The sequence below is a fragment of the Nicotiana attenuata genome, unplaced genomic scaffold (genome assembly GCF_001879085.1).
Source record: "Nicotiana attenuata strain UT unplaced genomic scaffold, NIATTr2, whole genome shotgun sequence".
In the NCBI taxonomy this organism is placed as follows: Eukaryota; Viridiplantae; Streptophyta; class Magnoliopsida; order Solanales; family Solanaceae; genus Nicotiana; species Nicotiana attenuata.
In genome coordinates, this window is record NW_017671133.1 from 255,726 (window position 1) to 327,814 (window position 72,089).

At 37.3% G+C, this 72,089-nt stretch overlaps 1 protein-coding gene across 1 annotated transcript; it reads left to right on the plus strand.

The window, feature by feature from the left end:
* Nucleotides 1-1,599: 1,599 nt before the first annotated feature.
* On the plus strand, nt 1,600-56,534 carry LOC109206153 (THO complex subunit 2). Its single transcript, XM_019368943.1, has 32 exons — nt 1,600-1,962; nt 2,344-2,469; nt 5,642-5,683; nt 10,161-10,220; nt 10,324-10,386; nt 10,781-10,861; nt 12,157-12,228; nt 12,303-12,350; nt 12,477-12,545; nt 12,644-12,777; nt 13,769-13,844; nt 13,957-14,150; nt 19,309-19,389; nt 27,337-27,541; nt 27,638-27,880; nt 27,949-28,029; nt 28,114-28,233; nt 28,331-28,390; nt 37,439-37,566; nt 40,090-40,186; nt 40,276-40,404; nt 47,343-47,446; nt 47,807-47,987; nt 48,766-48,947; nt 49,165-49,771; nt 49,903-50,007; nt 50,522-50,677; nt 50,767-50,847; nt 51,406-51,804; nt 52,909-54,072; nt 55,489-55,787; nt 56,205-56,534. Exons 1-32 carry the CDS (start codon nt 1,828-1,830, stop codon nt 56,272-56,274), a joined length of 5,592 nt encoding a protein of 1,863 aa, XP_019224488.1. The 5' UTR covers nt 1,600-1,827; the 3' UTR covers nt 56,275-56,534.
* Nucleotides 56,535-72,089: the final 15,555 nt, after the last annotated feature.

A 72,089-nucleotide genomic window follows, 5' to 3' on the forward strand; every position in this document is an offset into this window, starting at 1 on the left:
TGAAAGTTGGATAACAAAGGCTAAAGTGTGCATGTACTGAGATTTGAAAAAAAGAGCCAGTTGTAACAACCTGATTACCTGGTAGTCAACGACAATGTATTAGTGCTCTTCTCTTAGGGTTCAAAATAGCTATGTCAATAGTGGCAAGAGAAAGATTCATTACTCAGGTCCGATGCTTAACCTTCTTTGCCTTTCTAATACAAACTTATATTCTTTCATTAATTTTACTCTATCTATTTTTTGGTTTCTTACAGGCTTATTCTTGATTTTTGATTTTCTCTGTTTTCCTCTTGTAGATCACCACTTTTCCGATAGCAATAGCAGAACGGAGAATTGAAATTGAAGAGCTTCAGTATACGTTGCAGCTGAAAATGACTATGGAATCCTTAACAAATACTAACTCACCATCAGGAACAGTAAAGATTCAAATTTTATGAAGTGCATCAGTGAGCTGTCATTTCGTCTATATCAAGAACAAGCATATGCGAGCTGACAATGGCAATCCCAATTTATAGTTACTTGTAGACCTTTGTCTTTTTACTTAGCTTATTAACCAAAAACTCATGTGATTTCAGTTCGTTTTATGATGTTTCCCTCTTCCACTGACCTTCAACAACAAAAAAATTCCAACAACCGAACTTCTTATGGTTGAAATCTTACGGTATGTGCTTGAATTTGTTCAGGATGTTCTTCAGCTCATTTTGTCGCTGTTGCAAAAAAAATACTAGCTAACATGTGAAGATGGTTTATTATGTTGAAAGCAGAGGTTTTTCTATGTGGGTCAAGTGAATTTTCGTTTACTTCTTTACTGTGGTACAATATTTTAGTCATTGTCACAACTTCGTTATCAATCATTTACAAATTCAGACGACTTGCACAAACAAAATTGTGAACACATTTTTTGTTCAAAATTGATCTAATTGGTCCAAACCAAATCTTAATTTAATATCCAACATTCTAATACCTATCACAATAATTCTGGATAATTAAATTCAATCCAAAACTTCAAAGACCAATAGACGTGCGTCTATTGTGTTTTTAAAATTCCTTCAAACAAACCATTCCAAACTAATAACAAATATGCAATGAATATTTAATTTTTTACAACTCAAATGAAAAAGTAAAAAGGAGAAGTAAAGTCTAGCATATGATGTATATTTATTTAACTTCTAAAATACAATACTCATATAATGTTCGTATTTTCTAGCACATGGAATGCAAATAACGTACATTGGCCTCTCAACTGGAAAAAAAATGGATATAAAGTGGATAAGTGCACCATTTTGTAACAAGTTACAAGGACTTTAGTTTAGATGCTTGTCAATCGATAGATCCTATCCCTGCAACTGACCACTGTTGGGATCAGTATAACTTCTTGCTTTCTGTCAGAGCAACATATTTTATTTTTTGAGTACTGCTGAAGGGTTAAATCACTTTTGGATTTACAATTATACTTCTGCGAAAATGAAGTAGCAAGCATAATTGCTCAAAAAATTGATACTTTAGCTCTAAACTGCCCCGTGCAATGAAAGCTTTTAAGGTTATTGGGCCCGGGCATAGCCCTGGCTAATTGCCCGGGCTAATCGTACCTAAGTATTAATGAGGGAGTAGGGGTGAGAAGATGCCGACGGCCTTTTCAACACCAAAATTAGCTAAATGGTAAAAACCAGGAAATAGAGGAATTGGGAAATTTCTTGACACACCATTTTCTCTGAAACCCTAGAGAACCACTCTCTATCATGGAAAAACCCTCAAATTAGGGTTTCGGTTTTCTTTTCAATTCTCAACGGCTTTATCTTCTTAACCAGCAAAGCTAGTACGGAAAGAATGTCAGTTTCAGGTTTGGAGTTTTTGTACGTTACAGAGGAGTGCATCAAAGAGTTGAAAAATGGCAACAACAGCTTCAAGTTTTCCGAACCACTTCCCACTCTTCGCTTTCTCTATGAGCTCTGCTCCGTTATGGTATTATTTTATTCATGTTTGCTTTTCTATCCCCCCAAAACCGTCCTCATTATTATGTAATTGAGTAAAAATTTCATCTTTTTTTTTGAAATATTAGTTGCCTTTTTGCTAACAAACTGATCTTTTACGAATGAAACAACTGATTAATAGATAATTGATGAAAAATTTAATCAATTTAAATTCTTGAATTAATAGTTGGTTATTTCCTACAAAGTAGTATTTTCTTTTTGTAAGTTTACTGATTTTAGAAACTTACTGATTAGATCACGTAAGAGAATTCAAACCAAACAGGCCCTTAAAGGATATTTTTGTTAACGTTGATGGACTTTGGTTTATTACTTTGAGGAGGTTTTGTGGATTGATTGTTTTGAGCCGTTTTAGGTTTGTGGTGAATTGCCCATTCAGAAATGTAAAGAGGCATTGGAGTCTGTGGAGTTTGTGGATTATGCTTCCCAGGAGGAGCTAGGGTCGAGTTTGGCTGATATTGTTAGTCAAATGGCTCAGGATGTGAGTTTTCATATTCCACTTTCTTCTTTTTGTTCTACTGTCTTAATCCTGAAATTACTGTCCTTAATCGTGTACCTTTTCAAGTCAACTTGAACATATTTTGGACTTGTTTGACATTGATATGTCAGGTTAGGAAATGAGATGTTGCGATCTCGAAACTAAATGAGAAGTCCTATTAGTTCCAAGTACTCCAATCCATTTAAAATGATATGTTAGTACATTTTAAAAAAAGATATCTTAGTACATTTAAAAACCTTAATGAGCACTAACCCTACCGCAAATAAAAGTATGGTATTTAAGTGGAGAAGGTGTAGAACCCTGGTCCCATTATCCACCAAATTTAGAACCATACCCCACCAACCCTTCGGGATTTTCTCGGTTGTAAAAAAAAGTAAAATCTTAATTAGCACTTTCTGTGACTTAAGAAGCGAAAATGGATGTATAAAATGTGATGAAAGGGTTATCTTTGTATGCATCACGTGCATTTTCTCTAACATTTCTTGCCACATATTTAGTTAATGCTTTAGACAGTAAATAAACACCACTTGATTTTGGCTTACAAGCTTCAAACACGAAACATAAAATTTCTTATAAGTGTTCTATGAATTCTATTTCTTAGGACTAGCTTAGTTTGATGAATAGCATATTCAGTCGAATATCGGCTTTATAATTGCATTATATATTATTCTGAAGGTTCTGCATTATCCCAACCAACTCCCCCCCTCCCCCGCGGGTAATCTTAGCTCCCTTGTGCTATATCTCTATCTCACTTGAGAAACTGCAAAAGGGACTGCGAGTCCCAATATCTATTCCCTGCAAAGGTATCTGATTCTGCTTCCATCCCCTCAATTGCGCTACTTTTACCATAGAAATTGGTTGCTACTTTGTCCAACATGAGGAGCAATATCTTGGGCTAGCAACTCTGTTTTGATTAAATGATTTTCTTATTATTATAAAACAAATTTCCGGTATTCCTTATCCTAATTACAAGAATAAAATAAAGAATGGGAGTGTCAATGTCTATCTCTTGGACGGTTAACTTCTTCTTGTTCGAGATACAGAAATTTGGGAATGCTAGTCTCGATGTCTTATTTTTTTTTTTTTGATGACCGAGAAATCCGTCTGGGGCTGATCATTTGGACCAACCGCAGCCTTTGAAACTCGGTGGATAATCCCCACACAGTTAGCTGATTCTTCTTACACCCCCTCTATATAGCGCTAGCAAAGCTGTGCTCGTTGAACGATTTCCGTATTAAATAACACAAACTTCCTGTATTCTTCATCTTAATTATGAGAATTTTCCTTGATTTTTCATATTATAATAATAATAATTGCCACATTTTAGGTTGTGTAACTTGACTAGTTTTGATGATGTGAATGGACTAATGTTTCTGACATTTGAAATGCTTAGACATTTTTTTGAAGGAAAATTATTCAAATTTCACTTTTCATAGTTTCTAATAAAGGATTTTAAACATATAATTTTTCTTGAAAAACACTTCTATTATATAGTCACTGTACTTTAAAAGGTAGAAGATTTTCTAAAAAATCTCTTTTTCAGTAAGACGCTGCTATAATACATAATTTCAATTGAAAAAATTCAAGGCAATCATGTACAGGACTTCTCGGAAGAGCTATTGCTCTCCCATATCATTTCATTTCTGGTAACTCCCCCCCTTAAAAACCCTTCAATTGAAATAAATTTTATTTTTCTATTTCTAGCGTTGTTTCTTCATAATAAACTTTCTTGCATACATCTTTCATCCGCATGTTAGAAGGGTACTGAAATTATGGACTGCATGTGGAATCAGTTAATTTTACTTTTTGTTAGAGAAGACTTAGCTCTTGCAGAAATGCAAGGTAAGATTGCGTACAATAGATCCTTGTGCTCCGGTCCTTCCCCAGACGAGCTTAGTGCACCTGCACCATGCTGCTCTTTTTTTTTAGAGAAAGCTTCGTAGTGAAAGTACAAAATAAATTATAAATTCAAATGACAAAATGATCACTCTAGCCAATATTTGGTAAATCAGAAAAAAGGAAAAAAAAAGTAACATGCAGTACTTGTAAAAGTAAGACTAGCATGATATGGGATAGTTTTGTTACACATTTAGAAGGTAGGAGATGGCCATGTATTTGAGTTCCACAGAGGTATCTGCAGAGGAGATTTAAGTAACTAGTCCCCGTAAATATAGTGCAGCGTCTTGGTAAGCATAATATCTACCATATATAAGATAGAAAAGCATTCAAAAAGTCCGCTATGTGATTTTTTTTCCTATTGTCTATTTGTACTGTAAAGCCTTGCCAATCTTTTAAATAGAGAGTAATTGAAACTGTGCTCCGGATAAAAGAATGAAGGAAGCATGATTAGCAGTAATTCAAGTGACTTTTCTTTGGAATGTTCTCAAGATTTGTGACACGTATGTATGGGCAATATTCTATACAACTCCCACAAATTACAAGAATCAAAATTCATTTAATGATACAGATGTAGACCGTGATGATTTTCGTATTAAACCAACTATCAACATGTCTTATTCTTTTATGGAAAATTTGGCTTTCGGATTGAGATGGCCTCTTCATCTAAGGATCCTTTTAATTATTAAAGGGACCATTTGGTTCAGAAACCAAAATTTGGTTTCTAAACAACTTTTGGTTACGAAACCAACTCGCAGCTTGGCTAAAACCGAAGGAGTCCATTATCCAAAGTAGGCCCCTTTTCAATCGCAATGTTGCTCGTCTTTTTTGACAATTGCAAAATTGCAATACTATCCTGATTTTTTCTTAAGGTAAAACCTATTCTTCTAAAACTATTTCCAAATCCTTAATTGTTTTCCAAGAAAATCAATCCTTCGAAATCAATCCAGATTCCAGAGCAAAGGTTCTACAGTTCAAGTTCTGACCCTAGTTTCGACATAATTTTCATAAAATTAGTCTGCACATGTTAATATGGCTTACATAATTCTTTTGGTTTCACATATCAAACTAGAGAAAAATTTGGATAAGCCTCTTTTTTTAATGGGAGATCATCATTACTTCATAGTTTTTAGCAAAAAATTGCAAAATAGTTGGCTCTTGTTCCTTGTCAATCCACTTGCTAATTTATGCAATGAAATTTTTAAAGTTCTTTTACGACACTTATCATACTGATATGTTGGAAATATTTTGTTTGCAGCTTTCGATGCCGGGAGAAAATCGTCAGCGTCTTATCAAGCTGGTTAGCCAGAGATTTCTCCCTTTATTCTTTTGTGTGCCTTGATCATGTCTTTTTTCTTGAGACAGTTTAGCATTTGAGGCTATTATTATTATTATTTCCTTTTTTTTGGATAAGGTAGGTGAAATGTCTTCAAAATGCGAAGATGCATAAATTGCAGAAAAAGGAAATGTCAGCTGTAATACAAAAAAGACTATCACAAGGCTAAGGAGCTGACAAATCCAGAAACATATCAGAGTAATTTACAGGAGAATGATTCACCCAACCAAAAAGGTTAACCAAACATCAAGCTTTCAGATAGCTTGTAGGAGTTGACATACCATCAAGACATCTGTGGTTTCTTTTTGGTTCAATCCAAATGCACCAAAAGATATAGGCTGGCACCATGAGCCAGATGTGCTTGATGGCTTTGTCAACTCGCCTGAGACCCCATGCTTCATAAAGCTCTCTGACTGAATTGGACATAGACCAGTTCAGTCCAAAAATGGTTAAGAACATGTTCCAGATGTCTGCTGCTAGTGGAGAGTGAATGAGCAATTGTGGGATGGACTTTGAACTTGTGTGGCACATGTTGCATCATTGGCTAGTTGGAAACCTCTTTTGGTTAGGTTATGCTGGGTTAAGCATGCTCCATTTAATACTTCCCAGCAAAAAGACATAACCTTAGTCCTCCCGATTAATTTTCAAGGCCATAGGTATGTTAGAACTTTGTTGTAGCTCATCTCTGCATCGACTGCCTTAACTGAGTATACTCCTCTAGTATTACCTCACTTCAATCTATATACTGCTCGGTTTTTTACTAGATGAGGCTCCAAAGTTCCAAGAAGAGCCATTAAGTCATCAATTTCCCAATTCTGCAGTTGCTTCTCAATGACGGGCTCCGAGTGTTGCCCTCCCTGTTTTGTGCTATGGAGGAGTCAGGGTTATTTACAATAAGAAACAGACTGGGGAAGGTTTCTTTTAGTTGTGTGTTTCCTATCTATTTGTCCTTCCATAATTTTATGTTGACCCCATTTCCCGCGTGGAAAGAGGTGTTGGATGAGAACTGATCCAGAAGGGCACTTATACTCTTCCATAGCCGAGTACCATGAAGTGTCCCGACAGGTTTGGTACACTAGTGGTTGGAGCATCCATACTTAGCTGTGATTACATCTTCCAAAGGTCAACCTCTTCTTGATTGTATCTCCAGTGTCATTTCATTAGGATGCTTCTACTGTGAACTGCCAAGTCCTTCACTCCAAGCCCTCCCAGTGATTTAGGAAGAATAACCTTGGGACATTTCACCGGATGAAACTTGTGACCCTCGTTATTACTTTCCCATAAAAAGGATCTCCTGATTTTGTCTAGCTGCTTCTGCACCTTAGTTGGAAAAGGGAAGAGTGACATAAAATAGGTGAGGATGCTATCAAAGATATTTTTTATGAGAGTCAACCTGCCACCTAAAGATAGATACTTTCTCTGCCATGATGCCAACCTTTTTTCCGTTTAACCTGTCAAAAAGGTCTCAAGCTATCGAAGTGGGTCAAGTCTCAGGATGGAGGAAATAAAGAGTACTACATCGTTATTGTGTGCTATTTTATTATGAAACCCATTCTTCAATTTAAAAAAGTTAGAGGTTTGCCATTGTTGACTTGGGAGAAGTATGGTGCTAGATAGGATTTAGACTGTAAGTTTCAGCAACATAGTGGTTGCTGTTGGTACTCTTAGCTGGTACTTGTTTAATAACACGATTAACATCTTTTATTTCAGAGACCTCCCTCATGGCCCTTGAAAATGAATCCTCGTGGCCCTTGAATCAAATTTCTGTCGAGCTACTTTATGGAGGACATCATCTCTATCATTGAAACTGACTTTGCTTCTGTAATAGCTCATTTTGTTGGGGAACGTTGACAACACAAAGGATGGGAAGATGCATGAACTTAAGGAAATAATTAAAAGGAAATGCAGAAGCAATGGGTTTGTTTAAAATCATCCTTGATCTATGCCCCAAACTTAAATTACATGCGTGTATTAACATATTGAGCAAAAAAAATCCTTAAACTATCAAAAAATCAACAACTTTCATCCAATGGTTAAGCAATGTTAAAAAACTAACGGTGCACAACCAAAAGCTCCTAAAAACCCACCTTCTCTCGTGTTGCTTTCAGGATTTTTAGAATTATCCATGGCTTGTCTTCTGGTAGTGAAGGCTACAAAAAAACATACCCAGGTAATTGCCGAGAAAGCATAATGAGCATTAGACTTTTAGAATTCATCGCACTCTATACGAGCTGCACAGGAAAAAAGGTCGCGTTGAAATCTGTCAAAGCAACAATAAGAAACTCTTCATCTTTCCAAAAAATGGCGTGCTCCAACAGAAGCAAAGGCAATAATAAAGGCTTTGTTCCCTCTCAAGGTAGTACTGGTGTAACCTCCTCATCCTCTAAATAATCTCCCCATATCTCTTCTTCTTCTTCACAATGAAGAGCAGTGGCAGCAAATTTGTTTGTATACACTAATTATGTATATAATATATGTATATGTATATTTATGTATATTATATGTATATTGATGTATGCAATATGTATATTATATGTATACTACAAGATGTGTATTATATGCACATTTTATACTCTCTCCGTTTCATATTAGATGAGGTAGTTTGACTCGACACGGAGTTTAAGAAAAAAGAAGAAGACTTTTGAAACTTGTGGTCTTAAAAGCTTAAGGGGTAAAAAGTTTGTGGGGCCATGACATTTGTGTGGCTATAAAAGCTTCTCATAAAGGGTAAATGGGTAAAATGAAAGAGTTTAAAGTTGAATTATTTCCAAATTTAGAAATGTGTCATTTATTTTGGAACAGACAAAAAAGGAAAGTACCTCATCTAATATGAAACGGAGTGAGTACTTATTATTCAATACATGTACATTTTCGGCTATTATTTTGGATGGCTGCCCAATAAGGTATTTATCCCAAATATTTTGGTGGCTCCAATTCCCTAGGTAGGGTGGCTTCAAATCCACAGGTAGGGTGGCTCGAAATTCCTAGAGATCAATATGAGGGTGAAGATCAACTATTGAGTCTGAACTTCAGTTACAATGCTGATTCAACTATATTTGATTATCTTCTCTAACTATTAAATCACTAAATTGATATAAGAAGCGAACTATCACAAAGTTACTTCAAGTTGGAAAATACCAGAGTTGTGTCTCACCCACAAGTTCTAATGTCTAAACCAATATAATTAATTGCTTAAATCACTTGATGCTTCATCACTGGTCATAATTCCTCGTTACCCGCTGTTAACTTTCCAATTAATAGTGAGTTTATCCCCAAATTAGCTTTCACAAGCTCAAATGAGGTGCGTTAAAACCAATGACCACAAGGAGAGATTAACACTATAGTTTCAACAGATTGGATTTGCCTATTCCTAGATTTTCTCAATTCCCTGTCTATTGATCAATATCCAGGTCCAATATTACCTTCCCAAGTAATTATTAAGATAAACGGGGTGTAAATAATTGTGGCCCTCACTCATTCAACAATCAAGCATAGAATCAATTGATTGAAGATAGAATCAAGCATAGACAATCAATATGTTATCAATTTGAACATTAACACTTGGTGTTGGGATTTCAACTCTAGCTAAAAGATTAGCTACTCGTACTGAAAATGAAAAGAAAACACAAACTAGTAATGAAAACATAATGGGTAAATTGAAAATGAATCAAACTAGTAAATGAAGATCAATTTGCCATGAAGCTTTATTAAGGATGAATAATAGGTGCTCCTTTTAGCTTTCGAGCTGAAGAATCACCTACCAATTTATATATCTGCTATTTATACCCCTCCAAAAAGCCTTGGTCGAGTTTCCTAATCTGTCCTTCTGAAATTCATTTGAACACAAGGTACGATCTCGTCATGCTCTGGCAATCACGATTTTAGTAACTTCAGCTCATTGGTTTGGCCAGTCTTTAGACACACAATCGCATATGTCCCTCTGGCAGTCGCAAATTTGAGAACTTCATTTGTTTTCCAATCTTTCAGGTACTATCGCATATGTCCATTCGTCGATCTTGAATTTTAGAATTGAAGCTTAGTGTTTTCAACTATTAGCCCTCCGCTGTTTGCGATATTGCTCTACATTCACTAATTTGTGAAACTTGACTCCATAACATCTGATTTCAGCTTGTTTTTACTTTAATCACTCCTTCCAACAATCAATCACCACAAATACCTGCATAAAACATTTAGTCATCTATTTATACTTCATAACGTTGCTCTTAACATTAAATCCCATAGATTTAGGCATTGATAAGGTGATATAAAATCAACTTATCAAGGGGTAATGGTTGTAGTAGCTGTCGCTGTATTTCTCTTCCTGTTTTTCTTCTTTTCTGTCAATTCTTGTTCTGCAGATCTTAGTTCGAAGTCGAAAGTCATCATGAATTATCATGCTTCTTTTTTGTCTTTACATAAATTTGGTCTGTCTTCTTTATAGGCAAAATGGCTCGTGGAATCTGCTTTGGTTCCTTTGAGATTTTTTCTGGAGCGATGTGAGGTACCTTTTTACTTGTTGCCAGCTTAAATATGTGAGCCGTTTTGCTCCTGTTAATTACTAGCTTGAAAAATGAAAGCTTATAAATGCTCTTTAATGTGTGAAGGAAGAGTTTTTGTGGGAATCTGAGATGATCAAGATAAAGGCTGCAGATTTGAAGTCGAAAGAGGTATAGTTTTCTTTTTCTTTTTTGAAAATAAGTAAGAGGTGCATCATGATTAAAACAATTTTTAGGTCTAGCAGGTGGATCGTTTATTTCAGCATCTCTAGCCATAGCAAAGTTGCTTGCTCTGGGTCATCCCTGCTGGCTAGTTTTTTAATACATCTCGTACTGCAGTGTCTTGTCTGTCGGTGATTTATTTTTTATGGTTGAAATGCATAAAAATGACTCGGCGTGTTGGCAAAATTTCCCAGGCTAATATGTATGAGACCGACAAAATGAACCGTTCTGTCCTTTTCTCTCTTCGCTTGTGTTGGTGAATATTCAATAGACACCAGCAAATTGCTATTGTGGCTGAAGATACTTTCCTTTAAATGTGATTTCATTTTGTAATGATTTTCAGGTTAGGGTAAACACTCGTCTTCTTTATCAGCAAACAAAGTTTAACCTTCTCCGGGAAGAGAGTGAAGGCTACGCCAAGCTGGTAACTGTTTCCTCTCCCTCCTATCTCTCTGTGTGTGTGTGTGTGTCTGTATGTCTTTCTAGTTTCTGTCCATCTCCCCTACTACCCAATCACTGTGTGGATGCTCTTTCTGTGCCTCCTTTGGGTGTTTTTATTGCCATTGAATCTAATTCTGCATATAGAGGAGGCAATAAGAAAAAAAGGAGCTTAGCTTTGAGCTGGTTACGGTAGCTTCAACTTTATCAACTTCAAATTCATAACATCCTTATTTCTCTATGGGAGGGTAAGCAAGAGCTAGCGCATATCTTAGCATGTATAAATGGCCATTCATGGTTGCCGTATGCTTAAATTGAAGGCCTCAATTTAAGGAGCCATATTTGTTTGTTAGTCACCGATTAATGAACAATTGTTATAGTCCCGGTTAATACTTCCCTAATAATTATATAGTTGAGCAGGTTGTTCCTTTTGGGGAGCTGGTCTGAGTGGTGTGTGGTTGGAAGTGAGAAGTGACTATTGTATTGTAGTATTCTTGATAAAATTCTTAGGACTCTTGGTCGCTGCTTGCATGTCACTAATAGATATGCCTTTTTGACCTTTTCGATTAGTCAAGAACGACCCCACCCGAAACCCAAAATAATTAAAAGGAATGACTTGCATTCTGACCTCCCTAAAGGCCATGTTCTAGTGTCAGAATTTTGGATAGCTTCAAGTTATGATTAAAGGTCAACACATGAGCAAGATTATCTTTCTTGCTACTTAATTTTAAAAAAGAATAGCACTATCTTCCTTTCTATCATTTAAAAATCTGAAAGGTGAATGTTCCGAGATGAGGAATTTCCAGTTTGAACTACATAATACAGAAATTGGAGCGCTCCTAAAAGGAGAGGCTCCCAAGTTGGAAGGTGACTGGAGGACTTTCACCTATCCACTGAAAGCTGGTTGCCATTAGCCACTGATGGTTGCAGATGCAGGGGAGTGTCTGGTGCAAACTTTCCTCCTTTCCCCTACAGCTCCGTCTCATTTTCCCTTTGTTAGGTGTTCTTTGAGGGTGATGAAATTATCAAACACTCCTAGTATACGGATCAAAGCAAGGGAAGAAAGACCCAACTCACACTTCCCATTCGGTTTAAAAGGATTATCCCCACTAATTTTTACTTTGTACAGAGCAAAGTTTTCAGTGCGCTTGTTCTCTGAATAAGGCAACTTTAAGTAGTTCATGCTCGCTCTTGGCAATGTTGTCCTCTTGTCCTCCACTTCTTTGTGGCTTAGCTTTTGTTTTTTCCTTCACGTTGACCCTCCTTTTTCCGTAATTGTAGGTCACGCTCCTTTCTCAAATGCCAGAGGGTTCTACGCAAAATGCTTCAACCGCTACAGTTGGCATAATCAAGGTTTAACTTCAACTCAGCTCTCTAGTAGTTGAATTATAATTTTTCTGTATTTCTGAATCGTGGACCATATGCAGTCATTGATTGGGCACTTCGATCTGGATCCAAACCGAGTCTTTGATATTGTATGTTCTTTATCCATAATGATATCGTACATATCCAATCCTTCTTATAAGTTTTTTGATGAATTCTATTCCTTTTATACTTTTGAAAGCTTAGTGCAGTTCTGTGTTTGGCTGGTGATTTGACAGGTTTTGGAGTGTTTTGAACATCAGCCTGGTAATACTACATTTTTGGACCTGATTCCCATATTTCCCAAGGTACAATTGTGGTTGTCTTATTGTCTTGTTTCATTATTGAGCTCTTCCTAGTCTTTATTATGTATCTCTTTTTTTCATTTTCTCTCAATTATTTGCAGTCCCATGCCTCCCAGATTTTGGGGTTTAAGTTTCAATACTACCAACGACTGGAAGTAAATGATCCTGTTCCAAGTGGTCTATATCAGCTAACAGCCTTGCTGGTGAAAAGAGACTTCATTGATGTTGACAGCATGTGAGTATATCTTGAATACCAGGTTACCTCACCCCACTTTTTCCCTCTTTCCCATACAACTTTTCTTAAGTACTTAAGCTTTTACCAAAAAAAGAGTTACTTAAGTTGCCTATAAGCATTAGGCTTTGATCAAGGTCTGAATAGCTGGTGTGCTTGAAACACTGCACGGATATCCATCATCCTCGCTAGAAAGATTGTCTTTATTCCTACTTTAGTACTGTCTCCTACAGCATCGTGAACCAAAATTTTGGAGTTGGCAATAATGGACTTTTTTGTTTATTTTGCTCTCATGGAAGTAGTTTTTGGCTACTTAATCTATTTCACTAACAATAGATGGTAACTAAATTGTGTTATCAGAAATCCTCTTTATGTATAAAAAGAATTGTTTTTTCCTCTCTAAAACGAAGTAAGAGTTTGACTACTGATTTTGTTTATTATCTCTTGCACATTGACGTAAGTAAAATCATGAGATAAAAATGCCTTTCGATGCTGGTGACCAATGTAAAATATGATAGTGATAGAGAAAAGGTAATCAAAGGCAGCTGTTATTCGTTGGACCAAATAGTAAAAGTTTTCTTTAAGAAGTTCAGGAGCATCTCATGTAGGGGTAACATGGATGTGATCATCTAAAAAACGTTTAATAATTAAAAAAGAGGGTGTTGCCCCGAGATTGGTTATGAAAGGTTGGTATCAAAGTGTACTAGATAGGTAATGTTAAAACGCAGACTTGTAAGCTTCTCACAGAATTTCTTCTTGAGAAAACGAATACAGGGAAGTATGGCTTATGTGTCCTCCCTTGTGGGAAAATAATAATCGATCTTTGTATCCTCTCTTCTTATTGATATAAGAAGATGCTTATTCTAAGCAAAAGCATCTACTGCTTAATTTGAGTTGCCAAAATCCCAAAGCAAAATTGGGCTTTCTTCGTAGGTAACTGGACTGTTGGATTTAATTCAACTTATGGTTAATGGCGACCTCGTTTTTGTTTCAGTTATGCGCATTTACTTCCCAAGGAGGAGGATGCTTTTGACCATTACAATGCATTTTCAGCGAAGAGACTTGATGAGGTTCCAACTTTTTTGTAGTGTGGATACTTCTGTTCAATGCTGGTATTTTAGCTTGAAGTTCTACGCCTTATTTGGTTAGGAAGTTATTTTAGCTTTCCTCTTGCTCATGTAGGCTAACAGAATAGGTAGAATAAATCTTGCTGCTACTGGGAAGGATCTCATGGATGAAGAGAAACAAGGAGATGTGACAGTGGATCTGTATGCTGCATTGGACATGGAAACAGAGGCAGTTGCTGAGCGTTCCGCAGAGCTAGAAAATAGTCAACCCATGGGCTTGCTTATGGGATTTCTTGAAGTGGATGACTGGTAAGTTTGATTTCGAAGTACCATGATTATCATCTAACCTTTGCATTTGCTGATGTGCGTGTTCTGGCTATCTGTTTACCTTTACTTAGCTCTGACTGGTATTATGTATGTAATTGTTCAACTATCTGTTCTCTTAGTTGGTTTTATATTTTTACTATAATTCTTTCACACTCTCGTCATCTTCTAGAAAGTAAATATCAGTTCTTTTGTCCAGTAAGACAGCAGCTTACTTTTGTCATGGTGTCAGCATTAGGCATATAATGTGCGTTCTTTTATCTGTCTGTTAATCCTTATTCGTTATTGCAGATTTGATCTTCGGATGGGACATATGCTATTTCTTCTTGATTTGTTACCTCTTACTTCTGTGTTTTAGTTAATTTCAATCCTTTCAAATGTGATTGTATGGTCAGTATGTCTTTATTGTAGATGTGTGGGTAGAACTTACCTTCAGTGTTATATTTTTTCACTGTCTTCTTATCTGGTGAGAGTCTCCATTCTGGAAGCCTTCTTCATTCATTTATTTCCAGCAGCAGTTAGATAGGATAATGCGTTTCACTTGGCTTGTGACAGTTTATCGGCAAATGCTTTGTATATTTCTTTTGCTTTTCGAATTTATCGTTAGTAATCATAAAACTTCTTCTATATCTTGAACATCAAGAATGATCATATGCTGGATTTTCATTAGTGAATTAAGATGTTAACCTAGTGTTGTGAAGAGCGTGAAGCGAGGAAAAGCGACAAGCCCCTTTTCGCCTAAAGCGAGAATCAAGAAGCGAAGCGCTCGCTTTTTTGAAGTCAAGCGGAATTTAAAAAAAAAAAATATTAAAATAAATACTGCGTAGACAACCCATGTAACTGTAAAGCCTCCCGCTGCCTCTCAAAAGCCTCAGTAGTGCTCTAGATCCATTTGAATCCTTCCTTTTTCAGTAGATCTGTGAGTGATTTACTAAAGATCCCATACCTTTTTATGAACCTCCTGCTGTAGCCAGCCAACCAAAGGAAACCCCTCAACTCTTTCACAGTTTCGGACACAGGCCGTGGTTGAACACACAACTATTTTTTTAAGATCAGTGGAAACTCCTTATGAAGCAATAAAATGTGCCAAATACTCCACCCTATTGGCCTCAAATGTGCATTTTGACTTCCGTACAAATAATTGATGTTTGACCAATAGATCAAAAGTCATCCTTAGGTGTTGCAAATGCTCTTTAAGGCTGCTACTGAACACCAAATTGTCATAAAAACGACTAAAATGAGCTTCCTTAAATATGCTTTGTACATATGGTTCATGAGTCCCTAGAAACATGACGGAGCATGGTAAGCCAAAATGGCATTACCAAGTACTCAAAGTGGCCTGAATGAGTCAGGAAAGCTATCTTTTGAACATCTGCAACAGCATCCTTATCTAGTGGTAACCTCATCTAAGGTCAAGTTTAGAGTAGATCCCTGGACCCTTCTAGTTCATCCAACAATTCTTCGATTACTGGAATTGAGAACTTGTTCTTTAATGGTAGCCTTATTGAGTGCTCTGAAATCAACATGGAGTCTTCAAGACCCGTCCTTCTTCCCAATTAGCACCAGTGGAGAGCCATATCAATTGGAACTGGGCTGTACTATTTCCTAGTCAACCATGTTCTGCACCAAGCCTTCAATGACATCTTTTTGCTTGGAGGAGTATCTGTAGAGTCTGACATTAATTGGATTTGTGCCAACTTGCAAAAGGATCTTATGATCAAATGAGCCCCTGGATGGTGGTAACTCCTTGGTTCTTCAAAGAACTGATGGTACTCTATTAAGGCCAAAATCTAAGAAGGAATCTCAATTAGACGAGGTTCTCTTCCATCTCAGTAGGCAGAACTCTGATCATGAACAATTATGCTCCTTCTCCCACCAACTTGTCTAACCTTTTTTTTTGAGAAGGTAACAATTTTGGATATATATCTACTGCACCAAGGAGGTGCAGTCTTTCAAATTTACAGAAGATGGTATAGGAAGATCTTAATCCCTACTGTACTACAGGGAGCCTAGGACATCAATAATGGATTCTGGATCTTCCATATACTTTTGTTTACACCAAAAGTGGAAAAGAACTGAACATTTCATTTTCAATTTCTGTATGGTGCTACTTCTGTCTTCAAAGCATCTCTGATTTCTCTCTGACCAAACTGTCCACCAAATGCAAGCTGGGACTATTTTCCATCTTCCTTTCTTTATTGGTTAAGATGCTGTAATTGCTCCAGCATCTTAGGACGTCCATTATATCCCTAGGCATAACCCACATGATCCCCTTCAGATTAATGAAAATCCTCCATATTTGTTCTGTGATCCTGTAATGCAAAAAAGATGGCTGATTGTCTCAGCCTCTTCACCGCATAGATAGCATTTGGAGCATAGGTGGAAGCCCCTTATGATGAGGATGTCCTGAGTCAGAACTGCTTTTCTGGCCAAGAGCCAAGTAAAGCAGGCAACTTTATATGGAATTTTGCACCTACAATCTTTCACTAGTCAGTGGCTCCCTGCAACACCATTTCTTTGTCCTGATAGATGAACCCAAGGGTTAATTCATTGACGTTAAGCTCGAGATCCCCTAAAGGCCACAACCACCGTACTCCCAAAATCATGTCTACTGACCCAAAAGGTAACAAGAACAAATTAGCTGTGAATGTCACTCCTTCCAACCACCATATGATCCCCTTATGCAACTAAGAAGTCTGCCTGTTGCTACCATCATCTACATTAACATTCCGAGGAGTAATTGCCATTATATTACCCCCTATTTAGTTTTTACCTCTTTATTGATAAACTTGTGAGTACTGCCAGGGTCAATGACATTACTCAAGGGTCTCTTTTCATAATATCCTGTCACCCTTATAGTTTGGAACCCAGTGATCCCATTCAGGGCATGAACTAAGATCTCACAAGCTTCCTCATGCTCTTGTTCCACTTCTTCCACCTCTTGATCATCTGGAGCTTCTTCTACCACAGGTTCAGTGTTTTCCTGAATTTCTGATAGATGCAACTGCTTAGAGGAATTGCATTTGTGACCTGGAACAAATTTCTTATCATAGAAGAAGCACATCCCCTTATGTCTTTTCTCACTCATCTCAGCAGGAGTAAGCCTCCTGGTAATGTTCCTTCCTGTTTACATTGGCAATTGGCTCCTTCCTGAACTAGACACCCTCCTTTTTGTTCCCTACATCTCTAACCACCGGAATTAGGAAGCACTCTTGACTAAGAGTATCCGCCACTATACAAGGAAGCCCTGCTTAGCTTTAGTTGTGCATTCACCTGTGCCGCAATGTTTCTAGCCAGTTGGTATGCTTGAGGTAGTGAGTATGGTATGTGGTTTGAGTGAAACCAATCTCAGGTTTAAGCCCAATAATAAAAGTAGTAATGTCATATTCAGGGAGGGTAACCAGCTGGTTATGATTCTCTCAAACTTCCTTTGTAGTCTTCCACTAATCCAGACTACTTAATCAACTTAAGCTCAGCCATGGGGTTTGCATACTCATACCCAAACCTATCCATCAAGGCTTGCACACACTTTTCCTATGTAGGGTAAGGTAAATGTGGTCTCTTCTTAAATAAGCAAGATGTCATTCTATAGCTATGTCATCAAAATGTATGGAAGCTACCTGAATGTATTCTACTTCGTCAAGAGAGAAAAACTGTTCTACCTTATGCAGCCAAGCCCTCAGGTTAGTGCCATTGAAATATGAGAACATCATCTTGGTCATCCTGATCATGTTAGTGCCTCTAGGAGAGCTAGCAATATGCCCCCCTCCATTAGCACCACCTCCTCCTTGGTTACTAGCTAAAGTTTGCCCTTGAGCATGACCTGCAGGCATCTGCACTCTAGGAGAAGCAACACCAATAGGACTAGGAGCATGAGATTGAGGCATAGGGCCTAGTCCTAAGTGGTAACCAGTTGGAGTTTGCTGTGGAGTTGAAAAACCTCCTTAGCTGTTAGGTACCTAAGCTACTGGGTTGCCTGAAGGAGTGTAGATCTCCCCTGTACCATCAACTTCTCCACATTCTTTCTTCGGTTATATTTCTTCACAACATCTATGGATTCCTTCAGTTCAGCAAAGGCCGTCTCGTGCTACTTTTCAAGTTGAGCTTATCTGACTGCGGAATTTGCGATTTCAACTGTCATCCTTTCGGACATAGATTTAATCTCGTCCATATTTTCCATAGATTCTACCCACAAAGCTCAAGAATCTGAAGTGCTCTGATTCCAAATGATACAAAACCAATGAAACCGTGTAGAAAAAGGGAGAAGACGACGACAGGCGGCTAAGAATCTAGCTTACTATGCTAAGATAAAACTAGGGTTTGATTTCATTGATATGCTATTGAAATGCAAAAGATTACAACTTATACCTTAGCTAAGCTACAGACAAAATAAAGGATAAGGTTTGTACACTGTCCTCACAACTTTTGACCTGGACTAGATGGTGATATTTCAGAAAATTAAAGGGGCTAATCTGAAATAAAGAAACATATAACTATTTAGGGACTTAACTATTTAGCTAATAAACTTTTTTTAGAACTAACTCCCAATAGTAAGGCACAACTCTGGAAGCAAAGAGTACCATTTCCATAACAAGTATCAACTCGATTTGTACCAAAGTATGGAAGTACTACTTTAGTGACCTACCTATATGCTAGATAATTTTTTTGGCGTTTTCCCCCTTTTTAGGAGGCACTATATTTTCAGCCTTTTTACTTTATCTTAGTTCTAGTTTTAGTAGATTATTTGCAGCGTGGTCTAGCTAACAGCCTAAAGCTCTTCAGAGGATTTCACAAACTTAAATGTTTTTCTAATTTATCTTGGTAGATTTGCGAATTTTACTCTCGTGGTTTGCTTCAGGGGCTCACTTTTTTGTTTGTGTTCAAAAAGTAAGAGTTACGCAAATTCAGGGTACATTTTTTTTTGAATATTCACCGTTGCTAGAAGTCTTTTTAAAGTAGGGTATATCCTTTGATTGTTGTTAGTGTTGCTTTCTTTTTCGGATGTTTTCCTAGATAATATCATCCTATGAATGTACATGATTGTTGAGTCCATTTGTAGTCTTATGATCTCTGGCTTTCTCTATTTTCTTTTTATAATTCAACAGATCTCGATACCGTTACATATAACATTTAAAATTTCCAGGTATCATGCTCATGTGTTGTTTGACCGTCTCTCACATCTTAATCCAGCAGAGCATATACAAACATGCAATGGATTATTCAGGTAAATTATTATCTCTTAGAAAAATTTTAGTCGTTGAAATTTTGGGAGCTAAGGGGGATAAATGCATAAGACAATCTTCGTAGTCTATCATCTTTTTGTTAGGAATATTGTATAATTTATATTGTGTATCAATTAAGATTAATTAGATTTGATTCTTTCCCGTAATTATGTAATATATTTATTTTCTTCTCTATTTTAGACTTTATTGCAATAAGAATAATCCTCCTAAAAAATATCATATATGTAATCAAGATTTTGTTCCTTCTTCGATGCTATATGCAGAAAGGAGATCGTTGTTGCAATGCGGGAGAGTATTCACACTTCATTATTTATGCCACGTAGATTGAGGGATTAAATTGAGTTTTCGCATCATTGTTCCATTCTTTTTCATTGTATGAGAGCCCTTGGGTTAAAATTCATGTTGCGCAATCACCGGAGCATAAGGGAGGAAAAAATGATCGTCAACGCGTATTTTTCATTGAAAGAATTAGTTCGTTGGGTGACCTTAAGTTTCTTGCAAAAACCAATAGTATCACAAGGCTCGCAACCCTCGGTGGACAAAACCCAGTTAGACTTGCCAGACTCTCCGGAAAAGCGCACGTGCTGATAAAATATCTATCAACGACACTTAAATTCACGTGTCTGGGATCGTGAGACATTCCTCAATTTTCCAATGAGATGTCTTTTTGTGTGTGAGTTTATCTCTTTAGTCCAACTAGACACATACATCTTCTGGTGCATTCTAGCCATCAGAACCGTAGTTCAAGAGGGCCAATTATTTCTCGGTGAGATTTTTATTTTTGTTGGATATTTCACTTTATTTCAGACACTTGGGTTCAATAGAAAACTTTGGTAACATTTTTCTTTCATTGCTTTTGAGGATATTTAGGACCTACTTGGACAATACTTAAGTGAAGTTGAAAAATAGATTATTTGAGGTTGAAGTAAAAAATGAGTAATTGAAGTTTTTGAGTGAAAATAATTATTTTCCTTGAATACTCAAACAAGTTTCTCAGACTTAGTATGTAAAAATGTGTACTAGAAAGAGAAACTCTTTCTCTAGAAGTAGATAAATTCGAACTTTAGTCATACAAAAATACTTTGGACTGGCCAAAGCTTGACACGGAGGGTAGCTTCTGGAAGTTCGAAGTTGGAAAGGATCCCAAGTTTAGAATGTCGCATGAATACACATAGAGGAGAGATTTTATGATGTCATGGCTGGTGGGTGAGTTTGCAAGATGGGTGGGCTCATAAGAGATGATTTTTGCTTGGGTTGCTGAGGCTTGGAGTGTGGACAAAGGTTGAAGCTGGTGCAACTTTGGGATATCACTTTTCTTTTTCACGTTGAATTTGAGATGGAATCTACGAGTGTTCAAAGAAGGGCAAAGGTGGATGTACAATGATTTATTGAGTTTGTAAAGATGCCAGATAGGTCAGGTTGTGTAGAGGGAAGTGCCAGGGATGGGATTGTTGTGATTAATATCGCCGGCATCCTGATACATTTCTGGTGCATTGATTTGCTTAGAAAGGTTGTAGACATTTTTGGAGGATTTGTGGATTTGTGGTGTAGTATAAGTATCACTTCAACAATTAAGGTATATGTGAGGAAAGGTAAAAATATTCCAGTGTCCATGGTTTTAGAGGACGGAGACGTAAGTTTTAGAGTCTGGCATTATCCTGAATCTTTCCCGGAGGTGTTAGAGGTGTCGAGGGAGGATTGGGGAAGGGGTGAAAGGAGGGGCAGAAGGGGTTGGGAGGGGGAAAGTAAGACTGAAGCAAGGGAGGCGAGAAAAGAGATGGTTTGGCAAGAAAATATGACTCCATTGCCAGTAACGAATAGTTGCAGGGAAGAAGGGGAATTCAAATTTGAAAGGAATAGTCAATGAAATAATTTTATTAGGATGAAAAGACCAAAATACCTTGGGATAAATGAAATTGGGTAGAGAAGAAATCTGAACCGATTCTAAAAGAGGTGAACTTGCTTGCTAGACCAAATCAAATCATATGAGACCCTCTCGGACTTCAGATAGCGGGAGTGACCGGAAAAATGAATTTCGTGCTTAAGAAATTATTCTAGAGACGATGAAAACACCCCTTGGTGGCTCGTAATCCATTTCTAAGAGAAATATGATTAGATTTCTAATGAAATAAGAAAGGAAAAAGGGGCTGAGAACTTGTTGCAACATTTTCGGCAACTCTGTAGGTCAGAAATATGGTGCTAGTGACTGCGGAATAGATGGACAAAATGGGTACAGGTTGGAATGGCCCTTTAGGAATCGAGTACAAACATGATAAATATGAGGGCTTTGAACCTGCTCAAGCCACCAAAACATATCCGTCGAGCCTACCAGCATTGTAAACAGTGCTTCTCAGAGTTGGTACTCGGTTAATGGTTTAGAAAACTAAGAATCAAGTGGAGATCCCAACAAGGAGATATAGGGGAAGGGCGATTTGCGAGAAATGACTGTTGAACCAAACGTTTCTTTGTCCGTCATAGCTGTGGGATCTGACATAGACTCTGGTGACCTAAGCCATACAAGAATGAAGGAGGGGCTAAAAAATGTTAGGATATGACGGGCAAGGTTTGTAATGGCTTGAGTTAGGTAAGATCTTCAGTTATTGTACATGCTGATGTGTTCGGTACTTCTTAGGTAGTCTCGTTGGCAGCAGAAATAGACAATCAATCATCCCAAGATGATTGTTTCAGTTCTTGATCAGCTCGATGAAGCTGGAGGGGAGCGGGGAATTTAGGGGTGGTTGTAACAAGACGGGGAGGGAAAATACTGGTGTACGAAAGAAGAGATACGGAGATAGGAATGTGAAATAATGTGGGCAAGGGGAATTGGGGGGGGGGGGCAAAGAAATTATTGATGGATATTAGAGATCATTAGTTGGAATATGAGGGGGATGGATGACCCAAACAAAAGGGCCACCATCAAGACATGGATGCGAGAGTGGAGGGCCGACTTAATTTGTATATAGGAAACTAAAATGGAGTCAGATGCGGATAGTATTGTGGGAAAGCGGGTGAAATATGACAATATATTGGCTTGGGAAAACACTAGAGGAATCCTATTACTTTGGGATGAAAGGAAGGTAGAGAATATAGAGGTACAAGAAAGGGAGTTCATGTTAGCTGCATGATTTGAACTAGGGCTGTTCAAAACCGAACCGTAACCGATAACCGAACCGCAATATTGGCTTATTGGTAACGGGTTATCGGATTAACAGTTGGTGAACGGATTGAAATTTTATAATTAACGGCTTATCAGTTTGGTGGCGGATTATTAAATTTTCTTATCGGATAAGCCGTTAACCTGTTAAGAATTATTATATTTACACCATTGAGTTTGCATCTTGATGCTGAATCCAATACTTTGAAGTCATTTATTGGGGCAGCTTATAATGTTGTTGTAAACTTTTGAGGTTGAAGAGGTAGTCTTCTCGAATTGCTTTTAATAAATCAAATTGGCAGTCTCCAATTGCTTTTTACGAATCATATCATCCCGTTTTGAGTCTCCTGCGAGGGGGACTAATAACCTTTGTCAATTGTCATTGTTTAAATCTTATCTGTATTTTATTGTTTTGTTGTTGCCAATTATAAAGTATTTACATCTTGTTGCAAAAGAACTTGGCAGTTGGCACAAGCAGCTGTGCTAGTTATTAGTCTGCTGGTTGCTTTTTGATTTTTTCTATACAACATATAAAGGTTGTGTTGTTTCATCTTTGTAAAAGCAGTTGTGCAACAGAATTGGAAGCTATCTGTGATTTTAATTTCGCGGTGGAAGCTAGACTACATGTTGTGATTTTAATTTTCGCTGTCTCTTAAATTTAATCGATACACCGCCTGACAATTACTAATACGATACCGAACCGACCGATATCTTATCGGTTGGCTAACAGATTGGTATATGTAAAAGCCGATAACCGATAGGCCGAACCGCTAAGCATAATTATCCGCCCTATAAGCAGCCCTAATTTGAACACCAGGAATGAGATAGACCCAGTTTTGAGTGTGTTTATGGTCCTCTATGGGAGGGGTCTAAGGTGCTAGAGATGGTGGCGGTTTTGGGAGAGTGGAATATCACATAGGTATTAGGGAGAAAATTTTTACACCATTAGATTTCCGGGAGAGGATGAATGACCCAAACAAAAAGGGCCATCATCCCGACACGGATAAGAGAGTGGAGGGTCGACCTAATTTGTAAAGAGTGGAGGGTTGACCTAATTTGTTTATAGGAAACTAATATAGAGTCGGTGGCAAGTAGTATTGTGAGAAATGTGTGGGCAGGTGGGTGTAATATGATTATATACTGGCTCGGGGCGAGATGAATCCTACTACTTTGGGATGAAAGGAAGTTGGAGAGTATGGAGGTATAGAAGATGAAGTTTGTGTTAGCTTATGTTTGTTGCATGATTTAGAAAACTCGAGAATGGGATAGAGGGGAGTTTTGGGGATGTTTATGGTTCTATAGGGCAGGGGTCGAAGGTGCCTTCTTGGAAGAGATGATGGCGGTTTTGGGGGAATGGAATATCCCATGAGTGTTTGAGTGGTGGGGATTTTAATATACCATTAGATTCCAGAGGAGATGGTAGGCGGTAAGGTGATGTATCGGGCAATGGATGAGTTCTCTGAGTTTATTAGTAACTATTTTCTTATTAATCTCCCATTGACACGTGCTAATTTCACTTGGACCAAATCCGAGGACTCAACTTCAAGATTGAGACTTTATTGATTTTTAGTGTGCCACATTGGAGTAGTTGGCTTTTATTGTGCTACAGATTCCCCTCCCGAGGCTGACATCGGATGATTCACCTATTATGTTGGATGGAAGAAGAGGAAGAAGCACTGCATTTCCTTTCAAATTTGAGAACAGGTGGTTGCGAGCTATAGACTTTGGTGAAAAGTGGCTAGTTGGTGGAGTAGGTGCATTATGGATAGAAGCATGTCTCACAAGCTTGCAAAGAAGTTGAAGCTGCTAAAAAAAGATATAAAGGCGTGGAACAAAGAAGTGCTTGGAAGGGTAAAAGTGGAAGATGAGTTTGGGTTCGGGGACATAGAAAGGGCAGAAGAGGGGAGGGAGTTGGAGGAAAGTGAGAGAGAGGAAAGAGTGTTTGAAGAGGTAACTAGCTTCTTTGGCATTAGCCCAAGAAACTAGTTGGAGACAAAAATTTAAGGAGGACCTGCAGAGTCTGTAGAGGTTAATAGGGATGTATATATGAGAGGGAAAAGGAGTAAAAAGAGCGATCATAGACTTTATGATTGTTAGCGGGTTGAAGACCTAATTTTTTTTTGGGGGGGGGGGGGAGAGAGATAATGTTTAAACAAATATGATAGGAAAATAGGGAGTGGATGGAGAGGGCAATGGGGGAAGAGGAAGTGAAGGAGACGGTAGAGTGTTGTGCGGGGATAAAGCTACGACAAAAGACAAATTAGCTACTCGAGCTATGAAGCATGTATTTCTACGTTGTGGGAAGGTGTAGAAGGGATATTTGTGCTGCTCACCTAACCTTTAACAGTACCTTATATCTCCCAATATTGCTTTCTTTGAGAGTCAACCTCACACCCCTTTTCCCGAACGCCTACACATTTATGCGATTTTATCATTTTCACCTTTTGGGATTCTAACATTATCTTTCCCTTGACTTCTTCCGTAGTTTCACCTCCTATAGCTCCACCACTCTTGACGTAACATTAATGTCCGCGCTTATCTTTTAAACCAGATGAGTCTCACTTGGAGCCAAGGTTCTTTGCCTGTTGTGGACTTATTTCCCCAAAGGAGTTCTCGAATTGCTACTCAGGAATGTATTTGCTCTACTTGTAACCCTATTCCTAATCATACTTGTCTGAGTTATTATTGCGTGTCACCATCTTATTATGCCTTTGTGTTATCTGTATCATCTTGTTTTTCCAAAGCTTATAGATGAAGATCTTTGGCAACATACTATGATTGAGGAGATTTTTGCGTTACACACTAGTTATATTTTGAGGCGTGTTTCTCTACCTTGAAAACAATATACTAATGATTGTTTGGTGGGTATACATTTTGGCTCAGATGGGCAAATTGATCGACTAAAGGCAAGCTTGATTGCTAAGGATTATACATAGATTTTTGGACTTGATATTGATGCATTTTTTCTAGCGGCTAAGATTACTTTAGTCGGTTTTCCCTCTATGACTAATGTTTGTCATTTACCTCTTCACTAGTTGGATAATAAAATATACTTTTTGAAGGGATTTAGAAGTTGAAGTATGTACAGTGTAAATGCTCGATTTGTTGCTAGGAGGGGTTAAAATAATATGGTGTTGCTGGTTACTATGATCAATTAATGGCCTGAGATAGTCCCAACGAGCATGATTTTGTGAATTCAGCACATTTATTTAGGAATTTGGTATGACTTTGAGGGAAACTAATTATTCTATGTGCTATCATCATCCTATGTGCATGTATATAATGGTTTATGTTAAAGGTATAGTAATGATAAGGAGAGAATCATAAGCTTGAAGCATAATCTTTTTTAGCACTTGTAGAGCAAGAAGTTTGGTCTATTGAGGTACTTTTTAGGTATGGAGGTTGCTCAATCTAGATTCATATTGTCATTTCGAAAAGGAAGTATGTCCTCGATATTCCTAAGAAGACATGAATGGCATATTGCAGGCCTACTGATACACATGGGTTTTGAGTGTTAGCCTTTTTCAGTTCATGGGAAGCCGTTCAGTTATCCGGGAAGATATAAGAGATTAGTTGGGCTAGTTAAATTATTTTACTGTGCTCCGACCTGATATTGCTTTCTCAGTAAGTGTCATTAGTCAATTTCGAGATTCTCCTTGCGATAGTTATTGGATGCGTTGATTACTATTTGATGTAGATATCTCCAAGGAAATGAAAACACTATGAGGATCGATGGCATGACAAGTGCACATTAGGCCAGGGAGCCTCTCTGTGTTCCGACCTGTTATTGCTTTCTCAGTAAGTGTCATTAGTCAATTTCGGGATTCTCCTTGTGGTAGTTATTGGATGCGGAGATTCCTATTTGTTGTAGAAATCTCCAAGGAAATGAAAACATTATGAGGACCGATGGCATGACAACTGCACATTAGGCAGTGGAGCCTCTTTGTCATCTCGAAAGATTAAGCTTTAGTGGTAAGAGTTACATGATTCTTGTGTTGGTGGGAGGTAGCATGTTCCCAGTGGCATAGTCAAGATACATGCAAGCTGGCTTGGACACTATTGCTGTACCAATGAAGTAGTTGCAAGATCGAGTGGAAAAACAAAATATTAGGACGTGTTAGTGTCAATCTGATCATTTCGATTTTGGATCAAGCAGGTCTTGAAAGAGTTTTAATTTGGAGAGATTAGTCAAATGGAGCTCGTATGTGATAAGTAGGTTGGCTTCATTATTGAACTAAACCAGTGTTTCATGGGAGGACCAAACATATAGAAATTGATGTCAGAAAAGATACTCCACAACGTTCATGAAGTGAAATATCAACTTGTAGATATATTCACCGATTACCTCGCCGGTCCCATAACAAATTTATATATGTAGCAAGTTTTGTAATTACGACTTCTATGCACTAGCTTGAAAGGTGAGTGCTAGGAATATTGTAACATTGTGTATAAATTAGGAACAAATGGATATAATTCGTTGTGATTACGTAACCTATGATATCATTCCTTTTCTAGACTTGTACACTCTACTCTCTAAATCCAGTTAGCTAAGAGAATAGTCAACCCGAGCTTTCTCCTCCTTGTTCCATTCTCTTACACTCTTCACTAGTTCACTTACCTAATTACTAGCATATCTTTCTTTCGCAAAAAGTGCACAAATCAAAATTGTGTAAGATCAACGTTTGGGTTTACTTCCTATTGTTTCTTTATCTTTGCCTTGGCCATCGTACTTATCTGGCTGGCTGATACTTCCGTTTTTCATTCATGTGATCAGGCTCATTGAAAGATCAATATCTGAACCGTATGACCTTGTTCATAAGATGCAACGTTTGGGTTTACTTCCTGGAGTCGTCACTGACTCTATGGAAGTGGCAAATTCATCAAGCAGTAGATCTTTTATCAATCTTCCAAAAGAGCTTTTTGAGATGCTTTCTTCTGTTGGACCTCATCTTTATCGAGATACATTGTTGCTACAGAAGGTTTGGCGCCCCTGAAATTTTGTGTATTTACCAGGACTCTAATACAAGTGTTTGATACATTTCCTAACGTTGGCTTTTCTTATTCGTGATAATCAGGTATGCAGAGTGTTAAGAGGTTATTACATTTGTGCACATCAGCTTGTCGCTAGTGGTGTGGCAGGTTTTATCTCCCAAACTGTTACAATTGGAGATCAAACTCCTCGTATACACCTGAAGGATGCTAGGTCAAGAATTGAAGAAGCATTAGGAGGATGCTTGCTTCCTTCCTTACAGTTGATACCAGCAAATCCTGCAGTTGGACTAGAGATCTGGGAACTAATGAATCTCCTTCCATATGAGGTTGGTTTAATTAACCTTCATATTACAGCCCTCACTGCTATTTGGTCTGATAGAAAAGTACTTGCCAGGCACGTTATCGTTTATATGGCGAATGGGAGAAAGATGATGAGCAATTTCCAATGCTTTTGGCGGCAAGGCAAACAGCAAAGGTGTTATTCTGCTGTCTAGAAATAAAGCTTTTTGTTTTTGTTGTCATGTCGATGTGTTAATTGCAATATCACTTTGTGTGACAGTTGGACACTAGGAGGATCCTGAAGCGCCTTGCAAAAGAAAATCTAAAGCAGCTCGGTCGAATGGTTGCCAAACTTGCTCATGCTAATCCAATGACAGTATTGCGAACAATCGTTCACCAGGTATCATTTAATTGGAGCCTATCAGCCTATGTTTTTCAAGTCCTGCAAGATTTTTGGTTGTGACATTTAAGATGTAACTTGCAATTCATCTGTACAGATTGAGGCCTACAGGGATATGATTACACCTGTTGTAGACGCTTTTAAGTATCTGACTCAGGTTAGTAGACACTTTTAAGTATCTGACTTGGGTCCAGGCATTGTTTCTTCTCACATTTCCGCTTCTACTTTTCTTTATGAATTTTTCTCATGTGTGCTTGGTGGCATGTCTTCGACCTGTTAGAAAATCTTAAATGTAATGCTAAGCAGTATGTAAATGGGTTGGTTTGTGTCAGCAGTTTTGAGATTCTTGTTAATCTTTCATATGGTTTAAAGGCATTGATTTTTGTGAATTCCTAGTTTGATGGGGAGTACTGGTATTGGCAATGATGTTTATACTGATGTGTATCTAGTGGGCCTTGTTAGTAGTTGAAGATCGGCCAAGATAATTCCTCAATTCTTTTTCTTGTTCTTGGCCCAACTTTCCCCCCAAATATCAGCCACTTTCTTGGAACCAAGCCCTATTTTCTGATTTGTATATGCACCACAACAAGGATATCATAACCCCAAAATAGCAAACAACTATAACAACAACTACGCCTCAGTCCCAATAAGTTGGGTTTGGCGATATGACTCCTCATTCCTTTCATTTCGCTCAACTCAGATCATGATAATTACTAAAATAAAAGTGCAAGTAAAAAAGATAAATATATATAAATAATAGTTATAATAATAAAAATAATAGAAGTTCTCTACCAAGTCTAAGACCTATTCCAACTAGTAGGTATCACCTATATGGGGTTCTCTCTTTCATTGGGTCCTATTTTTAGCCAAGTCTGCATTGATTACAAGGGTTTGTAAGTCATTCGAGACAACTTCCATCCATGTTATTTTAGGTCTACCTCGTATTATACACCTACCGACTGGTGCATCTGTAGGTCAACGTAGGACATGACCAAACCATATCAAGCGACCTTCTCTCATTTTATCCTCAATGTGTGCTACTTGCACCTTCTGACGAATTGGTCATTTTTAATCTTATCTAATCTAGCCTGACCGCACATCCATCTTAGCATTCGACATTCTTTAAATAGCACAGATTAAGAATGTCCTGTTTGGTGGTGTGTTGCTGAAGGCTGTAGGCTGAAATAAAGATAGAAAAACTTGGCTGGAATCTGTTACTCCCGCCATTCCAATTTATATGATGGATTTTATTTTAATCTGTCCTAAAAAGAATGACACATTTCTATATTTAGAAACAATTTCACTTCAAACTTCCCATTTTGCCCTTAACGAGATGATACACAAAAGTCCTATTTTGCTGAAGCCTATGGTTTGTTTTAGACCACAAGTTTCAAAGTCTTTTCTTTCTTAAACTCTTGGAGTAACGGACAAGCAACGCGACAGAAAACCTCAAGAATGAAAACCTGTAAAGGCACTTGTGAATTGACAGTCCTAGTCATGAAGTGAGACTTCTGGATACTTGCTGAACTCAACCTACTTCAACAAGATCATAATTTTAGGATAGTAATGTATATCCCGGTGGCCTTTGTTTTTCTTATCTTCCTTTTTTCTTTTTGTCTTTTGGATGAGTAATTTTATTAGTCCCTCCGTTTCAATTTAGATGACACACTTTCCTTATTAGCCCGTTCCAAAAAGAATGACACATTTCTATATTTAATTACATTTTAATTTTAAACTTTTCATTTTACCCACTTTATCCTTAATGAGAAGCTTTTATAACCCCACAAATGTCATGGCCCGACAAAGCTTTTATCCCTTAAGCTTTTAGGACCACATGTTTCAAAAGTCTTCTTTTTCTTCTTAAACTTTGTGCCAAGTCAAATTACATCATCTAAATTGAAATGGAGGGAGTAAATGAATCTGTGTTAAAGAGGTAGTAAAAGATTTCAGAAAACAATGGATTTGACTCCTTTTATATGCTTAAGAAGTCTTAATTGTCTAACAAGCCACATTACATTCTCTATTGCATTCATAATGTTCCTCTTACATGAAAGCATAAATATCTCGAGAGCCTGCTTGAAGTCTTCCAAGCATCAACCCAGGGAGACCAACTATATTTTAAAAAAATACCAATGTCTGCCATGAATGTTTGCAGTTCAACATCAAATTATTAATTGGTTCTATGGAATCATCACCTAAAAAAGGCTTGTACTACCAAGTATGTAACATCTTTATAAGTTGTCTCGAGTCAAGCATGTTCCATGCATAATCCATACAAAGTAACCTACTCTGGTGGTGCTTTGGTCTCCCAAATCAATTGCAATTGGGTGTCTTCACCTTTTTCCTGCTTCCGAAGAACCCGATAATAGGGTTTAACGGTGAATTTGCCATCTCTGCTGTCAGTTCAAATTATTTAACTGTTAGATTTTCAAGCACTCATTGACTCCTTTTTCCGAAGCAAAGAATTAACATTTCCTACTTCCCAATCATTAAAGTTCCTGTTGAAGAAGGGTAGGTGCCATTTTCAAATCTGCTATCTGAATTCTTGAATTCTTTCTCAAATAAATCTAAACTGCTTAGAAACATATCTTTCGAATTAGCACATTTAAGAAATAAATCTTGGGTTGAACTCAATCCTAAAAGCTAACCCATGAGGTAACGATTGCCCAAGATAATATAAAGAGGCGCATAGTCCACTTGGTTTTCGATCAACCCTTACTTCAGTCTCTATCTATGCATGTCACCTTTCCTTAAGAGATGGGTTGATGATAAAATAGAATCTTGGGTCATGAACCGTGATTCGATTGAGGATGAAGAAAGAGAATTCTTCGTTCGAGTTCGAGTTCTCCACCTGACGACAGAAAATAGGAGCTCTGTTTATGGAAGAAGGAACTTAGAAGAAGGTATCAGTAACAAGTGGATTTATTACGGGGCAGCTCATGATGTTCATATCGATTTATTGTGCGCTTATGCATCTAGCATTGGGTAGACCTCCTACCGTAATTGTCCTAGCTCTACTTGCGCGTTCTTTGTTTTTTTGTGTTGACATGTCAGCGATTCTTGTTTCCACAACACAATAGATTTCGACGGTTGCTTGCTAGGCCGAGAGGGGAAAGGTTATTGAGATGGGGACTTGTGATCAATTTTTTCTCCTTTCTAATTTATCCATTCCGTGTCACGTCGCCCTATCCATAGAGGAAGAAGGTGTATGTATCTTTCCCATCAATTGTATAGTCAAGCTTGAGTGCCTCCCTTTTGATGATCTTGTCAGCCATCAATGGGGGACTCAAGAAGTACCATTCAATTGTTTGTCCACCTCAGCCTTATCTTTCTTCCATTGCCAACTTCAACCTTAGTATTCCTAAGACCTCATCCCAAAGGTTTCTAGTTGAATTCCATACTGCTACTCCGTGTGGGGTGGTCATTGGTTAGTGCACTTGTGATTTTTCTTCCCAAACTATGTAGTTATGCCATTTCTACACTGAGTTTCTCTTTCATAATATCTCTAATGCCCCTTCAATAAGAAGCAAGCTTTCATTGTGAAGCTTTAAGTTCTTCACCCATTCCTCCCTCCTTTTTATCTTTCACAACTGTGCTCCGTATTAGCAAGTGTATTTTCTTCTTCTTGGTGTTGCGTGCACTGAGAAAAACATTTATTAATTTATTGAGCTATTTCTCAATATTTGGTGGAATAGGTTTTAAGGACATCAAATAGAAATAGGTAGGAGTACCATCCACTACACTGTTCCCAGAGTTTAATCTACCCCTATGTGACAAATATGGCTTCTTCCTTGGTCCCTGTTACCTTTCGCACTTCTCAATGATATTGTCATATTCCAGTGTCCTGTTTGGCACCCAAGGGTAAAGCCAGATATACTTTAGGGAACTTCTCGTGATTGCACCATAAAATCTTCAGCCAAATCCTGTATAATATGGTCCGCATTAACCGAGAACAAGCTACTTTTATTTGAAATTATGTATAAGCCATAAACTGTCTGAAAATGAAGTATTATCCCTTTTAAATGTAACATCTAATCTTGTCAAGCTTCACAAGGATTGACTAACCTGGTGAAACACATCACCTTGTGGGGGAGAATTTGTCTCCAAGGTCAAAAACTACCTTGGAACCAGCAAAATTCAAGAAGCATAGCAGGATTTCACTGTGAATGTTGTGAATGTTCACTGCTATAAGATTTCCAAATCAACCTGTCCTAGGGAACAAAGGTTCTATAGCTAGAAGAAAATCAGCAGATCGGCATATCTCCCAATTATTTACGTGCACCACTCTAATATATCTCTTCTATCTTCAATTATAAGTCTTTTAACCATATAAATTATGTTACTTCCGCTATCATCAAACTAAAGGTCTGCATCACCAACAGGGATAAGAAAAGTGAAATTGGGTCTCTTGCCTCAATCACTTTTATTGGGAGAAGAATCCCTATGGTGATCCATTGATTATTACGTATAATTTTATAGCGACTCTCTTACCTCACTTCTTTATGGGGAGAAGACCCTATTGTGATCCATTGATTGGTATTGGGTACATGTCTTGTTCCATTGAATCAGCCCTTAATCCTAGTTCTTTCAATGATCTTCAGCAAAACGGCACATACACATGATCATAGGCTTTCTCCTCTTTCTTCGAATCGACCTTCCTCAAGATCAAATTGGAGATTAGCTTTTCAAGATCTTCACCCTTTCCATAGGACTTCATCTATGATCTTATGTATACTTCTCGAATGACTGATTGGTCGAAACTTTAATTTCTAATTTCTTTCTTCTTCGGAGGTATAATCCAAGTGTAATCCCATAAGTGGGGTCTGGGGAGGGTAGTTTGTACGCAAACCTTACCCCTAGCCTATAAAGGTAGAGATGCTGTTTTCGATAGACCCTCGGCTCAAGCAACGGTAAAAATAGCAGCAACAATGAAATAGGGTAACAGAAGCGAATGACACATGTAATAAAGAACTAGGAATAAGAGAATACAAGAATAGTTGAAGCCATTCCTATTCCTATTCATTATTGCTATGGAGGGATTGAATGATATGTTGAAAAGAGCCCAGACAAGCAATTGGATAAGGGGCTTCAAGGTGAATTGCAGGGCTGATAGCAACATGATGATTTCCTACCTTCAGTATGCTGATGACACTCAGGTGTTATTGTGAAGCCGATAGAGAACAACTGAAAGTATTAAGGGTGATTTTCATTCTTTTTGAAGCCACATGTAGACTATACATAAACTGGCACAAAAGTTTCATTTATCCGGTCAATGAGGTAATGGAGTTACAAAATCTTGCTAATATTCTTGGTGGGAAAGTAGGTGAACTGCCTACTGTATATTTGGGGATGCCATTGGGAGCCAAGAGCAAGTCAGAAGGAATTTGAAATGGTGTGCTGGAGAAATGTGAAAAGAAGCTAGCAAATTGAAAGAATCAATATCTATCTATGGGAGGTAGACTAATTTTGATCAACTTTGTACTTGATGTCATGCCTACTTATATGATTGTCCTTATTCCCAATTCCTGCGGATGTAGTGAAGAGAATTGATGCATTAAGAAGGAATTTTTTATGGGAAGGCAATAGTAAGAAGAACAAGTTCGATTTGGTTAAATGTAGTTCTCTTACTACTAGCAAGAAGACAAGGGGATTGGGAATTGAAAACCTGAGAGTTTAGAATCATAGTTTGATGGTGAAGTGGTTATGGAAATTTGCTGCGGATGTACAATCACTATGGAGAGAGGTTGTTAGGGAGAAGTATGGTATGGAAGAAGAATGGACAACTAAACTTGTGTGAAGTCCATATGGTGTTAGTTTGTGGAAGTCAATTAGGAATTTGTGGCCAAAACTTTATGTGCCACTGGGTTAATGAACCGGTCTGGAAAAGAAATTTGACCCGATTTAATAAACTTTACGGTCAACAAAGAAATAGACCGGCCCATCCTTCTGTTTCGAACCTGTCTATGGGGATTTGACGTCAATAGAGCCTCCAACAAACATCCCTCGGTGTCGGATTCAAGTCAAAAGATGACGGGGAACAAGGGTTTTCAGACATGAGAATTTGAAAAAAGCCTCAATGCTTCCTTCATTGTTCTTATTCCGAAAAGAGATGGTGTTTCTAGCATCAAGGACTTTAGATCGATTAGTCTAATCGGAAGCATTTGCAAGGTTATATTTAAGGTGTTTTCTGATAGACTAAAAGAAGATCTAGATGAGCCTGTCTACTTCAGACAGGCTAAAAGGACGTATGTGCCCCTGGGTTAATGAACTGGAAAAGAAATTTGACCCGATTTAATAACCTTTATGGTTAACAAAGATATAGACCGGCTCATCCTTCTGTTTCGAACCTGTCTATGGGGATTTGACGTCAATAGAGCCTCCAACAAACATCCCTCGGTGTCGGATTCAAGTCAAAAGATGACGGGGAACAAGGGTGTTCAGGCTACATGAGAATTTGAAAAAGCCTCAATGCTTCCTTCATTGTTCTTATTCCGAAAAGAGATGGTGTTTCTAGCATCAAGGACTTTAGATCCATTAGTCTAATGGGAAGCATTTGCAAGGTTATATTTAAGGTGTTTTCTGATAGACTAAAAGAAGATCTAGATGAGCCCGTCTACTTCAAAGAATGCTTTTGTGTAAGGTAGACAAATACTTGCTGCAGCTTTGGTAGCAAACAAAGTAAGTTGAGTCAAGAAGGAAACAAAGGGAACCCGGATTTTGGGTAAATTAGATCTTAAGAAAGCTTATGATCATGTCAATTGGGAGTTTCTTGATTTCATTATGTTGAGGATGGGATTTGGTGCCAGATGGAGGAAATAGTATTAGGAGTGATGGATATTGGGCCTTTAGTCTGCCAGAATTGTTACTTTGTCCCCCTTCCTTTTTCTCTTTTTAGTATCTTTTGGTTTTGGGTCTGTAAAATAATAGATCTGACGATAGACTTTGTGCCTGATAGGCCGGGTAATTCCCTCTCGGCTTCCTTTTTTATTTTGCTGGGTCAGGTTTCTCCTGGGCACTTTTTTATTTTGAATTTGCTCTGCTCCCCATGTGAGTAACCCCGTGCCTATCAACTAAAGGGATAGCTGTAGGAGTGCTTAAGAAACACCATTGTGTCAGAAGTTTTAACACAGAATCTTTCCCATAGAATGAGATTTTTCCTTTGTATCTACGTGAATTCCACAAAGTCACCACCAAGGTTCCAATGGATCGAAAAGTATTTTACGACCATGTGTGTAGAGTGACACCAAAAGCTCTCACCCATGCATGTTCCTGCTTGTGACTTGTCATTTTTGTGCCGGTCATTGGCGAGCACCATTCCAACAATAGTCTTCCTCCATTCCAAAACGACTTCCCGACTTTGACTCTCGTTGCTTCTTGTTGAGGTGGAAGGATAAATAAGAACTGATTATGAGCAGTCTAAGAAACTCTGATTTCGGCAGTGACTTTCCATCTATTGGTAAACTAAGTTTGAATCACCTCAGATTTCGGGCTAGGGCTAAAAGGGTCATTAAGGGTTCCAATCAAACATTTTGAAAGAAAATCTGAGTTGTTACTCTTGTCCAGTTTATTAACTGTGATCATATTCCAAATCACTTCTACTGCTGGCTCCCCTGACTCCGTCCATCTAAGGACATTGGCTGCATCAATAGACGATTTCATCGGAGTGGTGAAATGTTGATTGGCATGGGGCTTATCCAGGAATTGTAGAATTTTTCCTGCAATTTCTCTCCAACCGGAGTTGTACCCTGTTTCGGGGTAATAATTAAAGACTTCCTGTCCTCATGAACCGCCCATAGCAATTGGAATTCTGATACACCGTAAACATAGGTTTGGAGCTTCCTTCCCCATCTTCTACAAAGGCCACCAATCCCCAATGAGGCTTGTTGGAGTTATTCACAGACCCTTATGAGATTCACTTCCTCGATCTTCAGTCTGCTCGTAAAGCATCAGCTTTTCTCTAGGAAGATACCATGGATTGACCTTCTCGCTAATGTCTATGAGCTCAAAAGATTTCTCTTAGAGAAGTTTTCTGGCCATAGTTAAATAAAAAATCATCAGGAGATGGCCATCGAAAAGGGGTAAAGAGAGAAAAGGGTTTTTCAAGTTTCCGAAGAGAGCTTTTAAGAGAGAAATACGAATGCATCATTTAACACATCAAGGAGTGGATGAGCCGTGATAGAATTAACATTATTTACGTAGTTCATTTTACACTAAGAGCCCAAAATTTGAGAGCTCTAAATTTACCATACAGATCCATGTGTTCCTTCAAAGAGTCTGTGGATGTGTTCCGTGCGGAGATTGTCTTCCTAAGCGTTTCAAAGACTTCTTCAGTCTTTTCCTTAGCCAGCTTTTGCACCTACCTCACACTGTATTGGCATAGCCAACTGCATATCGGACAGCTTCAAAAACAAGTTAGAGATTTGGCATATGAACTTTGGAGAAAAAACAAATGCTATGCTCACACCGAATATTACAACAAAATAACAGCAGTTGTAGCCCAAAAAAAAGCAAGCCAGTTTTCAAGGAGCTTTACTTCTCCAAATTATTTCCAAAACTATTGCAGCCCCTTGCGCTTGCGTGGAGGGGGATAACTGAAGACCTGCCAGTTTGCGAACTTTCCGTATGAAAGTGTTAGGTTTTATTAGTTCTTCACTCCTTTGAGTTTTTTTGTTTTTCTAAAGAATTGGATTATACTCCCTAACTCCTACTCATGGAAATTCCTTCTGAACCTTGTGACCCTTGCATTTTGATTCTTGTTTTAGTTATTGCTGCCTCCTGGTTAATTACAATGCTATATAAATGCCGAAATGTATCTTCCTGGGGATTCATCTATTCAACCTTCAAGAAAGAATCTTGTTTGTTTTAACATTTTCCTCCTCCAATTGCACTAAGTTTTGGTGCTCATTCCAGAGATACCTTACGTTTACATATTGCCGAAAGTTGTGCAGAAGTTACAAAATTTGTGTACACCATTCACCATGCATCCCATATTTTGCCTCGACTAGCTCTTTGCTGGTGAAACTTCATGCCAAGTTTTACACTCTTACTGTCACTTGTTTTTAGTTTTGCTCTCTCTATTCTTGTTTTCTGTAAAAATTGTCCATGAAAGATATACTTAGTTTGTCAGAGTGCATCATGAATTGATATACTAGATATTTATCTGATTTATTTGTACTTTATCTTATTGATGTTGTTTTTCAAGCAGCTGGAGTATGATATTTTGGAATATGTTGTTATTGAACGGTTGGCACAAAGTGGGAGAGAGAAGCTGAAAGATGACGGCCTTAATTTGTGCGATTGGCTTCAGTCTTTGGCATCATTTTGGGGTCACCTGTATGTATAGTTTCTTCTTGCTGGTTAGAATTATCTCCCTAGTTTGAACATATTCTGTTGCATATGATGTTACTGCTTACTGTTCTACTTCCTTAAAGAACCAAGAATGTGACTTCTGGGGATTTTTGGCAAGCGCTTCCACCTTTCATCATGTGGTCGTGGTTTTGCGTAATATATACATATATAATGTAGTAAATATTTTTGTATGTAGACCTTTTTGTAAATTAATCTTTTGTCGTTTTTGCCTCCGGAATTGGTTGAGCGGGATGATCTTTGTTACTGATCAATGCTAGGCAAGCCTAGTTCTGATATTTTAATTATGGATGTTCCATTTACTGTAATCCTATTTCACATTCTGGTTTTACAGAAAATATAGTTCTTCCCGTGGCACGTTGCCCAGCTTCTGGTTGCAGATTAACTTCTGAAGAAGCTGGGGAGATCTGCTTTGGTGGCTTAGTTGACAAGTTCGTCACCTTCAGCCTAACATTCAGCTGTGAAAAGAATGGGAAATAAGAATATAAAAAAATAGAGATGGTACAGAATTTTCATATCACATTCTTCCCATTTCGTGTATAGCTCAGGGTCTCTTGTTTTGAGAGGATTTGAATAGAATCAATTGGGCAGTCAAAAATACTATCTTCTCTTGAAGTTTGCCGCTATCTATAAAGAGAAGCCTGAGATCTTCTTTTAAGTGGAGATACAATTTGTCTAATACTTAAAGATTAGCTAAAAAAAAAGATTAGCTAATGGAAATGTTTGAACCGTACAGAAGTATTCTGAAATGTTAGATGAGCAATTGGTTAGTTTTCCTGCCTGCCTAATTTTCTATGTCGAAGTGCTGCGGTTCTTTGTCAAACATTCCAGACTAAGGTTGGTTGTACAACAAAATCATGTGGTAGATCTGAGAACATGGCCTGTTGGAGGTGTAAGAGCAAGAGTTGGATCCCGTTCGATATATATGATAATCATAATGATGGCCATCATCCTTTGGACAATCTTCATATTTATTGATGATGAATCTTTACTTGATAAGGAAGAGCTGTGTTGGCTAGTATGTTGTTTTCAGCATTCCTCCTTTTCTGAAGATACTTCAGGAGTTACACCTCCTGCTCTTCTCCTCATGGAAGGATAGTGAGACATTAAAAGGAATGCAAAATTTATCTGTTAACTTGGTCTCTTGAATAGAGCAAGTGAGGGGTTTTGTGCTTGGATGGAAATAATTCAATTTGCTTGTGAGGGAGAATGACAGCATTATTTGGTGGTGATTGTTTACTTGGTTCGGCTGACAATGTTTTCCCTTAGTATCGCTCATTAGATGCAATCCTGTGCTTGGTCTTCCACTGCTGCATTTTGTGGGAATGGCATGTCTTGGAAACTGCTGCTTCATCTACTCCTCAGCAGGAGCTGTATTGAGTAATTATTCACTCTTTCCCGGGGAGTTATCTCTAGGTAGAATATTTTCTTTGTTGGATTCCCACAGCTCATGATATACCAATTCTGCACAAAACATGAGCAAGAAGTTTCTCGTTGGATAAACAATGAGGAGTTAGACTTCTGGTATTAAGAAAACAATAACATTACAGGCACGTTGAGCAGGATGTGCTCAGGCACATCTAACGAGGCTAGAAAAGATCACTTCTTTTCCGGCGTTATCTAAACAGTTCCGGCGTCCTTTTCAGGGTTTTACTATTAATCATTCATCAGTGATTAATCCTAAACATTCTTTTATTTCATTATGGGGGAAAATAGGATTTATTTTGCAGCAGGATTTAAATCTTATGATATTACACGACTCGAGTCAAGGGAAGAAACATGGTTAGGAGAGTGCTGCCATATAAAAATACTAATTAGAAGTTCAGAAGAAATAAGTGTACTGCTAATGCTGAATTTAATTTTTGTTTGCGACGGGTGGGAGGGAAAAAAGCACGCAGAAGGTGGAAAACTAGCTATAGTATTGTGAACTCTTGCTCTTAATAAAATGAGAGCAGCTAGCGTTAGCTTTAGATGACTGCTATTTGTTGTGCTATTTGTTTTCTGATCCTGGATTGTTACATCTCACTAGCTTACTGGCAATACTTTGTAATCTTGTTATGTGTCACTGTGTGACAGAGCATTGGATTCTGCTTGATCTGAGAAAGTAGATAATCAGCATTCTGTTTTGTCTCACTTTCAGAGTTCTTGAACTCCTTTGTGTCCAAATGTTAACAGAATCTCATTAACTTCGTGAGATCTTATTTTGACTATTGGACCTAATTTGCTTATAATATGCCAGCACTTGCCTTCTTTAGTGTCTATCTAGCTCAACCTCGCTTGTGTTTCAAGTTGAGATAGATTCTTTGATCACATGTCCATGCTTGGCAGTTGAAATGAAGTTATACCATTTTTGCAGAGGTTGGGCATTTTTCTGTGTAGCACTTATTTAGTATGACCATCTAATGTTTTTAAGAGTGAGTGATGTCAACCTACCATGTTACATTCTGGCATAGTTTGAGTCTTAGTCGTAATCGTTGGTAAATTCTCCAGGTGTAAAAAGTACCCGTCAATGGAATTGAGGGGCCTTTTTCAGTATCTTGTTAATCAGTTGAAGAGAGGAAACGGTATTGAGCTTGTTTTCATGCAGGTACTTATTTTATTATTTTCATTTGTGGCACATGAATACTCTTTCGGCTGAAAACTCACCTTTTGTGGAGTTCCATTGATTATCTGCAGGAGCTCATTCAGCAAATGGCTAATGTACACTATACAGAGAACATGACAGAGGAACAATTGGATGCCATGGCTGGAAGCGATACTCTACGCTATCAGGCCACCTCATTCGGAATAACCCGGAACAATAAGGTGCTTAAGAAACTGTCATTTTAGTTACAAGTTTCCAGAAATTTATTCTTTGGAAATTGTATATTTGAACCTGCAATGGCGCTGGAGCATGACACTTTAAGATAAATATCTTCGACGTGATTGCTCCGGAAAGGTTTTCATTTCCATGTTGATTTCCCTTTTGCATATGCAAGTACTAGTAGTAATGGCAATCTTTCTATTTTGGAGGGAACATCCGTTAATATTATTGATTTGATCATTCATTCTGCGGTTTACATATTTTGTAACATGGAATCTCCATCTTGCTATTTTTTCCCTCCTTTCTCTCTTTGTGGAATAACAGAATAAAGGAAACAAAGAGATAATAAGAAAGAGGGACTTTCAATATGAAATCAATTCGTATTATTCAATAGAAAGAGAGATTTCGATATCAAATCATTTTTGTGAGAATGCACGGAAGAAAAATCTATTATTGATATCCTATTAAGTCTTTTACAATAGCCTTTTATAACTATACACAATACATATTCTACTCCTATTCCATGTGGGACTAGGGTTATTTAACTATCTAACACTCCCCTCAAGCCGGTGAAAATATCTGCAAGCTGATCATTCGATTTCACAAACTTTGTAGCATATCTCTTGAGAGTATCTTTTCTCTAACGAAGTGATAGTCAATCTTAATGTATTTAGTTCTCTCATGGAACACCAGATTTGATACAATATGAAGGGCAACTTGATTATTACACACAAGTTTCATTTTGCTGATCTCACCAAATTTCAACTCCTTGAGCAAAAATTTGATCCAAACTAGCTCACATGTTGCCACAACTATTGCTCGATATTTTGCTTCTGCACTAGACCGAGCAACAACATTTTGTTTCTTGCTCTTTCGAGAAACCAAAATACCTCGTACTAAAACACAATATCTAGTCATAGAACGTCTATCAGAAGGTGATCCTTCCCGGTCAGCATCTGAGTATCCAACCGTTTGCTCATGGGTTCGATTTTCAAACAATAATCCTTTGCTTGGAGCTATAATTGCATCCCAATATCACAATGAGAATCCATAAACTGACTCACCACACTCACAGGAAAGGAAATGTTAGGTCTAGTCGCTGTGAGGTAATTTAGCCTGTCATTCCTGTCTCCTCAAGAATGTCTAAGGCATACTTCCGTTGCGAGATCACAATACCTGAGCTAGATTGAGCGACCTCAATACCTAGAAAATACTTTAATTTGCCCACATCCTTTGTCTGAAAGAGATGTTGCTTCAACTTAGTAATACCGTCCCGATCGTTGCTGGTAATAACAATATCATCAACATAAACACAGAGATTTGAAGCATAATGCTGATAGAACACTGAGTGATCAGTTTCACTACGAGTCATGCCAAATTGCTGAATAATTATGCTGAACTTACCAAACTAGGCTCGAGGAGACTACTTTAGACCATAGAGGGACCGACGCAACCGACATACAATGACACTAGACCCTCTCGAGCAACAAAACCAGGTGGTTGCTCCATATAAACCTCATCCTCAAGATCACCCTGAAGAAAAGTATTTTTAATTTCCAACTAATAGAGAGGCCAATGGTGAACAATAGCCATGGATAGAAAAGGCGGATTGATGCTATTTTAGCCACGGGAAAGAAAGTATCACTGCAATCGAGCCCAAGTATCTGAGTATACCCTTTGGCAACAAGACGAGCCTTAAGTCGATCAACCTGGCCATCTGACTAACTTTGATTGCATACACCCAATGACAACGTACAATATATTTACCCGAAGGAAGAGGAACAAGCTCCCAAAGTACCACTCGTATGTCAGTGTTGTCAAAGGCGCGCTTAAAGCGCGCTTAAGCCCTGAAGTAAGGCTCAAAACATGTTGAGCGCTTCGCCTCTCTTTGTGGGCGCTTTAGTGTCGCGTTAAGGCTCTAAGGCATACTTTTCCCTGCCAGTGAGTGTAATCCTGAAAATGCGACATTAAATAATTGATATTTCGCTTTATCGTAAAAAAATTCTATTTCTTTATCCATATATTTGCTTTTAATTCTTATAATTATTAGTCTTGGACTACATATCCATATTTTTTCTTTTTCTCCAGTTGCGCCTTTTTTCATTAAAGCCCACGCTTTAGTTGCGCTTTGCGCTTAAAGCCCAACAGACCTTAGAGCTTTTTTTGCGCTCTTCGCCTTTGATAACACTGTCGTATGCAATGCAGACGTCTCGTCAATCATAGCCGGTCGCCATCCTGGATGAGACAATGCTTCACCTGTAGACTTAGGGATGGAGACAGAGGACAAAGATGATACAAACACATAATAGGATGATGACAGATGATGCTAACTTAAACCGACATAATGCGGATTAGAATTAAGTGTGGACCGTATACCTATCGATTGACTAGAAGGAGACAAGTCCGCATTAGGAGCAGGGTCAGGTGCAGGACATGAATCAGTTGGGCCTGATGCTGGGCGCGGACGACGATGATAAGTCAGGAGTGGTGGAGCTGTAGAAGGTTGAACTGGACTAGGTGATGGAACTCGAGCTATAGGTGGTGGAGCTGGAGCGGTAGAGGAAGATAAATGGGAGATAGTGACTGAATCTCCAAAAGATGGAATTGGTAGCATCTGAAAATTTCTAAGTGATTATCTGGACTTGTGAAGTAGATTGGGTTTCGAAGAACGTATCATCAACAGACATAAGGTACCACTAGAGGTTAGGTGAATAGCAATAATATCCCTTTTGCGTTGTCGAGAAACCTAGAAATACGTACCTAAGAGCACGGGGCGCTAACTTATCTTTTCCTGGAGTAAGGTTATGAACAAAACACGTGCTCCCAATGACACGAGGTGGAAGAGAGAACAAAGGTGAGTGGGGAAACAAGACAGAGAATGGAACTTGATTCTGGATAGCTAAGGATGGCATATGATTAATAGTATAACAAGATATAAGAACTGCATCCCCCAAAAATCGCAAACAGAACATGAGATTGTACGAGTAGGGTACGAGCAGTTTCAATAAGATGTCTATTCTTCCTTTCAGCTACCCATTTTGTTGAGATAGTATGGACAAGATGTTTGATGAATAATCCTATGAGAGTTCATAAACTTCTGAAATAGGGATGACAAATACGCTAGGGCATTATCACTGCGAAATGTGCGGATAGAAACCCCAAATTGATCTTGAATTTCAGTGTGGAAGGTTCAGAAACTAGAAAAGAACTTAGATCGATTTTTCATCAATTATATCAAGTGCACCTGGAATAATCATCAATGAAATTGACAAAGTAGCGGAATCCCAAGGTAGAACTGACCCGACTAAGACCCCAAACATCTGAATGTACTAAAGTGAAAGGTGACCGCTCGATTATCATGATGCCGAGGGAAATGAGAGCGGGTATGCTTACCGAACTAACATGACTCACACTCGAGAGTGGACAGGTGAGATAAACTAGGTATCGTTTTCTGAAGTTTTGACAAACTGGGATGTCCTAACTGTTTATGTAATAAATCTGGTGAATCAGTAACAAGACGAGTTGTTGAAGGACGATAAGATGTGAGCCCATGTGACTTTGCGAGGTTAAGGTAATAAAGTCCATTTAATTCACACCCGGTACCAATGATCCGCCCCGTACTGCGTTCGTGTATAAAAACAAGGTCATCAAGAAATAAAATAGAGCATTTAAGTGATTTGGCTAAGTGACTAATGATTATGAGATTAAAAGGACTACCGGGAACATAAAAAACTGAATTTAAAGGTAAGGAAAGAAGTGGACTTGCTTGGCCTATCCCAGTTACCATGGTTTGAGACCCGTTGGCCATTGTGATTGTTGGAAGAGATTGATAACATGAATTAGTAGTGAAAAGAGATTTGTTACCAGAAATGTTATCACATGCACCTGAATCAATGACCCAAGATTCGAAGGTTGAAGTTTGGGAGAAACAAGTCACGCTACTACCTATTTGAACAACGGAAGCTATCCCTGAAGATGTCTGTTAACATGGTTTGTACCAAAGGAACTCAATATAATCCGGTAAAGAAACCATCTGGATTGGATTCAATGCATTCGATCCAACGGATTGTGAGAAAAGCTTCTGATATGAATGACATTATAATGTTCACGCCGGAAAAATCAGAAACTTTTATGGAAATTAGTGTTCACATTGGAAAAATATAAAAGTGGTCGAAATTCGGTTTAAATTGGATGTGTAGGCTCGGAATCGCAAGGGGAACAAGTTGTCATGAAGAGTCGTCGCCAAAAAATGGCCGAAAGTAGGCCCATGCGCCGATGCGTGACATCCGAACTTCACCGGAAAATTCTCTTCCGGCAGCGCGTGGAGGGTGTTCTGTCGAAGATTTTTTTATGGGCTGGTTGCCAGAGGCAGATCTACTTAGTGGTCGTGTTGGTTTTTGCACAACACTGACGAATATTGGTTCTTTCTTGTGGCAGACCTGCGTTTGCCATAAAAAGACTTCCGGATGACTGATTTCTCTTTCCCGAAGTTGCTGGAATTTATGCACATCGATAAATGTCTCACAAATGCTCTGATACCATGTGAGAATGCACGGGATAATAATTTATTATTGATATTCTATTAAGTCTTTTACAGTAGTCCTATTTATAACTATACACAATACATATTCTACTCCTATTCCATGTGGGGCTAGGGTTATTTACATACTATCTAACAATTTTATATCATTTAAGTTTACTCCAAACAAAATACAGTAAAGTCCTATTTATCAAAGAGGAACTTTCGTGCAATCTGAACTCCTAAAACAAAACAAACGATATGCGGAACTTGAATGAACAGATTACCTCAAACTAGTCTATAAAATATTATCGCTACTAAAGCATAAGACTAGATAAAGTTTATATCTAATACTCTCTCTATCTTTGTTTTATGTGACACACTTCCCGTTTTAGTCTGTCCTCGAAAAGGAAACACCTCTCTCTATTTGGGAACTATTTAAAAGCGAAAGAGTGTGAACTATAAAAGTTCCATCAATTAGTTGATTAAGTATTAAAATTAAAATATAAAGTACATGCTCCGGTGTATAACTCGTCTTTATTGAAAAATCAAAGAAGAGCCCTTTCATTAGAAGTAAGAAAGAACTTCCTAATAAACCGAGGTATGACCGGTCAAATAAGCAGTAATTCATCTGTGTAGATGAAGAATGTGCTACTTTCTCACAAATTGAAGACTTTAATACCAAGAAAGATCGTTCTGAAACATATTATTAGAATCCAATTTTACCCTTAATGACATTACTTGTTTGGACCCACTTGCTATAGAAACTCATTCTTTTAAGGAGAGAAAATGAAAAGACTCGTGAAACTCTCATCGGCACAACAACAACAAATCCGGTGTAATCCCACAAGTGGGGTCTGGGGAGGGTAGTGTGTACGCAGAGCTTACTCCTACCTTATGAAGATAGAAAGACTATTTCCGGTAGACCCTCAGCTCATAGAACAGTGAAACTAAAGCAACAGACAATTGCAACAAGGTAACATGGTAATGAAAGTGAATAACACAACATGTACTAATAGCGAACCATGAATAAGAAAATATAACAATAGAACTAGTATTACTAGCATGCAAACTCTTACCAACACTGATTTAATTTTTGGTAGTTAAGGCAATTTTGGTACTTTGGTAGTTAAGTCAAAGAAGTCTCATGTCCAGAAAATGAAAGTAGCGGAAATAAGGATGTTGAGATGGATGTGTGGGTATACCAGGAGAGATAAGATTAGGAATGAAGTTATTAGAGACAATGTGGGCATGGATCCTGTGGAAGACAAGTTGCGGGAATCGAGATTGAGATGGTTCGAGCATGTGAAGAGGAGAGACATTGATGCCCCGGTTAGGAGGTGTGAAAGGTTGACCATCGCGGGTCAAAGGAGGGGTAGAGGGATGCCTAAAAAGTACGGGGGAGAGGCGATTAGGCGGGACATGACACTACTTCAGCTTATTGAGGACATGACCCTTGATAGGAAGGTGTTACATGACCCTTGATAGGAAGGTGTGGATGTCGAGTATTAGGGTTGTGGGTTGACAGGTAGTCGAGAGTTTTCACTAGTCTCACCAGCAATATTAGTACTAGTTTTAGTTTACTATTCCTAGTTCCTTGTTGTACACGGCGTGTGATTCTTACCAGTAGTATTGGCACTATTCTTGTATTTTCCTGTTCGTGGATCTTTGTTATTACATGGCCATTTGCTTTCGTTGTCAATTACATTGTTATTTCTATTGTTTGTTCGTTGCTTCCTTTTCTGTTCCCGAGTCGAGGGTCTACCAGAAACTACCTCTCTACCCTCATAAGGTAGGGGTAATGTCTGCGTACACACTATCCTCTCTAGACCCCACTTGTGGGATTTCAATAGGGTTTGTTGTTATTGTTGCATATATTTAGCATTCCTTTATTTCTTGAACTTAGTACCCAGTCAAACACCGTCACTTAAAATGGGACAGAGGGAGTATAAAATTAGTTTTATTTTTTTGGTTGCTATTAGATGGGACGGAGGGAGTATAAAAGATAAACGTAAGTACTGTATTTACATCATTTTGTTGTTTTTCCCTACTTCAAACATTTACACAAGCATCACTTTTACCACTTAATGGGTACAATGTCATTAAACAGTCTTGGGTACATGCATATCTATCAAACTGAACTCTGAGAGTAATTTGGAAATTAACTTTTTCGAATTAGAATATTTCAAGCCTGAACTACCCGGAAGAAGAATTATTTTAGCTTAAAGTGTGTTTCTGACATTGTATTTTTTTTTTTTTTTGAATGGTAAGCTCAGTTTTATACAGAATCTTTAACATAAGGTATTGCAATCCATTTGGGATTCCTCTCGCACACTGGAATTGTGCCAGCTGTGGATCTCTAATCTTGCGTTTAGCATCCTAATTTGACTTTGAGGACCTAACATGTGGCTCTCCTTGCAGGCATTGATTAAATCGACTAACAGGCTGAGGGATTCTTTGCTCGCAAAAGATGAACCAATGTTGGCAATTCCACTGTTGCTACTCATTGCTCAACATCGTTCTGGGTAAGCATATAACATTGTTGAATGTCTTAGAAAAATTCCACACCAATAATGTGAAACTTGTATGCATGAAGAATATGGATATTTTCCTATGCAAAATCAAGTCCAACTTCTCTCCCTGATTCCTAGTGTAAGGATGCTGGATATTCTGCATCTGGAAGTGTGGTGTTATCGCCTTCAAATCAAGGGTGTTGATGTTATTTGTTTTTGGGCCCATCCAATTTTATTAGATATTCTATTGATCAAAATCCATTCAAGAGCCTGGAGCTACTTCTTGCACTTGAACTCAGATTCCTCTTTATTACTTGTTTAAGAAAGTGTATCAATTGATTTCTCTTAATCATTTTGTCTTTTGCTATGCAGGGTAGTTATTAATGCGGAAGCTCCATACATTAAAATGGTCAGTGAACAGTTCGATAGGTGTCATGGAGCCCTTCTTCAATATGTTGAATTTTTGTCTAGTGCGGTGACTCCAACAGCTGCCTATGCTCTTCTCGTTCCAGCTCTGGATGAGCTTGTACATGTCTATCATCTTGATCCTGAGGTTATCCCAAATTCTATGGATGTCTTCAACTTTTCTTGTGTTTCATGTGATTCTTCATTGAATAAATCTGTTGAAGTCTGGGGTCCGTCACATGAAACATTTAGATTTAAGAGGGAATTTCAAATATATATAAATGTCAAAGGACATAACTATCACTTGAAAAGCCAAATAAAAGCCCCTTGGCTTTGGTTCAGTGTAAGAGCGCAACAAATGATGTGTGGGTCAAGCACGTCAGGTATTCACCTTGCCGCGGACTAAAGCTGGGTATATAAGTTGAGAAGGGTGGAGGGGAGGGCCCATTATCCACCGAGTTCGAACTGTGCTCTGGCTAGCTCTCTGGGATTTCTTGGTTATAACAAAAAGCCAAAATAAGTCTTGAAATGTTGTTATCTAGTTTGTATTACAAATCAAGAACTCCTTTTATGCATATCCAAACAGACACAAAGAGGTTGATGACCTCCATTGCACTTTCAAGAGGAGCCTGCCCAAAGTCTGCCCACGTGGCAGAGTCTACATCATACTTTGTGGCAACGGGGAGCCTTAAAAAAATTTGGCACCAAATCTTTTCATCCAAATGGTCTGTATAGGTTTTCCTTAGGTCTTCTCTCTCTCTTTTTTTTTTTTTTTGATGAAGTAAGTTGTATATTAATTAAAAGGCATCCAGAAGATGCAATGATTACAAAAGATGCAATAGGTCTTCTCTATTCTAGTCTTTTCACAGCATCGTAAGTAATATGCTTCAGTACTTTCCTGTAACATTTGTGATGTTTTACCTCAGGTAGCATTTTTGATTTATCGGCCTGTTATGAGGCTCTTCAAGTGTCAGAGAAATTCAGGTGTCTTTTGGCCTTCAGATAGTGATGAAGCAGTGAGGCCAGCAACTGTTGAAAAGGAGTCTGAAAGCTCAGATTTATCTGCCTACCTACTCCTTGATCTTGGTTCTTCTCGGAAACCTATTTTGTAATACTTTCTGACCTCTTCTGCTCGAGTAGTTAGAGAATGTCATTATATAAATATGACGCATCTACCTGTGTTTGTAGCAGTGTAGCACATAACTATCTTCTTCTTCTTCTTCTTCTACTACTACTACTACTACTACTACTACTACTGTCTTTTCAGTAATATTTTATTCTGTTTGGCTGCTTATTCTAATCAGCCTTTCTTATCTTGCATGTAGATGGGCAGATCTTCTTGATACCATCAAAACAATGTTGCCTTCAAAAGCCTGGAATAGCTTGTCCCCGGACTTGTATGCCACCTTCTGGGGTCTTACACTCTATGATCTTCATGTTCCTAGATCCCGTTACGAGTCTGAAATTGCTAAGCAGCATGCTGCTCTTAAAGCTCTGGAAGAACTTTCTGATAATTCGAGTTCTGCAATCACAAAAAGGAAAAAAGATAAAGAAAGAATTCAAGAGTCACTAGATCGGTTAAGTATGGAGCTCCAGAGGCATGAAGAACATGTTACATCTGTTCGTAGACGACTGACTCGTGAAAAGGATACATGGCTGAGTTCGTGTCCTGATACTTTAAAGATCAACATGGAGTTCCTTCAGCGGTGTATATTTCCACGCTGTACGTTCAGTATGCCAGACGCTGTGTATTGCGCCGTGTTTGTTAATACTCTTCATTCCCTTGGAACACCCTTCTTTAACACTGTGAACCACATAGACGTTTTGATATGTAAGACAATACAACCCATGATTTGTTGTTGCACCGAGTATGAAGTGGGTCGACTAGGAAGATTTTTGTATGAGACATTGAAGACTGCTTACTATTGGAAGGTACTCTTCAGTATATCTCTTGTGCAAGATACCTTCAGTGGATTGAAGTAGTAGTTTCACTAGCAGTTTCTAATAATTTGCAGTTTTACTAGCAACCATTTTTAACTTCTTTTTTCATTTTTAAATTGAAGGGTGACGAATCAATTTATGAACGTGAATGTGGAAATATGCCTGGATTTGCTGTCTATTACAGATATCCAAACAGCCAGCGTGTTACATATGGCCAATTTATTAAGGTTAGTCTGTGACATTTCATAAACGTACAATGGGGGAGGCAGGAGTGCAGTTTGATCTTTTGGGAAATAAACTAACCTCAATTCCTTGCTTCCCCCTTAGTGTGATAATTTGGAGAATTACTTCACTTGCAAAGATTTTCTCCTTAGGAGTATTTCTCAGCAACAAAAACTCGTTATAGGACTTGACCAAACAGTTTGGATTATCTACCTAGTGTACATGTAAATTTGTGGTTGAATTTTACCTCACACCACTAATTTTCACGAACAAATCTAGTGAATGTGTTCTCTTTTGCGTGAGGTGGTCCTCCTTTTCTTTCTTGTCTTTACTTCGCTTATTTATTTATTTATAAATTTTTTGTTTGGTTTATTTTATCTATTAGATTTTTGTTACTTTCACCTTTGCCTCCTACTGTGAGATACAAAAAGTTATGATTTGGTTTCTGTAATCCCACAAGTCATTCATTTGTTTTTTAGTGGTAGATACTCTGTGTTTACCTTATAGTTGCAATTCTAGGTGCACTGGAAGTGGAGCCAAAGGATCACGAGGTTGCTCATACAGTGTCTGGAATCAACTGAGTACATGGAGATCAGAAATGCTCTTATTTTATTGACAAAGATCTCGAATGTCTTTCCAGTTACTCGGAAGAGTGGAATAAACCTTGAGAAGAGGGTATACCTGATTGAATGCAGGATTGTATCTTTAGAAGTCTAAACCATCAAGCTTATACCTTTTTTTTTACTTCTTTGATCTTGTTCTAGGTTGCCAAAATTAAATCTGATGAAAGAGAGGATCTCAAAGTATTGGCTACAGGGGTTGCTGCAGCTCTGGCTTCTAGAAAGGTAAAACTAGGAATGAAGCCTAATCGTAGTTTTGAAGTGATTCTGAAATAGTGCCTTGTCTGACTACAACAATCAAAAACCATATGATATGGCTTATTAAGAGTTTCTACTTCTGCAAGCTTGGGTTTTCTTTCCCTTTTGTTTCACCTGATGTTGTGGTTATTTTATTCTTTGTTATCATTTTTTCCCTCTTCCTGCGGAGGGCAGGATGGCATTGGCTGGTGAAAGCCTGAGCTATAGTATTACTTACTTCATGCCAGTTTGTAACAAAAGATTAGCACCTTTTTATATTTAGTAGAAACTATCCGTTTCTTGCAGTCCTATTTACTCTTAGTGACATGCTCTTGTTAGGAGTTGATGTGACTTCATAATGATAAGGGTACGTGTAGTATCCTTTTTTTCTTTCTTAAAGTCCGCGTTCAGTGGAAGATCAACAAACAAATTGGGATGGAGGGATTATTTCTGTTTGAGTGTTGAATTTAGCCCTGCAGTTTAAAATGTTAATTCATGGACTTAATTGATTATTTTCTGCAATTTGTTTGCCTTCTTTTTTCCCAGCCATCATGGGTGACAGATGAAGAGTTTGGTATGGGTTACCTTGAACTAAAACCTGCGGCAACACCTGCTTCTAAATCTTCAACTGTTAATTCAGTAGCCATACCAAATGGGAGTGGCCCTAGTATTTCTCAAGTTGAGCCCTCTGTTGGAAGAAGTGTGGCAGCAGGAAGAGTAGTTGATGGCAAGTTGGATAGGCTGGAGAGCTCTATGCCAAAACCTGACTTAGGTCAGGTAAAACTGAAATGTAGTCAATCAGTTAATGGACTGGATTTGCAATCTATGCCATCTGCTGCCCTGCACTCTGGTACTCCAAGTCAAAGACATGTAGATGAGTTTATGAGTAGACCATTGGAAGAGAATACCATAAAAGCTGCTTCTAAGATGTCTGGCGAGCTGGAGGTATGTTCCCTACTGTATTGACCTGTCTAACACAATCTCATTAATGTTGATTTAGCAAGCATCACATCTGTTGTGGGCGTGTTTGGCGATGTTATTTGGATATAATTTGAATTGTTGTCAAATTGTGTTTAATCGATCATCGTCCTTGTAAATAGAAATACTTTGCAGTAGATTACATCTGAATGCAGTTGTATTTCACTTTGCTGCATATTTTTGTATTATCGAACAGAAGCCAGCACTTATTATGTCACAATATCTTAATTAGAGAGCACCTTACAGAACCACTTCTGCTGATTAGCTATTGAACCTTGAGACTGAAAGCATTGTAAACCTTTCCTAGCTTAGTACCCTAAGCTTTGTTCCTTTCTGAATCTTTGTTCTTTAAAAAGCTTGTATTCTGTTGGAGCTTGTATGTTTCTTTGTTGTTGGATGTGTTCTTTCACTTCTTAACTAATTCTGTGTCACTTAGCTTGGCAGTTAGTTCTGCACGATTTTTCAGTCTTGTAGCTAAACTAAAATTTTAATGCGTTGTTTTTGTTTGACTACTTAGCATTTATTGTCTTGTAATTAACAACTTGCTAGCACTCCTTTTACTAGATATTATCCCAAAACGTTTGACTTGGGAAGGCTAATATCATGAAATAAAATTTTGATGATTGAAGGGGAGCCTTGGCGTAACTGGTAAAGTTGCTGCCATGTGACAGGTCATGGGTTCGAGCCGTGAAAATGGCCTCTTGCAGAAATGCAGGGTAAGGCTACGTACAATAGACCCTTGTGGTCCGGCCCTTCCCCGGACCCCGTGCATAGCGGGAGCTTAGTGCACCGGGCTGCCCCTTTAAATTTTGGTGATTGTTGTTCCATAGCATAAGTTGTTTTCAATGTCATATCAAGGTTTAGGCCTACTTGATATTTTATCTTCCAAGGTTAGAACATGATCTTCACTGAATATTGTTAGTGTAAGATATGGATGATGAAGTAACCACTTTGCCTTCCTTTTCGATGAATCCTTATGCAGATGGAGCAAAATGGATCCTTTATTATTCAACTGAGCATTTCTCTTTTGTCAACTTGTCTGAACTTAATACACAAAACCCTTTTTTGTAGGGAAGAGCTACAGGCAGGCGAGCTGCTCCTGCTGGATCTCTTTCAAAGCAACAAAAGCTTGATATTGAAAAGGACGACAAGTCTGGGAAAGCTGTTGGAAGAGCAACTGGAGCTACTTATGTTGATGTTGGTCATTCCTCTGAAAGCAGAGCAAGTGGGAATGTCAATGTTTCTGCTACAGTTTCAGGGAATGGTAGCTTGTTGTCTGCTGTACCTAAAAGTGCAGCTTCATTAATGAGACCGCTAGATCTTTCAAGTGAATCGAAAGCAGAACTTGCAGCTACCAAATCAGCTGAGCTGATGTTTTCTGCTGGAAAAGATGATGGCAATGAAAGCTCTGATCTGCATAAGCAGTCCTCATCGCGTCTGGTCCATTCGCCTCGGCAGGATGCTTCTAGAGTTAATGAAAAAGTACAGAAGAGATCTAGCCCCACGGAAGAGCTTGATAGACTGAATAAACGCCGGAAAGGTGAACTTGACAGTAGAGATATTGATGGTGGTGATGTTCGTTCATCTGAGAGAGAGCGGTTAATAGATGCACGAGCTACTGATAAACTTCATGCAGCAGATTATGATAAACATGGATCTGATGATCAAATATTGAACCGGGCCTCAGAGAAGCCTGTTGATAGATCCAAAGATAAGGGTAGTGAAAGACATGAGAAAGACCACAAAGAAAGAGTGGACCGTCCTGACAAGTCACGTGGGGATGATACGTTGTCTGAAAAATCAAGAGATAGGTCGACAGAGCGGCATGGAAGAGAACGTTCTGTTGAAAGAGTACAGGAGAGAGGTGCTGATAGGAACTTCGATAGGTTAAGTAAGGATGAAAGAATCAAAGATGATAGGAGCAAGCCGCGACATAGTGAAGCGTCTGTAGAGAAATCTCATACGGATGATCGGTTTCACAATCAAAATTTGCCTCCACCTCCACCACTTCCGCCTCACATGGTCCCCCAATCCATTAATGCAGGCAGAAGAGATGAAGAATCTGATAGACGTTTTGGAACAGCCAGGCATAGTCAAAAACTTTCTCCAAGGCATGATGAGAGAGAGAGACGACGATCAGAAGAGAATAATGCATTATTGCAGGAAGATTTGAAGCGAAGGAGAGAAGAAGATTTTCGAGATAGAAAGCGGGAAGAAAGAGAACTTCCAATGAAGGTAAGTTTGATTTACATTTCATGCACAATCATTCAAGAAACAGCAGACAGTATTGATGTTACTGGCATTTGTTATCTTCTTAATTACGAAAACCAGATTTAGCTGCTATTAGTATGCTTACGATTAGTATTGATCAGCTTCGGACAGGTCGCTGAAACTGAATATACTTCAAGGAAAGTTTAGATTTTATACTCCTTGATACTAATTGCTTTTCCTGTGCATTTTCTGTTTGTATAGAAAATAAACATTCTTCTGATTATTGCATGCTATTTTGAATTCTGACATTCTAAATTTGGAAAATGCCATTTGGAAGTTATTCCTATTTGCTCTTACTTTTTTACTTTTCAACTCAATTCAAAGACTTATTTTGGCTATCTATCTATATAATATTTATGTTTCATGCTTCATTGTCAGGCTACTTTCTCCCATTGTGGGGGTCATTTATATTTGGTATCCAACACATCTATTTGACATGTGTTCTTAAATTGGAGAAGCTTTCGATCTCCGAGAGCCCAGACTTTTCCAGATTAATTGCATCATCTCTTTCATATTTTGTTTGACCTTAGTTGCCAATGTAACTAATATTTTCCCTATGTTTGAAATCGTTTGAAGGTGCTTAATAAAGTTTGAAGATTTTTTATTTTAATTTCTATTGTGATAGCATGCCCAGACATTCATATTTTGACCTTAACAACAGGCAACTAGGTTAATTAAAGTTTGGAGGGAGTAGTTTCCCTTTTTTAGGTTGTATTTTTTGTCCCCTGTAACTCGGGTCTGAGTAATGGCCATCCATTTTACAGTGTTGAAAACATTCACTGGTATCTCTTTTTTTAGTCATTTAACCTTGCAACACTTCTGAGTTCTCGACTCTTTCCCTGTAAGAGCTTTGCTAGATTCTGTATCCACCAATGACATGTTGCATTATTGAGATGTAGCAGCTTGAACATTCATTCCATACACCCTTGATTGAGGCGATGAGAATGGTAGAAACTCAAATTTCTTGGTTACTTTGTGTGTTGGCTTAACATTAATACTCAACCTTCTCCTATGCTATCCTGGCTTAAAGTCACTTTCTGTCTTCATATTGGCCAGATGAACGTGGTTATGAATAGGTTATATGATCTCTTGGATATTATTTTACTTGTACTTTTATTTTTATTTTTTATTATACTTTTATTTTGTACAATATTGGCATGACCATCCAAGATGAGCTTAAATGGAGTGACATTGTCACTGAGGTACATATAGGCAACTCGAACTTGATTGGGATTAAGGCTTATTAGTTGTTTTAACTAAGTTTTGCAGCGCACCATCTTGCTTCAAGGATCAGAATTCTTTCTAGTAAAACCTTGATTTTGGATTAGAGCTTTCTTGTTGTTTGTTAGTAGTTACTTACGTTTCAGTTGTGTATTGCAGGTAGAGGAGAGGGAAAGAGAGAGGGAGAAAGCAAGCCTCGTGAAGGAGGATTTGGATCCAAATGCCTCAAAGAGGCGCAAACTTAAGAGAGAGCATATGGCTTCAGAACCTGGCGAGTATTCACCCGCTACTCATCCTCCTGCCCTTTCTATTAATATGTCACAGCCCTATGATGGAAGAGATAGGGGAGAGCGGAAGGGTGTCATTGTTCAGCAGCGTCCAGGTTACTTGGACGAGCCAGGTCTTAGGCTTCACGGAAAAGAAAGTGCCAGCAAAGCACCTCGCCGTGATGTTGACCCGTATCCTTATTGATACTCATGCATACAATATCCTCGAGTTTTCTTTTGAACATCTTCTGCATAAACCAACAAATGCCATGCATTTTGTGAATGGAAGATTTGTGTTTCTCTTATCAGCATACATTGTCTTCTAAAATACAAGTCTCTGGCTAGAATTGCACAATGCCACCAATCTAGTTTTGGTGCGTTTTTACTATATTTCAATAGTGTACCCAATGTTTGCCCATAGTTTACTTTCAGGGATTTTTGTTCAATGTCAATTTTGGTATTAATGTTCAAAAGCTTTTATGATGCTATATCACATGAAAGTACAATGTTGTGTTAATAATCCTTTTAGAACTGCATAAATTTATTTTCAGTTTTGAGAACTCAAGATGGGAGTCTGCGTATATTTGATTCCTTAACTGTGCTACGCAGTATGTATGACAGAGAGTGGGATGAGGACAAGAGGCAAAGAGCTGAGCCCAAGAGGCGGCATCGCAAGTAATTTTTAAACGAAGGGAGATTCTCACTCTAATTGAAACTGGTGGGGCTTTGTCTGCCTTGTGTCATAGATCAATTTTGTTTAGTTAACATTTTTGTTTTGTTTTACACCCTTTGTAGGGTCTGAATTACAAGAAACTATCTGTGTAGGTAGGAAGGATGTGTTTCTTTGTGTAAAATACTTGGGAACTCTAAATTTTCATTGTTACGATGAATCATATGCTTACAGTTTAAGAGAGATTCTTCATTTTCTAAATTAACTTAGATATCAGGCTGACATTCACCCCTCCCTTTTTATCATACTAGTTAGTGCATTTCACGTGTATGCTAAGTGATGTAGCACATGTTTGTGTATAATAATATCGATATTATTGAAATCAAAATTTCTGTAAATAATTATGCATAAAAAGAATAAATACAAAGAAAGACCATTAATCTTTTTCAACTTTAATATATTTATTTGTAATTGAGCATTGATCTTCATTTTATCTTTGTTTCTCTCCCTTTTAATCTTTGCTGCTTTGTATTCCTCATCTGGGATTGTATCAGACGTGTAAGTTCGTGTATCTCTTGAACACTTGAACTCCTTCCTGTTTTTTTTTTTCTTATTAATCTTGACAAGAGAAGTAAATACTCAACACCAACTTGCAATAGCACTTAAATTCGTCTTCTATAGCATATTGAAATTGGACATATCTTAGAAATTAATTTATGTTAAAAAGAAACTTATTCTTTTGATTAAAAGACTTTCAAATTATTGATATAGAGTTGGATTGGCTTTTAAGCTGGTAAAACCAGTTTAAAAGCATTTTCTAGCCTCTTTGAGTGTTAATAACTCTAAAATTAGTTTTTTTTTTTTATAGAGAAAATGACACTTAGAGCCCCTTTTAAAAACTTAATGACCAAGATACTCCCCTCTTTGAATAAAAACAAAATATGCCCCTCTTGATGATTTTATGACAACCTCCTCCTTGCCCAAAGGTCCTTTTTTTTTTGACTTTTTCATTCTTTTTTTTTTTTTGTGTTTTGTTGTATTTTTTTCTTTCTAATAATATGCACTCTTATTCATTTCTCTTATCTTATTTTCTTTATTTTTTGTAGTTATTTTCTCTTTTTATTTTCTTGTTCTTTCTAATAGTAATCCCTTACTCTTTTTTTTATTTTACTTTTTTTATCTTAATTTTTTTATTTTTCGGTTTTCCTTTTTTATTTTTCTCCGTCCAATATTTTTTCACTTTTTCCTTTTCTATTATTATTTTTCATCTTAATTTTTATGTTAGATTTCAAAAATTCTTCCGCCAAAAACTGTTATCACTTTCTTTCACTTTTATTTTTATTTATTTATTCTAAATAAATAATCGAGTCTTAAATTTTGTGTTGAGAAACTTTCTACACAATCGCCAACTGATTAGATTACCGAGTGTTATCATGTTACTCTTTTTGATTCTTTAATTTTTTATTTAATGTTTGTAGATAATTTGTTTTTTTTTTGCAATTTTTAAAGAAATTTTAGATTTTTTTAAAATAAAATTTATCACTCTTTTCATCTTTTTTGCTCTTTCTAATTAAATCCGTAATCCTAAAATTTGGTATGCTACGCTAATCATGATATACCAATATGTAGTATACCCGAAAAAGAATATCATCATTCAATAGTAATTATAGTATATCAATATGTAGTATACCAAGAATATTGAAAATACCATTTAACAAATACAATATACCAAGAATATTAAGAATACCATTTGTTAATACCCAAAAGGAATACCATGATTCAAGAATAATCATGGTATATTACATATTATACCAAGAATTGGGAATATCATTTAATATATTCCATCAAAATATACTTTGATTCAACAGTAATCATGATATGCTGTGTAGGAAGTATATTATTTGTTCAAATATAAACCTAAATAAAAAATATAATGGTATACTTAATATTTTGATGTTATTCTATTAAAATACAATACCAAATGAATTGATGTGGTATAATCCAGTAATATATTACAGGTCTTCTTTTTGGGAAGTAGAATTTTGACCACGTGTCGTTGGTTCCAAATGCATATCCCTGTCACATTTTAACTTTCTTATTCTCATTAATTCATCACGTGCACATGCCAATATTGTCCATCTAAGAATTTCAAAATTTCACCCATTTTCTTATTCAAGTCCTCCATACACTTTGTCGAGAGTTCCATTCTCTTTCTTCTTCTACAACAGTTTCTCTAACTGATTATCGTTATTTGATTTATATGTCAATAAATGCAAACCTTACCCAAAGAATAGAGAAGATATCACACAGAGATGGAATTAAAGATTTATATGTCAATAAATGCAAACATTACCCAATGGTACAGTGAATGGATCAATTCAGCTTATAGATTTCTCTATCTCAAATTTCTACACTTTCCTCACTCCCAACAAACTCTGTATAGTATTAAAAAATCCACACATACTGCAACTTACTGGTTTTAGTGAATGTCTATTCTCATACTAAAGATATTTCCTTTATTCTTGTTTCTACCTCCAATCAATATAAAGAAAATCATGAATCTCAGACACGGTCTAAACACAACCACAACTGTCTTACAAACTCTCCCAAGACCTGGTGTCACGACATCGTCACGAGCATCTAACAAAAGTAAATAGTCTTAACTGATCAACAACATCTGTCTGTAGATGAAAATACATAAATAAATATAGATTAGTAGGTAAGGCGGACTCTGGGTGCTCTGGATCAGATCAAGTAAAGTAGCTCACCATGAAGTCTCTTAATATGCTCAAACGCAACTCGATGGATACCACTAATACCAACCTCAGAACCTGCACAAAAATGTGCAAAAGTATAGTATGAGTATAAAATCACAATACTCAGTAAGTATCAAGTCTAGCATCGAAGAAGTAGTAACGAGGGATCGACACTGACATACGATCAGTCCAATAAACAAGTGAAACTATAATCAGAACTTGAAATAAGGCATGATATCATCAATCAAGTCCAAGATTGGAAACACAGTAAATTTGGAATTTAGGCATGCTTTTCAGACAAAGAGATATAATATAATATTAGTTATCTTCATTCTTTTCATAATCATGATATGAGTTAGTGAAGATTTATATATATATATAAGATCCACTGCATGAGTCGAGTTTGCAAATGCATGCTCATAATCCAACATCAATACCTCACTGCATAAATCAATATACCCGATACAGGCCAAGTGTCGAAACTAAGCACCAATCAGGGTGCTTGCGATCACAGGGCCCAAACTATCATATGTAATCACCTGACTTCGGAGATACATATCTATATCCAAGCATTGTTGCAGCGCGTAACCCGATCCACTAATAATACTATTGTAGCGTGCAAACCGATCCACTAATAATACTATTATAGCGTGCAACCCGATCCACTAGTAATACTATTGTAGCGTTCAACCCGATCCACTAAAATTACCATTACAATATGATCCGATCCAATCATAATACTATTTCGATGTACAGTCCGATCCAATCACAATATTAGCTATAACCAATATCTGCTCACAATGTCCTTGGTGCCAAAATTCTCAATTTTTCTCAATATCCAACTCTCTAACTCATGTATATGCATATGAGATGATATAATAAAGACACACCAGGACATAATCATAAACACACTGATGAATATTTACACGAATATAAGAGATAGATATGGCTAATCATGTATTTCAATTTTCATAAAAGTTTAATATGCTGATTTAACATTCTTAGGTCTGATCATGATATCAATAAGAGAAAATTAAGTCATTAGCCAATAAATCATAAATCAAATAAGGCAATGGTGTGACTACAACTAGATTAGAATGCTCAACATGGTGAAAGAAGCCCGCCAAGTCCAAATCAACAAGTCATAAATATAGCATGATCTCTAATATCACGCCCAAACCTAGGGAGGCGTGACTAGCACTCGGTGCCATACTGGCTCGAGTGAACCACTCTGAAACTCATGATCATTCGACGAAAACTAAAACATACATAGGCCGACATGGATAAACTAATTCTTTCTGTAACTATGATGGGCCAAAATATCCACAACTCGTAATGTGTAACTGTAAGTGGGCAAATGTTGTATCAGTGAGCCATCGTACTCAAAACATGGATACACATGGGCAGTCAAGGCCTTTGATATGGTGTACATACTGAACCAGTGTCTACAAATCCTCTAAGAGTATCTGACATCAAAATATGGCCAGGACAGGACACTGACCTACCCAGAAGTATATATATACATAGAACAGTCTGATAACCTCTATACTCGGCTGTACTCCGGATGAAATAGAGATTTGCCAATCCTCAACTGGATATCCACTCCGTCTATGATAAGATCCCGTCAAACTAGATACCTAAACCTGCAGGCATAAATGCAGTGCCCCCACGGTGAGACACTAGTACAAAAAAATATACTAAGTATGTAAGGCAGATAACATATGAATAACTTAATTGAAACTAAACTGACATGTATATATGATATACTGAAAGAAATCTGGAGGGTCAGTGAGATTCGAGAATCATACTTACCTTATTTTGACTCGTAACATATCTAAGTATTGAATTATCCAACTTACCTTACAAAGGATGTAGACTGAAAAGGGAAGGCTCCGTTGGCCGAGAACATCTAATGTCACGACTATCGTATATACATTTAATTCGTGTCATGATATACCCGAACTTGTTCCCATATGCTATCTGTACGGGAAACCATCATACTATGGAACTTCATCTATAACATTCTTCTAGCCATCATACCTTATATCTGAATACTTACCTAGGATAGATCAAACATCTATAGGGCTACATTGAAACATAAAAGTGACACTTACAGGTTTCATAAGAGACCGTCCGTAAGGATCACTCATAAACATGAATAATAGTGGCTCGTACACGTAACATAGTAGACTGTTCGTACAGCTCATAATGCTGAGGTCTGGCTATACGTGCGACTGAGACCGTCCATAACCAACCTTCAATGCACCTATGCGTTCGTAGACCGTCCATAGGGCTACACTGTACACCTACGCGTTCATAGATCGTTCGTAGGGATCATATCTTATACATATTCATTTCATATCACTCATGCAGACATTATTCAATCTTTAGTAGATAAACTCGTATTCATAACATATAAGTTTGTGAGTAACTTGTTACAATAACCAATCCTTATTCCTTAGCCACTTGCTACGTCATCCTTTGTATTATATATTATTTAGCCATAAAGAAGGTTGAAACTATTTTAAAATCGTACTTCTATCCTTATTTCACATTACGACTCATTTTTAGGGATTACATGATTCTTTCTACTTATATCTATGTAATATTCTTAGCTTGTGAGGCTACTCGTTATACATACATACATACATACATATATATATATAATATATATATATATATATATATATATATATATATATATATATATATATATATATATATATATATATATATATATCAATACGTTACAAGAGCTGTTGGATTTACGCTTTATCAAATTATATTCTTATTACTAAACTTATCATATTCTACAATTTATGACTCCATAGGTAACATATATTGTCTCTTAACATCACCCATATATATAATCAACCTTACTTAACTTGATAGCAATGTAACTGTCTTCGTGGGTCTTTATCAGTTTCGTGAGCACAAACGTGTAAGTTTTGGAAGTTGTTCCATTCTTTAGGTCGAAACATTCTTATCATGCTGCAACTATACAATATGCTACTTGTTGAACTATTCGTATATAACTATCCCTCGTTATACGGACACTATATTGCTTCTGATTCGTCAGACCATTCGTACGTAATGTTTAATTAACATCTAGATGTCTTGTTACATATAAAAGACAAGGACCTTTCAGAAGGCTCTATTTACTCCTTAAGAATACATGAAACTGTGACCAACACAATCCATTTCAACATTCATATGACTATACTCACAAACGGACCTTAATCGTCGGTATAGTACGTATACAAAGCCTCGTCCCCTATTCCTTATAAGGGCAACATAACTTACGGAATCATACCGAAGAAAAAAAAGGAAGACCTTACATAACTCAAGATATCCTGTCCAATCCTCAAGCTAACTTCACCTACAACTTATGTGTCTACAAGCAATGAACAATACTTTCATCACAGTACGAATGCCATAACTTATCGCATTTGAACGACACGATAAAACGAACAACACCTCCCCTGTTTATATGACTTCCCAACTATTACAACAACTAACAACAGCCCAAATAACATCAACAATACTTATAATAAGCCTTTCAAAACAGTTTAACAATCCCGACGAGCGACAAGCTCGATTTGTGACTAAACAACTATAGTTTTAAATCCCTTCTTCCTTCCAAAATTTATCAATAGTATTAACCGCCACATATTCAATTATCCATACTAATTTTCAACCATAATACCACTTCAAAATGACCCCATAATAGCCCACAAGTTCAACAACTCAAAACTTATTTTTTAGATTACTATAACACTTTTCTGACCTGTCTTTTCTTTCAAATCAAGAAACACTACCAATAGTACATAATTAAGCCTCTTCTCATATAAAACAACCATGAATTCAACTTAATATTAAGTTCACAACCAGCCAATAGTGACACTACAACAAACAACATACTAATCTTTTGAAACTCACAAGTTCTAATCTTTAGGATCGAGCTACAACTCATAGATACTTACATAAGGGAAAGAAGCATAAAATTACCTTGGACTGAGTAGAACCCATGAAACCTAGTCCCTCTTCATCCAAAACCAATCCCGCAACGCAGCTACAAGAAGGAGAAAGGGAAATTAGCAAGCTGTCTGGGTTTTTCGGCACTAAAATCGCTTCGTATCACCCGAAGTCACCTAGGGTTTGTGTGAGATTTTCGGGGAGGAGTTGTAGGATTTCAATCTGAAGTTCTTAGTCTGAAATACGAGGGAATGAAATGATTTAATTCAATCCTTAAAAGGCCCCTTGGCCGCCCATTTTTGGGATTTATTTGGTCCCTTCATTTAAACAAGTAGGTGACATACCTACTTGTCACCTACCAGTCTGTGCAGTCTTGCAAAAACATAAATATCTCTCTAATCCAATGTCGTATCGCCAAACGGTGTAATGTGTTGGAAACTAGACTCGTAGATATTCAATTTTTAGGTGGATCATCCCGTAATTCCAAGTATATTGGGAGAAAAGCTCAGCTACATTTGACCTAATTTTCAGCATATTTAGGAATGTAACTTGTGATGACCTTTGCCAACTTTTGTTCCACAACTGGTGTCGCGCCCCCTTTTTCCTCCTCGCGAAGAAGTTTGGATTTTGTCATTCATGGGGGAACAACTCATTTTCTTTTGGGAATTGGGTATTTGAAGAGTCGCCACCTAACAGATTATGGTGCGTTAGGGCACCTAGAGTAATTAACTCATGTAACTAGTTTGCATTACCAGAGATTAGGGTAAGGGCTCGAAATAGCCTTGAGGGGAAGGTGTTAGGCACCCCTCGCGGTCCACAACGGTGGGTCCCGGCCGAACTTATACTATGTGAATTAGTCAACTAACAAGTAAGCAAATATTTGCAAATAAAGTAGATTTCCCCATCTAAATGCATATACGATCAAGGAAGTTCAGATAATGAAGGTAAAAGAGGTTTGGACAGCTTATACATGTATATGTAAAAGAGAAAAAGAAGTTTAGATAATTTAAACACATATAGGAATTGGGAAAGGGAAGTCCTAAGTTGATTGGTCTACAGGATCATACCCATGCAATGCCCGGTAATCACTCCACACTGAGGGGCTACACGTGACATTAGCGCTCAGGTCATCATATCCTTTTACTACCCATTACCTTCCCCTTAGTGGTTATAAGCGAGTTTAATTAACGACCTCTAAGCGTGCTACTACCCGTCCCTTCCTTATGGTCCTGGAGGAATTTAGGACCTCTAAATCTGGACAGTTCTAGACAACCTAAGGTTTTTAAAAGGTGAAAATCTAGGCGACAAGCAAATAACATGTAGGACAAGCAAATAGGGACAAACAGTTAGAAGTCTCATATTTACCTCTGCATGTATATAGGCAAACAAACAGCACGTCTAAAACACAGATTGTGAAGAAGTTCAGAAATGGCATCTAGATGAATGTTACAAATTCAGGATATGCATAAACAAAGTGGCGGAATCCTAACCAATTCGCCTACTAGTTTTATAACCTGTTAAGCTTAAGCACTTTAACATAATCAAACGCAGTTTCCAGTTTATATATATATAGAGACTGATTACCTAAGGCTTGCCTAGGCGTGGGACTGTATGCAATCGCAATTACAAGAACTGTTTGAATAGTTGAAATCGTTTAACCTATGAGCATGCTGATCTAGGTGATACAGGTTATAACAGGTATTTTATATCAGCTTGTATTTAGAGAAATAATGCCTATTTGTGAGGCTGTTTAGACCTTTTCATAGCCAGTTACTTATTTCAATCGAAACAGACATTTCAAATGAAATGCAAATAGGGTTCCTAAAAGACATGGTATCTAATGCATACAGAAATGCCAGCTTTATTAAGACAGGGTTGTTAGCCTAGGAGCAGGATCTCTAGGTGACAAGACTCGTGCAAAATTAAAGCATGGAATAGTGATATGTGGCATGTAGTATGCTGAAGCCATAAATGTGAAGGTCCTAAAATCAGGTTATCTAATGCACAAGATCATCATGGTTTAAATGCAAATGAACAAACCGTCCTAGAACATGGATTCTAATACAAATTTGCAGAACATAAAGCCTATAACATATTTTCTACCCCGTTTTACCCACAATACCATGCAGCTACCCTCCCATTTCACTAGTCACCCCAATATCTGTTTACAATTAATTATTACAGCCCAATGATGAAAAAATTACATAAATAAAACATAAATTAAGCTATGGGGAGCCTGAAGTAGGCCCAAAGCAAATCCTGGTGTTCCAGGCCTTCAGTAGTCTCAAATGCCAAGGATTTCATAGCCAATTATGTCCAGGTGTGTCAGAGTTCCCTAAGGACCTCAAGGATCCCGGGCAGTGCTCACACCCAGAACTTTCTCAAATAAAGACCGATTTATGTGCAGTGTGGAAGAGCCAGCCCTGATATGCCAGAGTTCAGAGAGATCTCAAGGACCTCTAAGCAGTACACATACCAGAGGGGCATGACTTAATAACCTAAGAATAGGTGAGAGTGCTTGACATGATTTGAAAAGGTTTTGGTAAACAGTATAGAGAGGACTCTTAGGGGTGAAAAGATTTTCTGAAAACCAGTACTAGTTTGGTAGTAAAACAGCTTGAGAAAAGTGTGAAAACACTTTGAAATCAAAACACAAACCACAGAACTACCATATTCAGAAACACTTAGCAAACATGTTCCACACAAGGAGAGGGGGGTTGGGGATACATAGAACACACCTTAGTATATAGTGGAACATAGAAGCAAACAGATATACAGAATTACTAAGTTAGTTACAAGGGTAGGTGATTGAGACATGGAGCAAAGATGTTGAGAACACATAAAACTCAAACACACAACTAGAGTTGCCTTGAGAGACTAGATGACTTAGCAAAGCAGAGTAGGAAAGGACTTAAATGAACCGACTAGGCAAAACACCACAAAAGCATTCATAATATAGACATGCTAATCACATATTGAACAAGGCAACATTAGGCATGCTAGATAAACAGTAGACAGGCAAGTAAAGTTGAGACATGCCAATCACATATTGAACAAGGCAATATTAGGCATGCTGGATAAACAGTAAACATGCAAGTAAAGTTGAGACATGCTAATCACATATTGAACAAGGCAATATTAGGCATGCTGGATAAACAGTAAACAAGAGCAGGAATGAACTCATGACTGATGAACTAGGGCAATTATGAAACACATAGGGTTTAGATTCTGAAATTTAATCAGAGGCATACCAGCTAGGAAGAAGAACACAGAATGTAGAGCAAGGATTACGCAATGGTTAGCCTTGGCTTTCAGCCGGCCAGGCTAATGAGTATCACAAGTAACAGAGTAGAACAGAGAGAGAGCTTTTAGAGCATAAGTGTAGCAGTGAACTAATGTTCGTGTCCAGAAGTGAGGCTAGGGGAGAACATATATAGTAATCAAGAGTTAAACAGAATAAGGTAAAGAATCAATTATGTAACAATTAGGGAAATTTACAGAATCAATCACATACGTAAAATTAGAAAAGTCTTCCCTTAATCAAGGGGTAATCAATCAACGGTAAAGAGCAGGACAAATATTTGAGGAAAGAAATCAATTAAGACTTAGGTACAGAGTAGGCAATTAGGGGTGAATAAACAGGAGTTCAATTAAGGAAATAATTAGTAAGAATCAACAAATATCATAGTTAATTTAAATAAGGTAAGAAAAATAATTAGAGTCATAAACAAAGGGATAAATCAAGAATCAGCACATAATTTTAACCAGGCAAATCAATAAATCAAAATCCGAAATAGTACTGATTTAAAGAGAGGAAAAAAATATCAGTTTCCACAAATAAACGAATAGGCTGAATAAAACTTCATAAACACACATAAATTAGCCAAGAGATCGACTCAGAAATCCTAGTAGAGATGAACTAGGGTGAAAATCACAAGATACTGAATTAGACTAAGGAAAATCATGAAAGTCAAAGCACAGAGCATAACAATGCAACGAGTGACACGGAGGAACCCAGGAATGAAGCAAAAATACAAGAAAACTGGGGCTTTAGCATAAATCGACTAAGGTCCAAACAATATTAACATGAATCAGTCAGTAACACTTAAGAACCACAATTAAACACTTGAAAAATCGGAAAGGCTTTGAAAAGGTGAGTTCAGTAAACCCTAGTTTTTAGGAAAAACGGAGAATCGATTAAAAAACCCTTAAGACCTTCGTGAAAACATGTGAAATAGGTTCGATTCATCTCAGATCTGGACAGATCTGAGAAGATCAAAGGATAAAATTAGGATTTTTAGAAAGGCAACAGAGACGAGCATAGACTTAGGAAACCATGGATAAAATGAGAAAGATCTTACTCAAGGTCGAGTCAAATGGCCTGAAATAGGCAAGAAAACCCCAAGGTGTAAACAGATTGCCTAGGTCCCTTGAGGATCTCCTCAAGGATCCAAGAAATGAGATACCATAGCAAGTAGGAGGCCGATATAGGCCTGAGACGACAGAGAAACATCGTTTAATGGAGGGCTAAGCCGATGACAGCGAGGGTGAATTAGGGTTAGAGTTAGAGAGCATCTGAGAGACGAGGGAACGAAAGGGCGGCGGAAAATGAGAGATAATGAGAGATAATGAGAGGTTTAGGGGGTCGTTTGGTTTAATTATGGCAGAGAAGTCCTGGACCGTTGATCAAGATGATCAACGGCCAGGATTGGCCAAGGGTTTGGGTCGGGTTTTTGGTTTAATATTAAGGGGGTTTTGGGCTGGTATAAAAAGGGTTAAAATTGGAATATAAGAGGCTATTTGTTAAATACCCTAGACAATCGATTAAAAATAATTTGTAAAATAATTACTAATTATAAAAAATGAATTTCATGCATGGAAATGTTTTAAAAATAATTATTTAGTACTTAAAAATGCAAATGACTAATTTCTAGTAAAATAATATAAAAATTTACGCATGGGCTATAGTTGCAAAGTTATTGCAATTATGGCCAAAAGGTGCCAATTTGGCTATTTATGAAATAATTTGGACTTAATAGGACCGTAATAGTAATATTAAATCAAGAAATTTTCTAATTTATGTGTGATGCAATTTTACAATTATTTATATGAAGAAAATATTGAAATAAATTAATTTAAGGATGTCAAAATTACGGGAAAATACCCATTGATGCTAATACATAGTTTTAAAAGTATATATGCATTTCAAAAATATTATGGGGAAAAATTGGGTATCAACAACTGGCTTGATTTTAAAATATAACACATGACTATCATACGACTAAATAACTCATACATAACCTCATTATCACGTTAATAACCTTAGTCTCACCTCAAAAGTACATATTATAACATTCCCTATTGATACCCAATTTTTCCCTCATATATTTTAAATATGCATATATATATTTTCAAAATAGTGCACATGCATTATTATTAGATTTACAAACATGCATAAGTGTTTTTATAATTTTCCTATAATTTTAAAGGCTTTAAATCAATTTAATTCTGCATTTTTTATTATACGAATATCCAATAATTATCCCTCATATTATTTTTATGATGATTTAATAATCTAAATTTATCATTTATGCCCATATAGTGCTTAAATATTTTAATTGAATTTTTATAATTACATTTGCATTGTTAAGGCTAGAATTGAACATTTTGCAATAATAGCCCATATATACGCATAATTATATTATCTAAAAAAATAACTTTTTTTATTTTTATAATGTTAAGTAATTATTTTAAATTATTTTCATACACAAATGGCATTTTTTATTTTTTATTAATTATTTTTATAAATTATTTTTACTGATTTAATTGAGTATTTAAAATCAAGCCCTTTTTTCTAATTAATTTCGGACCTACCCAGCCCAATACATTAACCAACCCAATTACTTTAACCCAATTACCCAGACCCATACTCGTCCAACCCAGACCCAAACCCGTCCGAATTAATCCGCCCAGCCATGATCTCTAATCCTAGCCGTTGATCTCAGAAGATCAACGGCTTCCAATCATCCACACCCTTTTAACTATACTAAACCCCTAACCCTAATTCATTTTCCCCCACCCGCCGTCATTGAATCCTCTCGTCTCTTATTTTACTCTCTCAAACCCTAATCCGCCGTCACCATTTCCCTATGATTCCTACCCAGAAATGGAATTATTTCTTGATTCCTTACCATATCTGGTCGTACCTCTTTACCAGCTACTCGTTTTTGATTCTACTTGACTGGTTTGCCTCAAATGGCAAGTTGACCTCGAGAGATTCGAACCAGATCTGGTTCAAAATCTCTTATATTTTGGTTATTTCCGTCTATATTCATCCTAACCTCTGTGAGTACGAATATTTTTCGTATCTTTCAGTTAGGGTTTTGGACCTCTGGTTCAAACCAGACTATGGTTCATTTTTGGTTCGCTAATGTTATTATTTACCTTGTTACTCGTCGAATCTGTCTTTTCTTGGTTGAATCTTTTACTTACCCTAAAACTAGGGTTTGATCTTTCCAGATCTGAAACGATTTTCATTTTTAGTATTTTTTTCCTTTAATGTTTCGATATCTCTATCTTTGTGTTTTATAGTTTCTCTACTATTTCTGACCGATTTTATTTACCCTAAAATTAGGGTTTTGATTTTCAAAGACGAACCAAATATGTTGTTTCATCTCTGTGTATCTATTATAGTTCCTTTATTACTTCTGACCCTAATTATTTCCGTCTATATGTCTTTGTATTTCTGCCTATTTTTCTTGGGTTTGAATTGTTTAATTACTTCTCTTAATGTTTCTGTCCTTAACTCTGGCGTTATTGCTGACTAATTTTATTTACCCCAAAAATTAGGGCTTTTGAAATCTTTACTAAGATTCCAGTCTTTCCTTTCTTGTATGGCACTGATATTTCCTTATCTGGTTCGATTTACCTGTTCTAATTATTTCCTTACCTTATTTGATCTGGTACTTGAACACTGATTGATTCTATATAATATTTTCCCTAATTTAAGTAATACTTGCTTGATTTTATGCTATTATGTTCTGTTAATTGATTGAATCCGACTTAAATTGATTTTACTTCTATTTTCATTCCTTACTTGTGTATGATTGACTTATTACCTTATTTGTGTTCTCTAACTTAGTGCTATTTAAAACCTTCCCATTTCCCCTTAAGAACAAGACTCGAACTCTCCTATTCTCACTACTAAAAACTTAAGCTCTCTTGCTCTCTTGTTCTGATTTCTGTGCTAAGTGTCTCTTGATTTTGGCCGGATGAAAGCCAATACCACAATTATTCTGGAACCCCATAGCTGTGGTATACTTACTTGCTTTCTCACTTAACTGGTATGCCCTAACCTTTGCAATTCCATTCTCTATGCTTTGCTTGACTAGTCTGTTTCAATTCCTAGCATGACTCTGTCCTTTATGTGGTTATGTGATCTCATCTAGCAGCACTGTTAACTTAGGACTAATTTGTTCTGAATAATATGAATCCATTTTATAGTTTAGCCTAAGGTTTAGTTGTCTCATGCACTGCTTGTTAATTCTATACTTGTTTTGAACTTTGACATTACAAGCATGTAATAAGTTAGCTTGTTGCTTAACTAATATGTCATGTTTAAACTCAAATGTTTCCGCCCAATTGTTTCTGTGATTAAACCATGATTGTCTTAATTACTAGCATGAGTATTTAGCCTAATTAACTTCAACTTATTTGAACTACGTGTTTAAGCATGAATTTTGTATGTTTCCTTGGTGTAGTTCCCCCTGCAACTCCATGTTCTTAATCCTGTTTTTCTGAAATCCAACTATCTTTATAAAAACCTGGGCCTCCCTCTTTTTACATACTCTTAGTCCCTTAGGTTCTCAACCACCCAGTGTGAGCTCTGCCTAGGGTCCTTGAGACTCTTTTAACTCTGACATATTGGGGGCTGGTTTTCCAATCTCTCATGAACTCTCTCTGAATGTGTGGTTCTGGTGTGAGCATTGCCCGGGGTTCCTGAGGCCCTTGGGAACATCGACACACTAGAAGCCTGGTTCTAATGTGCTGTGGATGAATCATTGCTATGCTTCAAAGCTGTTATGTGGAAGGCCTGGTTCCCAGGTTTATTTGGGCCTTTGAAGGCTCCCTATCGTGTAACTGATACCATTATGTAATTCATTCAGCTATTTTGGTTTGTAATAACTCTGTAATAACAGATTTGGGGATATTTAATAAAGTTGGGGCGGGGGGGGGGGGTGTTCTTCTTACATCTTTTGTTAAAACTCGGTAGAAATCCTGCCTATAGGATTTAATTATGCTGGTTGAATTATGTGATCATTATACTGTGCTTAGAAATCCTGCCTATAGGACTTTCATGATCATTTTGATTCTGTATTTTACATTTGCATACTAGAGATCCTGCTTATAGGACTTTCGTTCAATTCTGTACATTAGAAATCCTGTTCATAGGATCTATACATGTTTTCAACAAATGTGCATTAGCAAGCATGCCTATAGGGTCTTGTTGTTTGAATCAACTGTCCTTCCTGGCAATTTGTTTAATTTCTGCCCGTACCCAATTAACAGATATCATGCCTATAGGACTTAAATCCATTCAAACCTAGAAATCATGCCTATAGGATTTAAATCCATTCAAACCTAGAAATCATGCCTATAGGGTTTTAATCAATCAGGCAATAGATATCATGCCTAGAGGACTAAAAATCTATTTCAAATTTAGAAATCATGCGTATAAGGTTTAAGTCAATTCAATAATTAGAACGCATGCCTATAGGAAATAAAATCTATTTTTACAAGTTAAAATCAGTGCTACGCTTAGAAACCATGTCTATAGGTCTATATTAATAAGCTCGTAGAAATCATGCCTATAGGATCCTGTTCTGAATTCAGTCGTTATTGTCAATCACTTAGGCAATGTATCTGTAGAACTTAATAATTCTGGGTTTATAATTGTGACATTACTGCCTGAAGTGCCCAGATTAATGCTAAATAAAATCAGTAGGCAACCAAATAGGTCTTAATGCTCGCCTTAACAAAGCTGTCTCTGCACTCTGTTTTCTCACATAGATATCCTGCCTATATGATCCCTAA

What these genes read in the sequence shown, in the direction of transcription:
- LOC109206153 (XM_019368943.1), top strand. Translation starts at nt 1,828, where the DNA reads ATGTCAGTTTCAGGTTTGGAGTTTTTGTACGTTACAGAGGAGTGCATC. An exon ending in GTGAAGGCTACGCCAAGCTG is followed by an intron (nt 10,862 to 12,156) that starts GTAACTGTTTCC and finishes CCGTAATTGTAG; the next exon opens with GTCACGCTCCTTTCTCAAAT. An exon ending in CAGCGAAGAGACTTGATGAG is followed by an intron (nt 13,845 to 13,956) that starts GTTCCAACTTTT and finishes TTGCTCATGTAG; the next exon opens with GCTAACAGAATAGGTAGAAT.